The sequence below is a fragment of the Nelumbo nucifera genome, chromosome 3, assembly GCF_055504915.1.
Source record: "Nelumbo nucifera cultivar China Antique chromosome 3, China Antique-T2T, whole genome shotgun sequence".
Classification (NCBI taxonomy): domain Eukaryota; kingdom Viridiplantae; phylum Streptophyta; class Magnoliopsida; order Proteales; family Nelumbonaceae; genus Nelumbo; species Nelumbo nucifera.
This window is the reverse complement of record NC_142651.1, coordinates 29760243-29832331: the sequence shown is the minus strand read 5'-3', so window position 1 is coordinate 29832331 and position 72089 is coordinate 29760243. Positions and strand designations below refer to the sequence as shown.

The window sequence follows — 72089 nt, the reverse complement described above, 5'->3', positions numbered from 1 at the left end:
CATTGTGATCTAAATTTCTTTTCTTTACGCTATGTTTGGTTTGAAGGCAAGAGTAGGGAAAGGAAGGGAAATGCAGACAAACCTATACAAGATTTGTAAAGGTTTCCCTTCCTTTCTTTCCTTTCCCTACTTTTTCCTTCAAACCAAACATAGGCTTAAGTCTCCCTCCTAAATCAGTATCTGTCATCTTTATCTTGCTATTAGAAATAGGCAAGCACCTCTGAACATTATTTTAATTGATTCCGTTGATCTAGACTTCCTAATGACCAAGACTAATTATCAACTAGCAAATCTCTGAGGCTAATTCACCAGTGTTGAAATAAAAAAAAAAAGAAAAAAAGGATCTTTTGCTCCATATCTTTCCCCCTTCTATTTTTTACATTTATTCTGGTATTCCCTCGGATGTGTCTGAGGGCATACAGTTATCTTGTATGCGACCTTATCAACAATGTAATTGCATGTTCTTGCATGATCTCATATGTTAATTCCCACGATTGGTGAAATTCATAAATAATTCCATCTGTGATTTTCGATCAGGTACTTGAAGCAGGTTTCCCATGGATGGCCTGTATACTGCGTTCCAGCAAACCTACTAGCTGGAACTTTTGATGGGTCAAGGGAATTATGTTGGGTCTGTACTCTGTAGGTCAATTTTTGACGATTTGTTCTATGTTGAAATCTCTGCAACAGTGTTGAGACCCACGTACAGGAGCTGCACTGAGCTTCAACAAACTTTTCAATCGCAAACCAAATTTTTTCCAACTTAGAGGCACCATTAAAATTGGTGTTTTGTACGATTAACCTGATGCCCATTTCCTCAATGAACCCCACATGTTGTTGCATATCTTGGAGTGGGCCATAACCTGGAGTTCCAAGTTGTCTGGTGAGATGTATGGCTTTAGCAATAACTTAGTGATTGCTACTGTTGAGTGTTGGGAGGTTGGCTGATTGTCAAATGTTATATTGTTGAGATGCCTCAGTAAACTATCCCATTCAAGGCCCTAGGGACTGGGGAGTGATTGAGCTATATATACAGCACAGAAGTTTTTCATCCCAGACCCAAGCACAAGTACTCGACAAGAGTGAGGTCTATAACCCAGTTATCCTAGAAGGTGAGAGCAGTCTACAAGGGTGATGTTCATGTATGACCAAGGTTCAAAGCATGGTTTTTAAAAACGAATCGGTCAGGGGTCTGGTTACTGGTTCGAACGGTCCGATTTAAAAAATTGTAAAACGGTCAAAATCGTTTGAATGGTTAACCGGCCGATTCAGCGGTTTACTGACCAAAATCAACCGTTTTAAGGAAAAAGCGGTTTTGGAGTAAAACGGAACCGGTCAGGTGACTGATTCCCGGTTTTCCGGTCCAATCCGATTTTCAAAGTAATGGTACTCTCGTTACAGAATTCTTGATTATCAAAAGTTTTGAACGAGTGGAACTCTTCTGTTTTTTCAGAAGTTCACAGTGGATATAGTACGAGGCATTAATGATTAACCAACTGAGGGGTAGTCCAGTTGGTGCGCTGGATGAATTGTTCCAGCGGTGGCGCAGTTTTGAATCTTGCTATTATTAAAGAGAAGAGTTATTGGTTTGATATTGTACTCTTCGTTTAAAAGAGTAAAAGGATGTCAGGCAGTGATTAGTATAAAAAAAAAAGACATTAATGATTAAAACTTTTAAAATGTCCAAAAATCCTAATAGAGCGCGTTGTGATATTTTGAAACTGTGTAATGGCTTGGATTTCATCTGATTCTTCACAAAACTGGTTCAGTCAGACTAGCACATTTTGGATGCCACTCAAACAGGACTTGGATTAGTAAGCACCTTACCTAAGATAGAATCATGGAATGGCACCCTGTGTAGTATTACTACTACCTTAGGTTGTAAAATCCATGCTAAAATGGACATGAACATAAAAAAATTGGTTGGCCTGCATTTAGGGAGTTGAGGTACTTTCCGACATCTCAGTTGGACCTCAGGCCCTTAGGCTCTCCTGGGGGAGTTGATATCCACAATGAGTGAGATATCCCTCTTGTGCCTTTGAGATTTCTCTTGTGTTAAGATCTAACCCAACAGTCATGAGCATGTTCTTTAGATCCTCTTTCAAGATATTTTTGTTTTAAAACCCAAGGTAGCTACCCTTCCACTTAAAATGGTTGGACCACTCATCAGATATCTTTACCAGCAAAAGATACCACATTTGGACCCAATTCAAGGATCAACCATCTTAAGGAATCAGACCTTTTCTAATGTTAAATAACATCAAGTTGATTTTGAATTAAATCTAAGCTTATTACAAAATTGTCTTTGGTTTGTCAATTTACTGTGGTGTGCATCAATGCTTGGTTATTTTGTGTTTCAAAACATGCCACACCCTAAAAGAACATCTAATGGGTTTGTTGTGTTTCAGAACTAAACAATCTACGGAATATCCACAGTACATAATACCCACTTGCTATGTATATTTAGTAATAGACATTAAGAATATACTACATTTGCTTATCAGAAAAAAAAAGAAAAGAAAGTAGCTGTGTGGCTGGTGGTGTTCTATTGTTGTCTTTCTGCCTTTTTTTATATGTGCTTTGTATGTTAGGATATTTTTAGTTTCTGTTGAATGCTTTCCACCGAAAAAAAAAAAAAAGAACAGCTTATCATCTAAACGTGGCAATTTCAAACCCAATTATCCAAGCCCCACTCCATTTAGTTTACTAGTTAAGCTGATGGTGCCTAAGACAAACCAGACAGGATAGCGTTAGAACATGAATAAAAAGAAAAATTCTCGCGTGCTTGGTGTAGACAACTTCATCCAAAAAGAGTTTGCAGTGTCAAGTGGGGTGTATGTATGACCAAGTTACCGAGTTTGAGTAAGACCCGACATGAAACAAATAGTGCATAGATGGTTTTGTCATAGTCAATGCCCTATTATGATTTCATTTTATAAATTCATTTGCAACCAATAAACCAACAACCAAAACCCATGTGATACTTCATTGTTTGATAATGGCTCGAGTCACATGAACTAATTTCAAGTAGGATGGTGGAAAGTAGTCTATTGGCTAGCAGAATCTTTGATTGTCGTAGACCTTTGGATGATGTGGCTTAGTGTAATCAGTGGCAGACAGCATGAGCTAGGTCAATGTGCACCAATAAAGCCACAGGATGGGCATCTGGGTTGGGTGGACAAGTGGCCTTCACTTTGGGATGGAGTGCGGGAGGTTGGGTGACTCGGCAATTAGTGGGGATGGGCTCGGTGCAAACACAATGGAAGTTGAGTGATTCAAGGCAAAAGCGAACTCTTTTTTTTGTAAAGGATTTGGCTATCCAAGGTTTTGAGCTATGACTATTTTTACAGGTGCTTGATTACTGGTTTTTTAATAAAAAAGGAAATTGAATCGGTTGTGAGTAGCCCCCATGTGAAAAAAAAAATCACAAATTTTTAAGGGAGTATGAAAGCAAGAGAGAGTAGTCTGATACGGACAACTGCCTTTTAGAATATAGTAATAGACTAGAAGAGATCCGGGCGATGCACTAGATGATATTCAGTTTTTTCTAACTTAAATAGCCTCATATTTAATTTATTATTTAAAAAAAAAAAGTGGAGAAGGTTGAAGAGGAATATGACCTTCCTTGTACCAAAGTTTCGTGTGCTTGGACTAGTAAGGGGGTGTTTGGCAATATAATTGATTTTGTTTTTTTAGAACAACAAAATTACTTACTGACAATCTAAAAAACCAACATAAATCAAACTTAGCCAACACCCCTTAAAATGACTTGAATATACAATTCAAAGTAAAGTTCAAAATATTGACATGATAATGCCGTAACAAAAAATGTGAACCAGTGATAAAACAACACATCACGACCAACATCTTTAAGGCTGTTAAAGTCTTGATAACAAGCATACCTCGTGAAATGCGAGTCAATGAAAACATAATTGGTTGAAATCTTGTTTTAACATGAAGAAATATTAATGAATGCATCACAATTGGACTTTAAACTCATTTGTACAACAACAATTTAATGTATCTTATAGTGAACTTTTGCTATATTGGAAGGCCCATACATTGTTTAGTGTACATTTTTATTCTAACTTTAATCTGTTGTTGTTGACATATTTGTAAGAATTTCCCCAATGCATCCAAGTGTATTATCTTTCTACCACACACCATTACTTTGAACATTCTCTGAATATGAAACAGGTCAGATATGGATTTGCTTTCATGGATCTTTGTCCGCCTAAATATTTGATACGAGTTTGGTTGTGAAACCTATTCAGATGCTTAATATCTATATAAATATTCTATTTATGTATTATCATGTTCACATATTTGCTCAAGTCTTCATTTGATTGTGACAATGAATTTTGATGTGATAGAAACTAGCAAATCTAAAATGGGTGGGGTTTATACCCAGACATGACCCGTGACGATGAATTTTGAGTAGATTTGGCAAAAATATGATCCAACCCAACCCAATTCGAAAAAATAGGGTTAAGGTCTCATATTTAACTACATGAATTTGAGAATGATCCGACCCAATTCAACCCGGAAAAATTAAGTTGGGTTGAGTTGGGTCATAGGTCAACCCACTGATTCGATTGCCAAATCTAATTGAGACTATGTATTTGTTAGAAGTTTTCACGTTTTAATCTTTACAATTTATTTACTCTTTAAATTGTTAAATGTTTAGGTTTTTATTTTATTTTTTGAAATCTTAAGGTTGTTTCCTTTCATGTTTTTTTTTTTTTAATTTCAGTTATTTTAGGGATGACCCATGGATTAACCCTAACCCGAACATTTAGGGTTAGGGTCTAACATTTACCGACCCAACCTGAAATCAACTAAAGTATCTTGGCCCAACCTGAACCATCCAACCCAATTGCCAGGTCTAATTTGGTCAAAACTCTTTTCATACCATATCTTTTCCGCATCATAAATTTTTCCTTTTGAGTAATAGGGCCGATTTAATTTGGATCATGTTAAAATGGATCAAACATGTCTTCCAAAACCCAAGACCGGATCCAAAATCGGATCCGATTATTTTAGATTCGGATGATCCTAAATTGATCATGGACTTTTAAGTATTGCATCCATTTATTAATCGGATCAGCATATGATCCGATTAAATAATGTATATAGGATAAATCTATACACACATAAATAAATAATATAAACTATAGATCTACTCCACATCTGACAAGTTACATGCCCTAGGATGGATAAAGACTATAGACTGATGATTTGGCCAAGTGTGTAAAAGATGTTGGTGGGTATGAAATTTCATGTAAGAGAAATTTCATTTTTATAACCAAAGCTAAGTTTTCACCATAAAACAGTACAAAGATTGTCAATAATTACATAGAGGATAACTAACTTGGATTCTTTTTCCAGAGTAAGGTAATGTATTGTCTTGTATCCAACTTGTGGTTTAACGAGCCAAACCAATTCAATTTGAAAACTTTTTGTTTATGAGCAATTAGATGGTCTGCTCTATTTTAATCCCTCCATCGCAGTTAAATTTCAGCACCTTATACCTGCATTTAAATTACCAAAATTGTTAATACAGTTTTCTTTTCAGCACCTTCCTCTATCACCCCATTAAAAATATTTGAAATGATGTTTAAAACATAGGTAGCAGATTCCTGAAATATAACAGAATTCCAAACATTCAGTATATAATAAAAACCCATTCCCAACAAGGTTAAAGAGGCAAGCCTCTGAGAAACCACAGGAAAATCATCAACAGCTGGGAGGATTAAATCGAGCAGGGAGGATTTCTCATCCTCCTGAATCTGGATACACCAAGGAGAAGCAAATAAAACATTGTTCGTAAAAGGACAGAACTAGCAGAGATGGTTCACAGATTCTTCCTGGATTAGGCCCTCACAGAGACTGCACCACGTATTTTGAATAATGCCTTTCCTAAATAAAGGACGTTTTCTACCTACAAAGTTTCTTAAAACCCTTCATAAAGACAACTTGAATCTAGGGGGAACTTTAATTCTCCAGGGCTAACTGATGGACATCATTTAAGGAACAGTGGCATTACAAGAAGAAAAATTCATGAAAGTACCTGTAAATCAATCAGCCAAGATGTAAAGGTTCAAGAAATTTTGCCACCTGATCAAAAGTCGGATAAACACGAAAACATCAGCTACCCTGACTATCTATCCCAAAGCAAATACAGGTTCAGAGTATCTGATTTCTCTTAGACCATCTCAACATTGTTATAGAAATATCTTGACAAGATCAATTGAACCAGAGCCTTCAGTGCCAAGTACTAAAAAAAAAAAAAACATCCCAGCCTCTTATATAGAGATGACAAAGAGAGCTGAAGCAAAAGAAAAAGAATGTTGAGAAGAGCTCAAGAATCAAGAACACGTGTACCTAAAACATACATGGAAATACATAGGATAGATTCATGACCATGAACATATAATCTAAGCAGTGCTGCCACCCAACAGTATATAATTGGGAATTAGGATAAGGTTCTGTTGAGTTGATTTAACAGGGTGTTCTTAACATGCAATCTGGTAGAGCTTTGGATTAACTCACCTGATGCAATCCCATTGTTTTGAACTTCTCCATGTGGTTAAATGTAGGGATAGGTATATTCCTGAATTTATATTCTCTGGTAGAGCTTGTTGCTTTAAAGAAAACTAGCGGAGGGCCCCCTGCGTTGCAGGGGCTAGTGGAATTGTGCAAGTAAGTTCAATAAAATGATAAAACAAAAACTGTGTTTAAAAAAGGTGAGAGAAAAAAAATTAGTAATTTCATTTGATGTAATTATAATAAGTCAATTAATTATGTTTAATAGTTAATAAGTAAGCACAAGTAAATCATATAAATATCACTATATATTTATAATATAAAATTATCTATAAATAAGATAATGCTTGCAACATTTGGTGAAGCATTAAATTATATGTATCAATCTTTTAACAAAATGAGAGGGGGAGTGTACTGAACCCTTTACCCCAAATCTTAAGGGAAGTAGCTAGGAGAAATAAAGAGAGACCCCTCCCTCTTTTATGATTTCGGGTCCATAGAAAACCGTCTCTGTCCTTCTCTCCCCCATTCTTTATGTCTTAGAAATATGTTAAAGTAACTAATTTAATTTAAATAATTACATTAATACTAATAAATTAATTAATCTAAATTTAGTTGATTATGTGTTTGGTACCATTTATGTTTATTAAATAAATGTTTGTACTTTATATGCTGGTAAAACTGAGAAATGCAATAATTGCAACCGTTTATAACAACTGGGCGCCACTTCAGCGTAACAATGAATAAATGCCTGGCCGTTTGTGGAAGCTTCAAAAAATAACTTCTACAAATGGCTGGCATGCACATAAACCAAAGTTCACTTTTTACATTTTCAATGTATGCAAAAGAGCAAGAAAGAGAAAATGTTGAAATGGCGCCTATGTGGCACCATCAATAAACATTTACTGAATAAACGTAATGGTACCAAACATCACCTAAGTGATTTAACTAACTATTTATTTTAACTTAATTGTATAAAATAAATAAATAAATAATTAATTAATTTTAATTGAGAGGGGGAGAGAAAGTATACCTAAAAAAAGAGGAGATAGAGAGGTGTAGAGTATTGATGGTTGATGCTTGAAAGAGAGATTGGTCTGAAAAGTATTCAATACGAAAAAAAATGACAAGTTGGGAGTTTGTTTGTAATAAAAATCTTAAAAGAAATTCTATTTAAGAGAATAAATCTTGAAAATTCTATTTAAGAGAAAAAGAAATTCATCACGACATTTTGCATCACTAAATGTGTTTTTTCCATTGTCAAAGATTATCCAGTAGGCCTCCGGCATTGTTCCAACGCCAAACGTACACCTATGTACTCTCTAATTCTTGATTGCATGGTTGCTGGTTAAGATGAAGAACTTGAACATATTGCTGCAAGACCAGAACAGATTTGATGTGGTGAAAATATAGAAATGAAAAGGAGAGGAAGGTAGCTTTGGTAGCGTCTAGTGAGGAGAGAAAAGGAGTGGATGGGTGCATGGTGGGCAGGGTTTGACTACTACTAATAAGCAACCCAAGAGAACAAAGAAAAAACAAGATGAACATGATAGAAAGGGAAAAGCTCAATCCTCCCATGCATGGTCTCACCACTCGTACAGCCAACAAGACCATCATAATTAAAATCCTCCCAAGGCACATCTAACCAAACCCCTCATTGAATAAAAACGCACAAACCTCAAACCTGCAAGTCAACAACACCAACCATCATTGATGTTGCTACAAAAATAAAAAAGAAAGGACAAATCCAATTGACCCGACTAAAACCACTCCGACCAACTCAGCAAGACACTGAAATAAACTTCCAATGTTGATGTTGAACGGAACTTCCAACGGTTCAAGGCCTGCAACAACAAAAATCAAAGCGTCAAGAGGGAGAAAAAAGCCTCTAATCCAAAAACCAAAGCCTGTAAATATAAGGCTAGATCTCTAATGGCAAACAAGGGTGACGAAATGGGCTTGAGGAAGGTTAGAAATGACGGAGGAAGTGGGCTTGAGAGAGAGAGAGAGAGGGCTTGAGAGTTCCAGATCAAGAGGGTTCGATTTTTGGAGAGACTGAGATCCAGGCTTATTTTAGTTTTAGAAGCTTTTTACTTTGTCTTTTCAATAACTTATTTCTTTCTTTCTTTCCACTTGATCCAAGCGTCATTCATCCATTAGATAAGAACAGAAGAAGAGAGATGAAAGGACAAAAAATGTTAGCAGGATGATTGCAGTTAGTGGCACATGTCACGCATGCAGTGAAATATCCCATTTTACCTGTAGATCGCTGGATAGTGCAAAGACGTCACACGTTCGAGCTACGCTGCATGTTTACATGCGAACACTACAGTTCAATCACAGTCACAGGAAGATTCTCAATCTACTCACACCATTGAATTTCTCTCGCGTGAGATGCAATTACATTGGCAGTCCCTGATTTATGAACTTCTATTTTGTAAACTCGGTCACTTCCCTTGATATTGCTCAAATGAGAATGCTTCTTTTCATCAGCATTTCAACCTTCTCTGAGACATCGTCTTTGTAACTCTTCATATGAAGAAGAATCTCTTTCATGTTCATACACATGGTTTTTTGTCCTGGGCATGCTCGATTATGTAGCACCTTGGTTTTAGGCATTGTTCAATTGAAATGGTAATTAAAACCAGACAATAGTGAGAAAGATTAATTACCAGGGTTTCTTCAGTGGATTTGGAGTCCAAAACTGCCTTGTAGTCCTTGTAGATGTGATTGTCTGGTGAGTTTTGTTTCCCCCATCTTGGAAGTATTCATTAACACAATCTGCATCATTCACCCTCAAAAGCCAACAAAGAATGGTCTATAACAATGGTAACACAAGGATGCACAAATAGACACAGAAGTTGGAAAACTGATGGGTGAACTCAAACTGCCTAGCTTCAAATTCATGAATGAAAAAATTTGAATCAACTCAATGACATGAATGTAAACAGATAAGATGAGGCAAAATCTGAAACAGAAATAAATCATAATTTGCACTCAAATCATATGCACTCTCATATTTTTACATCAGTGCAAATAAAATTGCATTGCAAAAAAGAAAAAAGAAAAAAAATCTACGTCTTAACAAATAAAATCTGCACAGAATAACATTCTATTAGCTCTTAAGCCAACTTCTTGTTGTAAGGTGAGAGACCTAAACGAGCTGAAAGGGTATCACAAGAAGTTTATCACGAGAGTGGAGTCATTAGCTGAATATCTAGAAAAGTTAGGTTGTAAGGTGAGAGACCTCGAGCTGAAAGGGTATTTATGGGCTGAAAAAGATGGTGGGAATAGGAGGAAGAGAAGGCTAGGTGAAGCTGAGAAATTGAAGTTGGAAATGGATGTGGGCAAAGAGGCTAGAGTGAGGAAAGGGAGGGGAAGAAAAGGAGGTTACTAGAAGGAAAGGGAGTGGGGCTGGGCAGAGCTGTGGAAGGAATGAAGATTGTAAGCTGGAATGTGAGAGGATTGGGGGGTGTAAGGAAAAGAACTTTAATAAAGGAGGTTTTAAAGAAAGAAAATCCAGACAATGTTTTAATTCAGGAATCTAAACTTATGATATTTGACAAAAGGTGGGCTAGAAGTGTGTGGAGAGTGAACGGATTGAGGTGGGTAGGGGCTCATCTGAAAGGTTAATTACTTTGTGGAAGGATGAAGTGGAAAAATTAGTGGGAAGGTTCTCAATTTCTGTCAAATTTAAGCAGTTGTCAGATAGGTTTGAGTAGGTCCTTACCAATGTTTATGGTCTCAATGATTACAAACAAAGGAAGGAGCTTTGGGAGGAACTGGGAGATATTAGAGGTCTATAGGAGGGGCCATGGTGTGTGGGATGGGATTTCAATGTGATAAGGTTCATTGAAGAGAGCAACAAGGTGAGACAAAGGAGCACTACCGGCATGAGGAAGTTCAATGAGTTCATTAATGCTTTTGAGCTAAAGGAATTGAATCTTTCACATAACAGTTTCACCTGGTCTAATCTCCACACATGGGTGCATGTGTGGTCTCTTGTTTCCTCGGGTATCTTCTCCTGTTCTTCCTTCTTCAAAGCATTGACACAGTCTAGTCCGGTACCTGGGCCTCCTTTTCTAGTCCGGGAAGTTTGGGGTAGCCCCATCCCTCCTAGGGTAGGTGCTTTTTCCTGGGAAGCAATCCTAGAAATGTGTAACACTTGTGACCTACTTCAAAAGAAAAGGCCTAATTGGTGTTTATCCCCACACTGGTGAATCTTATGCAAGAAGAATGGTGAAAGCTGCTATCACTTGCTTGTCTCTTGCCCTTTTGTTTCAGATATTTGGTGCTGGTTCTTTTCTTTATTTGGTTGCAGGTGGCCCTCCCCTTCAAGTGTGCAAAGCTTGTTCAGCTCCACTCCAGTGAGGGGTCTAAAGAAGAGAGGTAAAATCTTGTGGAGATGTGCTAGAGCTGCTGTTTGCTGGACGGTCTGGGAAGAAAGACATCAAAGATTATTTCATGAAAAAGAAAAAAACAGGGAAGCCCTCATAGAACTTGTATATGTCAGGGTGGCCCACTGGGTCAAGTCTTTAAAGCTTTTTGAAGCCTATTCAGTAGGAGACATCATTAGAAACTGGGAAGTGGCTCGGTCAGCTCCTATGTCTAGTGATATCAGACCTGTTTGGACTCCACCAGACTTGGGTTTCATCAAATTGAATTTTGATGGTAGTAGTGAAGGAAATCCAGGCCCTTCAAGCATAGGTGGTATTTTCAGGAACGAAGAAGGGCGAATTATTGCTACGTTCTCAGGACCTATAGGCTGGGGGTATTCTTTGGAGCTGAAATCCTGGAAGTTGTAGGAGTTAAAAGGGCTAAGCAGCTGAATATTAGCAAGTTGCTGGTGGAAGGAGATTCCCAACTGACTGTTAGATGGTTGCAGAGGGAAGAGTCCAGCATGTGGAAGTTCTCGAATGAATGAAAGAAAATCAAGCAACTAACTCAAAACATGACTACAAGGTTTCAATGGGCGAAGAGGAGTACCAATTCCATGGCTAAACAGGGGGTGCGAAGATCTAATTTGTTTTGGGCTATTCTGTAATATGTTTTTTCGGGTTTGAAAGGGAGGGTTAAGACATTTTACCCCTCCATTCTGGTTGTATCTTACATATCTATTTTAACAAAAGTGCTGTTATTGATAAAAAAAAAATGTTAATCTAGAATTGATGAGAAACTTGAAGCATTTGATTGATAACCATGTGGGCCTGAGTGGATTAAGGATTAACTGGAGTGAAAGTGGAAATGTAGGAATCAACTTGGAAGCAAGGTTCTAAATATTGATACAGGTCGATATGCCAGTTGGGGTGTATCGGACTATATCAAGCTGTGCCTTTACTTTTTTTTTTAGTTTTTTTTTCTTTTCAAACTGGTTCAGGGGGGGGTCGGTTTAAGGTCCATCTACCCCTTGAACCAGGTTAGACCCCAAAGCACCCACTATAGGGGTGTATCAAAGGGTTACCGATATGATACGTATCGGCCGATACGCCCTGATACATTTCGATATTTAGAACCTTGATTGGAAGAGAGGGAGCTTCTGAGGTTTGCTGATCTATTGAGATGTGAGGTTAGAAAATGGCTTATGACTTACTTAGGCTTGCCTTTGGGAGGGAACCCTAGGACCGACGGATTTTAGAAGCCAGTAGTGGAGAGGTTTTCTAGGAAACTAGACCTTTGGAAACAGAACTACATCTCTTTGGGCTGAAGAATCGCATTGATTAGAGCCACAATGGCTGACCTTCCCACCTCCTATCCACTTCCAATATCCCAACTAGGATAGTAGGGCAACTTGAGAAATACATGAGGGACTTCCTCTGGGAACTAGGGGTGCTCACGGTTCGGTTAACCGAACCATGAGGCATATTTTGTAACCGAATCGATAATACTGGTTTTTGGAAAACCAGTAACCGAAACCTATCGGTTGACTGGTTCGGTTAACCGTTACCTTAGTTTGTCAGTTTTTTGGTTTTTTAATTTTTACAATATATATTATAAAAATATAATAAAAAATTATAAATATATAAAATATTATATTTTAAATAATAAATAATAAATCATATATTATAAATATATATTTATATATATAATGCATATTTATTAATTTATAATATATATAAAATATATAGAAATATATGTATACCGATGGGTTCGGTTAACCGCCAGTTTTCTGTATTGGTTAACCGAAACTGAATCGGTACCTTCGGTTTTTTAAAAATACCAAACCGAAACTGAACGACCAATTCGGTTTTGGTCGGTTCGGTTTTTCGGTTTTTTTTTTTTTTTTTTACTCACCCCTACTAGGAACTAGGTGAAGAAAAGGACCACCTAGTAAAATGGGAACAAGTTAGCAAATCTAAGGAGAAAAGGGGGCCTGGGCTGGGAAACATTGCCTTTACAAGTACTGTTCTACTAGGTAAGTGGTTATGGCGATTCCCTTTTGAAAGAGACATGCTATGGCACAAGGTTATAGAAAGGATTCATTTGCTGGAAAGCAATGGCTGGGATGCCAAAACTTGTTATTCATTCCTCTTCAACTTCTCCTTGAAAAGCTATTCACGAAGTCACCCAATCTTTCTTAATTCCATCAAGTTCGATGTGGGAAGGGGTGATAAAATACGGTTCTGGGAAGACTTGTGGTTAGGGAGACTCCACTCAAAGACCAATATCCAGAACTCTTTACTCTTTCTACTTTCAAGGGTGAAACTGTGTCTAGACTGGTAACACCCTCCCCAACTAGCTTAAATTGAGAATTGGGCTTTAGATGAGGGTTAAGGAACTTTGAATACCCTTTCTTGGTCCATCCACTTGACTCTTTAGGGCAAGTGTTCCTAGACTCTTCCCTTGAGGACTCTAGAATTTGAACAGCTTCACCAGATAGTCTCTTCACTTGTTCCTCCTTTTTTAAAATCCTTGCATTGCCAAACCCTCAAGGGGTGAACTTCCTGATGAATGGAATTTGGTGTAAGCCTATCCCACCTACAATCCAAGCTTTTTGCTGGGAATTTTCCTTGGCAAGGTAAATACTTGTGACATGCTACAGAGAAGAAGGCCTTATGCCTACCTTTCTCCTTACTGGTGTTTCTTGTGTAGGTGCAATGGTAAGGTTCTATTTCATTTATTAATCTCCTATCCCTTTGTGCATCGAATTTGGGAGTCTTTCTGTTCTCCTTTTGGGTGCAGGTGGGATCCCCCCCAAGATGTCGTGGGATTGTTAACTTCTTGTGGCAATCAAAGAAAAGAGGGAAGTTGCTCTAGAGAGCCACTAAACCAGCAATTCGTTGGGTGGTTTGGAAAGCCAATTGGTATAGGAAATTCCTTGAAGGCTTAACTGTTGGCACTACTACAAGGACTCCGGTTAGCAAAGCAGCTGAGTTTCAGACGGGTTGAGGTGGAAGGGGACTCAAAAATAGTTATCTCATGGACAAACTACAAAAAATGTACTCCCTGGACTCTCAAACATGTGATATGGGAAATATAACAGATTGTTAGGGACATAGAGGCAGAATTTAAATGGGTTAGAAGAAGTGCAAATGGGTTAGCTGGGTTATGATGCAGCAACTGTTTTGGGCTTCTATGTAATGGAGGCTTGAAAATTGGGGATGACTTTCTTGTCATCACGCTGTATTATTTAACCCTCTAATTGAATATAATAAATGAACATATTTTCTTCTGATAAAAAAAATGCCCTCATGTATTCAGCAGGTGCTCAATTGCAGATTTTGTATGGAGAATCTACTCAGGTTTGATCTTCATATGAAGAAGAGAGATCTTCATATGGTATTCATTGATCTAGAGAAAGCATATGCTAGATAATAAGGTGGGTTTTAGAAAATAAAGGAGTTTCAAAAAGGTATGTGGACCTGGTTAAGGATATGTATGAGGTGCAACAACCAATGTTAGGACACCCGCAAGAGAGACATAAGATTTTACAATTATGTAGCAGAAAATAGAAAGAAAGCATATAAAAGGCAAAGTACCTTCAGATAAAACAACCCAAAACTGATCATAACAGTCTCAAGAAGATAAAGCTACAAATAACTATAGCAGATTTCTAAGAAAAGAAAACTGAAGAAGGATGAAAAACTCTTAAGAAGAAGCATACACTTGCTTCAACAAAAGTCCAACAGAAACCTAGAATGCTCAGAAAAAGAAGAGTTTGAAAAGAAGAAATGTTGAAGTCATGGTGGTAGCTGTGGTGCCTGTACTTGGGAAGAGGCTGAACAAAAAAACATCCAATCCAATGGATGCTGCCTGCCATTTGTGAAGAGGAGGATTTTGATGGAACAAAAATAAATAGGAGAAAAGGTTTAAAAATTCAAATCATGTGAGGTTATTTTTGGAAAAAACAGTATCTAAAGAATCGCTGTCCGTGTTTAGAGATAAGCAGGTCATTGAGTCACTAAGAGGCATTTTCCATCTTCAGTGTTTTTTTTTTTTTTTTGAAATATCAGTAGAAAAATTTTCATTAAACTGAAAAAGAGGTACAATACAAGAACTTTGTTTGTCAAGTTGACAAACTGAGAAAAGGTACACCACTCAAACTGAAAATAAACCTTCAATACAGGGCTGTAACTTAAGAATACTCCATCTTCAGTGGTTTTATTCAGAATATTAATTATCAAGAATAACCCACCTTGGAGAAGTTAAATTTTTTTCAGACTTCAGAGATCGGTGCAATGCAAACAAAAACACCTTTAGTCAAAGGCTGTGCCAGAAAGGGTGGCAGTAACCACAAAATAATGTATATTTCTCGTGCTAGACAATCAATGAAGCTTCAATTATTGACACGGGCTGTTGGCTTTCTGGTGTAACTTGATGGAGGTCCCTGACAAAGCTGATCTTCTCACCCCAAGACATTGCAAATAGCATTTGGTCCCAATGCCATATATTTGTACTTCCATTGAAAAGGTATACTTCACATCTCAACCATTAAGATGGTGCAATAGCTTTTCAGTATACTCTTGTCTGAGCTTCTCATTGCCCACAAATCACTGTCATCACAAACTGTACTTGACACTACTGGGAATGACAAGTTAGTGAACAAAGAGTGGATGACACTTAACCATGCTTCCTTTTCTTCAGGGCTCTGCCAGCAGAATAAGAAGCCATGGTATACCGTGAATTAGCAAGTTCTCGAGGAACTGCAGCTCCAGATGATCGCAGAACCTCAACCAACTCCCTGAACAAATTTTTGTTTTCCTCATTAACAAACACAATTGCTGTCCCCTCCTCTCCCAATCTGGATGACCTTCCTATCTGATGTACATACTCCTTCATTGAATTTGGCATGTCAAACACAATAACCTGCTTGACTCTCAAGAGATCAACTCCTCGTCCCAGAACACCCGTTGCAACAATCACGGACACCTCGCCTGTCAAGAACAACTTCAGGGTCTCCCTTCTCTCCTTCATTGGCTTCTCACCATGGATTGATAGAGCTCTAATCCCAGTAGTTACCGTGATTGCTTCAGACAGGAGATCAGCCCCCAGCCTTGAAGCCACAAAAACAACAACAGGTGGCATAAAATGCTGCTTACTCATCAATATGTCAAAGAGCTTTTGCTTTTTCTGTTTTGACTCCACCCAGATGACTACCTGCTTCACAGATTCATTTGGTCTGTTTGGCTTTCCAGCAGAGACAAAGACCAGATCTTTTGCAATCGAGTTGGCCATCTTCTCTACCTCTGGAGGGATTGTTGCAGAGTACATTAGTACCTGGGGTTGTGTAAGTGCCTGAAAAACCTGCATTACCTGATCCCGGAAGCCCCTTTGAAGCATACAGTCCACCTCATCCAAAACCAGAACTGAAACCTCATCCAGTTCAATGTCATGCTTTGTTAAAAGATCTATAAGCCTACCAGGAGTTCCAACAATCAATTCCACCCCTTGCTGGATGCGGTAGATTTGTTTAGCCATGGCATCACCACCAACTACTAGGGCAGTTTTAAAGGGCAGACCCTTTCCAAGAAGCTTTGCTTGTTCTTCCACTTGCACACAAAGCTCTCTAGTTGGTTCCATAACCATTGCTAAGGGCCTTTTCCGGTCTGAGGGGTACTTGAGACGAAAATTTGCACAGCGAGAGATGATAGGAACCAAAAAGGAAGCTGTTTTTCCAGAGCCTGTATCTGCTGAAACAAGCAAATTTTTTCCAATTAAAGCAGCTGGAATTGCTTGCATTTGAACAGGTGTGGGTATTTCATATCCTGCAAGTTCTAAATTATGTTGGATCTTCTCCGGGAGATTGCAAGAAGAGAATGACAAGATGGGTGGTGGAACAGACTCTCCCTTCACTTTGATCTCAATTTTCCTTCTTAGTGATTCAATCTGATAGCCAGATAAACATTGATACTCTGTCTCATTAACACCATCTCTAACATAAAAGCATTCATCAGTAGTGGGTAACCTCACAGCAGGTGGACGATCTAATGGCTTCTGGGATTTAGCAAGCCTAAGAAGCAGAACCTGTTTGCATTCCATGCTGCAAATGTCATCATCAGTCTCATCACATATATATTCACCATAGCGGCCACAAATAACACAAGAAGGCTCCCCTGACAGAGCCTCTCTTTGATCTGAACTCCTCTCCTTAACAAGATCTTCTGCAACAGAGACTGAAGGCCAACATTTAGTATAATGGATTGTGTGCATTTTTTTTTTTTGCAACATTTTCTCCAGATCACAATTAAAGGTTATTGTAGGGAGATGTGCTTGATTTGCAACTTTTTTATCAATAACTCAAAGATTTCATTAATTAAGGCAATAAGTACAGTACATAGAGGTACAGAACAAATATAGTAACATTGATTTTCAATTTGTCTAATGAGAGATAGATAAAATTAAAAGAAAAACCAGAAAAAATATATATATAGTAACAGAGAGATTGAAGATAAGTACAAAGGAGAAAACAATCTTGTGACCTCGAAATACAGTGCCCTTGTCACAGAGATGTACAACAAGATATTGTACATAAAATGAGGAGTTGGAATTATTACCTGTATCTTTGCCACCACTTATTTCTCCAAATGAACTTTCTTGTTGATTATCCTTCTTGTCTTCTTCCATGAGTTGCAGTTAAAAGGAACATAAAGGCTGAGAAGTCATTAGAATAATAGAATCTCATTATCAAAATAAGACTCATTTATAATAAATACAAAAGAATAAAATATCACAGGAAAGCTATAAATAGATTAATTAAATATTGATCTCTTGGAACATGTCTATAAGGATCATAAACATAGTATATAAGAAGATAAGATTGACTTTAAGAACCTAAAAGTTTATGGCATGAAAATCATGCACAGCAGCAAAGTTACAACCTAAATGCATAATTTTTTTGGAAGTAAATAAAAAGGAAATTTTATTAAGAATAGAGAGAAAAGATTACAATGCAGATGGTAAGGAAACGCCCAAAAACTAAGAAAGAAACCCTCAACCCAATCCTTCCTCTATTCTTCAAATTAATCTCCCCAAAGCCAAGAAACAAAAACAGAACTCCCAAACCTGAAAGAAACAAAAAACCACCACATACACCCAGTGTGTTACTCACCCACACCTTGCAAAAACAAATTCCCTATCCACCCAACCTTCCAAACTCAGCCTCAGCCACTAAAAACAAGCCCCTTTGCCCAAAGATCAGAGAGTCCAACAAGGGAAAACTACTACACAATTGTATCCAAATGCTCTTCTTCCTCTTTCCTTCTCTTGTTCCCTCTCTGTCTTCTTTACCTTCTTATTCAGCCTGACCCCAAATAAGACTTTTGAGACTTGTACGGTCTGATTTTTTTTTCTGACTTCAGAATCTTCTTACTGCATTAGGATTAATCTCAGTGGTCCTTGAAGCCTTAGCATTGGCATTTGTCCTCTCTAGTTCAAAGACCAAATTCTTCTCAAATATCTGACTTTCTGCTATCTTACCACCCTCTTAAAGCCATCCCTTGCACCTTTGGATGTCCTCAAACTACTTGGATTGACAGCACTTTTAATCCTAGCCTCAGACTCATTGAAGTTGAATTGATTTTCTCTTTGCCCTTTGAAGCCCCACAGAATTTTTCTTCCAACTCCTTAAACTTTTGCCTTGCAACCGCCCCCCCTCCAATAAAAAATAAAGTAAAAGTTTTTCTCACCTCTACCTCTCCTCTGTATTCACCATTGTCCAAATCAACTGAGCCTCTACTTCATGTGTTTCATCAATAATGATTTTGTCCTCCTCTGAATCCAGACCTTCACCCTTTTTTCTGTCATCCTCTATGAATACATTCATGCACAAGTATTGTAACAGCACAAAATCAACCTAATAAAACGGTGTTTCTTAGTTCCTATATAAGAAACTTTGATTCTTCCAATGACAATTGTCTAGATGTGGTTTTCCTGACCATCAATCCATCACATCCTTTAATGAAAAATTAACTAAAGAACCAAAACTGCTCCAAAGCTCTAAAGAATTGCTTCCTTTCTAGGTATGGCTTATTTGGAACTTATCATGTACTGGTTCCATTCTTTACCTGCACATGGCAAGTATATGGCCACATACAGTATCGGATAAGAAACTTACATTAAAAATTTAAGTATCTGACATGATATGGCACTCTTGTACCAACATCCAGGTATCATAAGTGCTATTAGGTTTGCTTTCTTTAGTCACAGTTATTTCTTTGTATTATCTTTTAGGCTCCATTCTTTTTAGCTGGATTTTATTAAGACATTTAATAGCCCATCAAAAACCTTTTGTTTACCTGTCTCTGTTCATCCATACACCATACAACCTGACCTGACCCATCTTACCATTGTTTATCTTTTTTCCCTTCATCCCCTAAATTCTATTTTTTTTTTTCTTTCAGTCCACCCATATAATTGGACCAATTCTTGTCCACTCTTGGTTTGTGGAATCCTTGGTTTATCATTTATCACATCTAATCAATAGCCGGTCTCACTTTCAATTCCCTTAATTTAAGTTAAAACTTCACCTTTAAATCCCTGTAGTTCCTCTAACCACTTATTTGCATATAGATATTTAAACTTAAACTATAATTGTACCTGCTCTGAACTCCAATAGCCACCTATTTGGTCAGAGATTTTATTAGTCACTATGTTGTCTAAAAGCAGAGAACCATCCATTCACATGATACTCATAAATATCCAATAAGACAATAGGATAGCTTAATCATAACCATAATTTCCTGATCAACCTTGAGCCGTTTCCAGTTTTTTAAGAAAACAATAAACTCATTTCTTAAAATCGTGAAACCTTGTTTCCTCTTACCAATCAGAGAGAGTGAGAAAGAGACCTTGTTTCTCTTTTCCTTTTTCCTCCTTAACAACTGAAAGTGGACCTATTTAAGTGGTAAACTTGTTTTATGAAGTGATATGGAAAACCATATTATTATTTCATTACAGGTGGCACTGGGAAAAAATGTTGTAGTCTAAAATCCAAGGAATTTTTGGTTAATAAGGCTACATAAGCCCTCTATTAATAGGGGTTGGTCCATGATCTTCTCCTTGGAAACTATTAAACCCTGAACTGACAAAGAGATAAGGGCAAAGTATCAAATATCCAAGAAAGGGAGAAGCAATTTGATTATTTTTCCCCCAGCCACTCTACCAGTAATAAAGGAATATTACAAGAAGGGATCTTAGGCTACTTTCAAGCCATTTAATCAATGGAAGGGTGATAGAATAGGAGTATCATGCAGTGGTGTAAAGGGAAAAGGAGATTAACAAAATTTGCTTAAATTGATTAGGAAAAGAATTATTAGTATCAATGACATCTAGGTTGGTTCTGTTTTTAAATTTAGAAGTAGAATTCTCTTTATAAAAACAATTAGGGTCTTACTGAAATCTCCTCGGATATTCAATTAAGTTCTCTTTTTCTGGATTTGTATCATTCCTTCATAAAAAAAGCATTTAGTTTTTATGTGTCCAGTCTGTTGTCATGCATTATATATTATGAACCCCAGCCATTGCTATTGCAGTATAAAGTGATAAAATGATTCTAGAACCAAGGCTAATACATGCTTTTACATGTAAAAGGCTATGTATATCTTCATGATCCCCATGAATGTTCTGCAGTAAATGGTTCAAGTATGTTTCACGTTTTCATTGAACAGTATCAGTGCATATGCACCGTAACTTTAAACTGTCTTCCTTGAAACCTTACACTTGCAACAGTCATGGTCTCATGAACTAGAAGAGGCAAGGGTGGTGGAAGAATACCAAACAATTCGTGTAACAGGAATTCTAATTTCTGGTGAAGACCAGGCAATCCCAGTGATCCCTTGATTCTATTTACCACAGAAGAAGGAAAAAAGGGTCACAGATAGGGATTCATACCTGGAAATAACAGGAGCTTAGATAGATGTTAATATGTTATTGCTTCCAATATGGATTGCCGCAGTATTGTAAGACTCGGAGCGGATACAAAACCGGAACCCTTGCTGGTTGCGGGTCAAATAGTTTGACCGTGTGTCACATGAATAATATATATAATATATTTTACAACTGATATCACACTTGAGCGTGGTGAATAGAAGGCTCGTTCCTTAATTTTTGAAGCAAATGACCAAGGTTCAAGGGTGATTGTTTAATTGTGGGGGACTGGTGTCATGCTTCAAGCTTTATTTTATGAGATTACACCTACTGGATGACAGGGACCAAAATATTTTGCTGAAACTGTACTTTTTCAGCTCCCCTAAAAATATGCTCCAGAAATGAATCATATCCTTCTATAGCTTTAATGATTCAGGGCCAATGGTTGCATACACAAACGGAAACAATGGAAAGCATCCTTAGCAGGCCTCCGTGATTATTTTCTAAAATTCAACTTTTTTGATTCTGAGCAACCCATGAAAAATTCAAACTTCAAAGGGAAGGTTGAAAGTACTTATCCAGAGCTTAATCCTGTTCTATGAACAATGGAAAAATTGCCTGTTTTGAAGCTTTCTAACAGGCAGAAAAGGGGAAAAAAAGAAAGTAGGAAAATATACCTGGATCAATTGCATGTAGTGTTCGAGACTCCTTTAAAGTCTAACAGGCCGCAACCCTAATTGACAAGAAAGGCTTTCGTTCTGTCTCTACATGTATCAGAGAATGATTCTTAGACGAACTTCATGGTGACGGCCTCTCTAGGACATTTGACAGTGCATATGGCGACTTGGGGGAGTTCAATATCGGCGTGCAGGCGTCTGAGGTAGGGGAAGAACCGAAGAATAGAACAGACGCGGCGTCGGTGGTGAAGATGGAAAGGTTCGAACTCGATTTCGAACCCCAACCGGCAACCGACTGACAGGGACGACCCGGTGGGTACTCTCAACCCAACCCCCAATCCTGCTGACCCGAATGGATTAATCGACCCATATTGATCCGTATGATAGTTTGATGGACAGGTCACAGCCTCACAGAAGTGTTCATGATCCGGCCCGGTTTGGTTTGGAAAATCTTATACCAAATGAGAAAATTACGGTCTAAGAAATTTTTGGACTAAGGGTGTCAACAGATCGGGTCTAGTCTAGGTCGGAACAGGGTACAAACTGGTCCCCAACTGAGAAGAAATTAGAAATATCAAGGTTCCGAAACTAAAGCAGACACTATATATTTTAGACCCAGAAACGAATTAATTGGTTACTAGCGGAGGGGTGCCTGCTTCGCAGGCGCTATCACTCGATTATTTTAATTAGCGTGAATAAAAATATAAAATGGTGAAAGTTAATATTGGTTAGTGTCTTGAGATAGAAGGCTAATATTTTCACATTTAGATTCTTTATTAGGATGACAATTGAGAAGTATTGACTTTGTCAAAAGGCGATATGGTTGTGTCATCTCAATTTTAAAGTGAAAAAAAATGCAGTGCAGTTAAGTATCTATATATTTTTCTGATCAACAATCCAGTTAAGTATATAAATGCAAGAGAAATCAATTTGACTAGTCAACTTCAGCCTTTTTTTTTTATACTTCAACCTAGGTACACCAGAACTTAAAAAGTTAGTTACTCATGCCAACTTGGTGGCTAGATAATATGGAAGTGTTGATTAGATGGTATTCAGGATTACTACAAGTGATCTCTCTATAAAAGAAAGAACTCTAAAAAAAAAAAAACTGTTATGTCATGGGATTAAACAAATTTTTAATCTCAGTAAACTATTAGCTAATAAACTGGAGTTCTTTAAATGACATCGAAATGGTGTCTATAAACATGAGATAAATTGTTCAAAACAGATCAAAAAATCAATAAAAACCTCCTCATCTCCTTGTCTCTTTCATTTACTTGATCTAGTGAGAATTGCATATCCCTTCAAAAAAAGGAAAAAATAGATGGAATTATAAGCACCTAAAAAATCATTTAAGTATCCTGGGATCCAATTCTTTTCCCCCATGTGTGCCCCCTCTTTCTGTAATTCTTCTTTGCCCTCTTTCCCTTGTTCATTCTCCCTATGCAGTCCCATTCTCCCCTAAATCATTGTCATATGGAACCAATACAAAGAAAAGAAAGTTCAAGTTTTGAATCCCACCCCATCTCACTAGTGGACAGCCCCAATTTTTACCATTCCATCTCCTCTAAGACGTACATCAAAAAATTCCTATCAGGCATAAACAGAAGATATCAATATGGCACACAATACAACTTATCTCAAAACAATGCGGGAATTTAACACTTTTCTCTTTTTTTTTTTCAATGGGGGCAGAAAATTCATCCTCAATCTCCATAGCCTTCACAAAAGGGCTCCTACAACCTACTTCACACTCATACACTTCAGAAATTCCAAAGAGGATATTCTAGGCCCTCTACATTCTAGATGGTTCGAGAACTCTGGCATCTTCAACTTCTCCAGTCCTCAGTTTCAAGTGGTCAATTATGATCAAGTACAGAGAAGCCCAAAATTACTTGTTTTCTTTGTGTATATTGTCTCCTCTTTGATTTAATTGTTAAACTTGGTATAGGCCATATGTAACTAAACACCATAGTGACAGGTGTTTTCTTCAACAATGGAATTAATGGGGCAAGCAACTGCAAGTTGATGGGAAGAATAAAAGAGATCTAATTGTAGTATGATCTTCATATCAATCCCATTTCTGTCATTGGTTTGGAAGATAGAAACAGAATACAAGGAGCGGCTCAGTAAGGTTCCTTTATTGGATGACTACAGCACCCCATCAGGTCACTTATTAGTATTAATCAAATTCACATCAATGCATAAAGAGAATAAATAATATAATTCTGATATAAAAGATAATCTAGCATCTCAGATTTCAAGAATTTATATTGCCATAATGCTAAAACACAGAGGATTAGGACCCCAACCTGTTAATTGTCAGATTTAATTGATATACGGTGCAAAAGTATAATATGATATCTATTCACAATTCACCTAATCAGCCAACAAGAGTTTGGTTTTTTCCACATATCTCTCCAGATGAATAAAAATGGGTTATATTAACAACTTATTGAAGAAGGGGCTTCTATCTCTGAGCAAGTTCTACCATGTAAAAGCATTTGTAGCTGAGACCAAGAGAAACTGATATAAAGTATCTATCTTAATTCACAACCTCCCTCATCACTTCCCTCTATCTCGATCGAACACAAGCCTGTTTACAGGCACCCAAGCTAATAACCTCCCATGTTTAAAGCAAGAAAATTCTGACACACAGATTAAAATACCAAGTACAGCGTTGCTTGTGTAAATTGTAACTGGTCTTACCTAGGTTGCAAGATGAAAAGAAAGAAGGCCCAGAGTACTACAGGTACAAAATTTGATAAAAGAGTAAATTTTCGATTGCATGAAAATGCAAGAAGGTTGAAAGCCCAAATCGTTACTTGTGATGACGGAAACCTAGTTATCCCGAAACTGGAAGCCTGAGTGACTGAGAACCATCAGGAGTCGCATGAAATTGCAAGAAGGTCGAAAGCCCAAACCGTTACCTGTGATAACAGAAGCCCAGTTATCCCGAAACTGGAAACCTGAGTCACTAAGAACCTTTCTGCAGGAGTTCAATATCCGCTCCTAAACATGTAAATCAAGCCTCCGAAAACCCACATTCGCCATTAGCCTAATTTTGGCCTCTCCCCAATGATCCTTGAGAATTCTCTCATTGGTAAAGTTCAAAGGCTTCAACAGAGAACTCACGGCTTTTTTTCTGAGTTAGGCGAATGCGAAGATAGACCCGGATTCACCCTCATCAATGCCAACTATCCTTCCCAAAATCCAAAACACATGAATTCGACTACCGTGCTCCTACCGTCGATAACAGGTTTCTGGTGAGGAGATGAGAAGAGGGAAGGGAGGCAGCGGAGAGAGTAAGATAGCAAAAGAAGAAACATTAGGGGACAGGGCCACAAGGGAGGTAGAAAGTATTCGAATAGTTTATAGTGTGTAACACGTATAACACCATTTAGTATTAAATATATATAGACTAGCGGAGGGCTCCATTATTTCAATTGGCCTTGGCCTAAAACAAAAGTATAAAATTGTGATATTTATAATTTTAATGAATTTATACAAAAAGAGTATATGTGGGACTTTATTAATTGAGATACAAACTCGTGAATGGGAGATGAACCATCCTTGCCCACTCTGTTCCACCATGAGGAAGAAGCAATTTCAGACGTAAAAGCATTTTTTTTCCTCTGTTTTTTTAATGGTTTTAAAGTGTTGAAGCATTTACCAACAGCTTGGCTTTGCCTTTTGAGTCTCTATCTTTACATCTTCCATTCAAACCATACCGTGTATAAGGCTCCTTGCACCTCCAATATGCTTTTAGGTCGTGTATTATTAGGAGACCTTCTATTGACTGAAGCCTATCCATGGATAGCAGAAGTTTATATTTATTGAGAATTATTAGAAGGACATTTTAACTAAAATTTGAAGTTTAGGATTCAATCATTCTCTCCTTTTCTTTTATATATTATTCAAATGCATGCAATTCAAAATTAATATCAATTCAATCAACCATTTCAGCAATGTTATAGAGATTTAAACGGGATATGATTTAATTCCTTGCATGAGGAGGAGGATATCCCATGGTGCTATACAGGATATGATTTAAAGGAATTGGTAAACAAAAATTAAGCAACTTTGGAACTCATAGCACATATATCTTTTAGGTAACAATGATAATACTATCAACAAATAACAATAAATAGAATCTATTAAGGAAAAAAAAAATCCAAGTTGATAATAGAAAGTTAAACCCACAATAAATAACATATTAGATGAATAAGATCAATAAATTTAAACCATTTACAAATTCACACGTTCAAAATGAATCCAGCTCACATCTTTTAGGATTTCATATGTTGTATGAAATCCATCTTAAAGGACATAAGGAAGAATGAACTGGAATAAGAGATCAAGCCTCGACATTAAATCTTTGAGTGAGAATGTAAGATATGTAGCTGAATCAATTGGTAAGAGATCAAGCCTCAACGAACCTGTTTTGATTTTGTTTTTCTGGGACTTAATTCAAGTCTGCCGAAATCCATAACATGAGGCCCTTACAATGATTTTCATGTGAGAACTGCTCCCCTCCCCAAATACTTGGTTGCCTTCACTCAGGAGCACATGTTGGTGAGGCTTTTCAGGGAGAATAGCATAAGAGGGAAACGGCTCGCGTCACTGCAAAGAAGAGGGAAGGAAAAGACGTATTGCGAGCAGGAGAAGGGAGAGAGAGAGGGCGGTAGGTAAACCGTGGATATAGGGAGGAGAGAGAGGCAACAGAAAGGGGGAGCAGCAAAAGGGAGAAATCGGTGCACAAGAGATACCATGCAATTTGCATGGACTTCGCACGCTCGCTTTATAACTCAAACATATTATACGTGCGGATACCATTTCCTAAATGGGGAGAGACTGCCACGAATACATCAATCTATATATATATATATATATATATTAAGATAGATGAGTTGGTTCACAACAAGACAGAAGCAGCAATCCTCAAAACAATGGGGACAATAGATTAAGAACCAGAACCGATTCATCAGTATCCTGGAACCATAATTGGCCCAATTGGTTTGGTCAATTTGATCCCATCGGATCAGATTCTACCCATATCGTGAGTCAAATCAAACTGTTTTAGTATAGAAATCAGATCAGATCAGAGCAGATCATTTTATTACCATATAATCCCATTTTTAATACGATTTGGATCATTCTATTGGGTTTATTGGGTTTTGGCCTAATTAGAGAGCCCAAATAGCATGCATATGGGAATAAATAACGAATATAATTCAAATATCATATTAAAATGTTTAATTGTTTTGCTTAATTAAGTGCTTAATGGTTAATCACATTTTATATCTTATTAGATTTACTTAATCTTACTTTAAAGAATTATGTTATATGTTTAAATATTAAATAAATGCTTACTTTTATATATGGAAAAGATATGATATCTGAAAAAATTTTGACCAATCAACTAGAATCATAAATGTGGTATCCAATCAAGTGTTATTAAAAATAAGATGAAAATACGTTTGAAATATGGGTAAAAGACTTAAATCTCCCCTCAGTTTTCTCATAAATACGGGAAGTCTCCCTCCTTTTTCTATAGGGACTTGAAAATGACTCCAGATCTATTCCTCACATAATGCGCTTCACAACGGCCTCACAACATGTCTTGATCGCACATTGGAAACATCTCCCATACTTATATTTCTTATTTATGGAGATATGTTCACAATACAAGTTGGGATATGGCTATGAGGTCAGTGTGAGGCGTGCTCTGTGAAGAGCAAATCCCAATTCCTTGAAAACATTGTCATGTCTTTTGACGGGATCAATCAAAAGATTCCTTTGTCCTTAAATATTATTTAAATTTTCAATGCATTTTCTATTCACCTCTAAAATGTTCTCTTCAATGGAGACCTAGATCTCCTTACCAATGTTTTTGATCGTTGTTGGTCCGAACAATCGGATCATTCGGATTGGAAATCATCCAGGCGACCAGTTCTGTTTTACATACCTCAAACCCGGTCCCTAGTCAAAAACTGTTAAATTGATCAACAAACCATTGACTTGGATAGTTTGACCACCGAACCGTTCGACCTGGGGAACAGTTTGCGATTTATTACTTATGACAACAAGAATGAAAAGAGAAGATCTCTCAGATCTGAGATCTACTAGAGAGAGCTAGAGATCAGTTGAGAGATGTGTGAGAGAGATTTGAGAGATCTCAGGTTTAGAGATTTGGGGGAACAGTCTAAACGAGAGATCTACAAGAGAGAGAGAAGAGAGAGAGAGAGGGTGAGATTTGAGAAATCTCAAATCTACTTTCATTGCCACTGTCTTTGCCATTGTAGTTTGTCATTGCAAGTGACCTCCTCCTCCTCCTCCTTCTTTTTCTCTCTGTCTTCTTTCTCTTCTAAACTCTCACAGTCGACAGCTTCTCAAACTCTCGTTATCAAACCTTATTTCTCTTATTATTTATATGCATCTAATTCTAGTATTCAAATCTAGTGGGTAAAATGACATATCACCTATTGAAGTGTTTAACTTGTTTGATCCGTTTGATATGGATGGTCAAACCGCTGACCCAGAAACCGGTGACCAAAACGGTTTCATTTCCAGGTCAGTTTTTAAAACATTGCTCCTTACCTCACGATCAACGGTAGTAAAAGATTGAGCTGATATGAAATTTATAATATATGCACCAATTTCCTTTCTGCATATTCAACACATTCAAAGGTAGCACAAGATTATTTATAACGTTTCTACTTTTTTCTCCTCTTATTAAATTACAGTCCCCTTTTATTTAGAATTTATAATATATTAATATTGATATGTGATGAAGGAAGATTTGGCCCGACCTCGCAATTACGCCACGTGGCAAAAAACAAGTAGCTCGGCACTTGAAGCAGCGTACCCAGGGTGCAAACACCAAAGGGAAGAGACCAGTAGTCCGAACTCCCCTCGAGGAGACCGAACTCCCTTCGAGGAGACCAAACTCCCTTCGAGGAGCCCGAACTCCCTACGAGGAGCCCGAACTCCCTAAGAGGAGCCCGAACTCCCGAAAAGGAGCCCGACCTCCCTACTAAGAGCTCGAACTCCCTGCGAGGAGCCCAAACTCTCCCTTTGGCCCCGAGCCACACAAAGCAGTGACCCGAACTGGCCCGTCTCATGGCGGTTCAGGACACTCCCCTATCCGAGCTCAAGACTTTGCCTCGCACACCGCTCCAAGCACTTCGCCTCCAAGGCATTGAACTGGACAAACCACACCGTACTTGACACTGAAGGAGTCCGTATCCAGGGGCGGCGCACCTGACTGACTTGGGATCTGACGCTTGACGGCCACCTGCCACCGCCATCTCCAGTTACAGAGACGGCTCCAACAAAAACAGCAGTGACGGTTCTGCCCCAGCAGAGGCGATGACACCCGAACTGGCAGAAGCACAGAAGTAATCATACCCGACTTGACAGAAGTCTAAGAGTGAGTGCGCGAGGTGGTTATAAAAGGCTCTCCACCCCCCCCCCCCCCCCAAAGAAGAGGTATGCAAACTTTGCGCTATCTGGTTTTATCTTGCCTTTGAAGGATTCTAACTTGAGGTTCGGAGCCTTTACACCGGGTTCCCCCCGGAGCTTCCTCATCTCCTCCGTTTTAGGTTCCCTGCTACTCAGTTCAGAGGCAAGGTCGTTGACAGCTAAGACCGGTCAGATTGCGCATCATCAATTGGCGCCGTCTGTGGGAAGAGCTTCAAAAAGCCTCCCTCCAAACTCTCATAACCTCTTTTCTTCAAAAAACCCAACACTCATGGCTTCTTCCAGCAACGCCGGACGTGGCACGGAGACAAACACCACCGGGGAACAACTTCAAGTCCCCGTGGTGTGCGTTGGACAGTTCACCATCCCTCTTTCTGTGGATGGGATCCCCAGCTTGAATGCGCCACAAGCAGTGGCGCCCGTAAACCTTCCTGCCACGAGCATCCCCTTTCCTCCCCCTATTGAGACAACCTTTACTGAACCAACTGCCGTCCCCCTGGCAGCCAGCCAAAACCGGTTAGACGACCTGATGCAGTGTATGCGGGCAATGCAAGCCCAAATGCAACAGTTCCAGCAACACCAGCTTCATCAGCACCAAGTACTGCACAACATCTCCCAGTATCACTATCAACAGCAGTTCCCCCAACTGCCGCTGAACCAACCACTACTTCCACCTCAGCACCCTGCTCCGAGGCCGGTTAAGGCCTCCCCGCAGGATGGACGCCCCCACCAAGGAAAGGCCTCCCGGCCCCAGAACCCCCCTAACAGCCAGGCCTCGTCCCCAGGCCGAAGAGAGAGAAAAATCATCCCCGCCTCGCAGCTTGCAGGCGGGTCGGGAACCTCGCCCGCAAGATCGGCACCTTGGCGCTCCAAGCCCGAGTTCCCGCTCACAGAAAACCGATTCGGTGCCCTGGCAGCAGACTACCAGCATTCCGGGTCCATCAAGGTTGGCAACACGGAGGCCAGCAGCGCCAGTACCAGGCCCACTCAACAACGAAAGCGCCGGCGAAGTCGCCGAATTGCCACCCGTGTCTTGTCAGAGCTCAGAGGCAAAGAAGAGATGAGCTCGGATGAGGTAGGAGCTGCCCTGATTCTCTCAGTTCCTTCCCCCCTCGCATCAGAACTCCTGGCGGTCCCCTTGCCCAGAGATTTCAAGCTCCCACCTTTGGACAAGTATGACGGGTCCTTCGACCCCAACGACCACGTTGACGCTTTCCAGTCCCAAATGCACATCGCCAGGGCTAGCGAATCGTGCATGTGCGTGGCCTTCACCACCACCTTCAGGGGGTAGCCCGCACTTGGTACAGGAATCTGGCCCCCGGGTCGATAAAGTGCTGGGTCCAGTTCGTGCAGGTCTTCACTGCACACTTTGTCACCAGCAAACGGTGCCCTAGAACAGAGGAAAGCATCTTCGGAGTAGTCCAGAGGGAAGGAGAATCCATCCGGGGCTACATCAAGCGATTCAATGAAGCATGCTTGCAGATACCGCGGTTAGACCCCGTGGTGCAGCTCGCGGCGACCAAAAGAGGAGTAACGCACAAAGAGTTCAAATGGCACATGGTAGCTAACCAGCCCGCAACCATGGCCGAATTCCTCAAGCTCGCGGACAAGTTCATGAGGACAGAGGAAGAAATCAACCAACGAACCGAAGGCGGGAACGAGAAAAGAAAGAGGGAAGGCGAGCCCTCCAACCTAGTCGACAGGAAAAACCCGGCTCGGGAGCCGAAGCCAAACCAGTCATTCCGAGCTCCCCTAGCAGTTCGGATGGATTACACGCCATTAAACACGAGGCGGACCGAGATCTTAATGACGATCAAGGATGCCCCATACGTGAAGTGGCCACCTTGTCTAAAGGAAAATCCGAACGAGAGAAATAAGAATTTGTATTGTAGTTTCCATAGAGACCACGATCATAGTACCGAGTAGTGTAATAATCTCCTGGACGAGATAGAGGAACTCATCCATCGCGGATACTTAAGAAATTTTGTACAACACAACAATAATAACAATAAGGCAGGTCGGCAAGGGGAGCACGAAAAGGATGCCCTCGGATCTAGCAGCAAACCTGCCGAACCGTTGCAGCGACAGCCTCCGGAAGAGAGGCCAGTTCGGGGAACCATCCATGTAATTGTGGGAGGTTCGGCAGGGCAATACCCTGACAACGCACTTCACGCTGTCAGAACCGAGATTCAAAGTGCAGGGCAAATCTACCTGACACCTTGCAAACTCCCCGCGCCAGGGCAAGACCCTTAGCATGAGGAGTGGGGGGCAATTGATGAAGGAAGATTTGGCCCAACCTCGCAATTACGCCACGTGGAAAAAAACAAGTAACTCGGCACTTGAAGCAGCGTACCCAGGGTGCAAACACCAAAGGGAAGAGACCAGTAGTCCGAACTCCCCTCGAGGAGACCGAACTCCCTTCGAGGAGCCCGAACTCCCTACGAGGAGCCCGAACTCCCTACAAGGAGCCCGAACTCCCTAAAAGGAGCCCGACCTCCCTACTAAGAGCTCGAACTCCCTACGAGGAGCCCGAACTCTCCCTTTGGCCCCGAGCCACACAAAGCAGTGACCCGAACTGGCCCGTCTCATGGCAGTTCAGGACACTCCCCTATCCGAACTCAAGACTTCGCCTCACACACCGCTCCAAGCACTTCGCCTCTAGGGCATTGAACTGGACAAACCACACCGTACCTGACACCGAAGGAGTCCATATCCAGGGGCGGCGCACCTGACTGACTTGGGATCTGATGCTTGACGGCTGCGCTTCAACGGCCACCTGCCACCGTCACCTGCCACCGCCATCTCCAGTTACAGAGATGGCTCCGACAAAAAGAGCAGTGACGGTTCTGCCCCAGCAGAGGCAATGACACCTAAACTGGCAGAAGCACGGAAGTAATCATACCCGACCTGATAGAGTCTAAGAGTGAGTGCGCGAGGTGGTTATAAAAGGCTCTCCACCCCCAAAAGAAGAGGTATGCAAACTTTGCGCTATCTGGTTTTATCTTGCCTTTGAAGGATTATAACTTGAGCTTCGGAGCCTTTACACCGGGTTCCCCCCGGAGCTTCCTCATCTCCTCCGTTTCAGGTTCCCTGCTACTCAGTTCAAAGGCAAAATCGTTGACAGCTAAGACCAACCGAATTGCACATCATTAATATGCAACTCTAAGTATGGCAGGAACAATGAAAGAAATTAAGTTCAAAACACAATCTCCACCACGTCTGAAGTTTCGGAGAATGCCGACAGTGGTAATAGATCTTTGGATCATGTATATCCCTAAAATCTATTACGAACATCCACTTGCTGGAAATCCATTAGAAATCATGCCATTCTGATTGAAAATGAACCCCCTAGGAAAGAACAATAGTAATTGATTCACATATGAGCACTAACAAGGCCAATATCAGGTTTTCGAAAAAATTTAGCCATTTGTGACTTGTGAGGTTATATGCAATCGGATGTTGACACAGGTTCCATGGAAGGGAGAGGTCTTGTCCGTTGACATCACCCAATAGGGGAGGTAATAGAATAATAATCTATTTTGAAAAGAGATGGGAGGAAAAAGGCAAAGGAGGTTTAAATCTTGGGTTTCTAGCCATTAAAGGCAATTTTTTATCCTTAATATAAAAAAAAAATAATAATATATTTTATATAATAAGTAAAATGAGGTATCTTTTTCTAAAAAATATCAAATAAGGGCATTCCTCTTCCTCCTCTGTATTTGGCCGGCGAATGCCTCCGGTTAAGCCCAATTATCTTAAGTGCATTATTTTTGAGAACTGAGCAAGTGAATTCTGTTCCTATGGCTTTGAGGTCGAGGAGGCGGAGCTGGTCAAGGTGAGCAAGTGAAACTTGACGTCGGTGCAATGGACGCCAAGCCATGAGGCGGAGCAGGCAGAGCAAGAGGAGGATTCGTCGGTCTGGGAGCGGAACTCTCAGGTAAATCGATGCACCGTCTATCTTCGCTCAGGTCTCCAAAAGGTAGATGTCGCACCGAAGCTTTGCGACAAGTTCACCAGAATCAATCCCCTGCATCCCCGAAAGCTCCGCCTCGTAGTCGAGCTGTACGCGAAGCAAGTCCTGGTTGTCGCAGCCAAAGGGCGAACTCGATGGAGCAGGGCCATTATCACCGGCTGACTGAATTTAAAATTCAAGAAGAAACCAGGGTGACAGTCACAGAAACTGTTGGTCGAAGAAGCTAGAGCAAGCATTCTCCGCTTGAAAGAGAAGCTGTTATCAGCGTTAAGATATCTCATTTCGCTGGGGAGATGAGAATGCCCTTATTTGACCGTGCTCGTCTTAAGTTTTCCGTTAAACCCTTATTTGCTGCCAAAGCTGCCGTTAAGATGATTGGACTTAATCGGGTATCTCATTTCCGTTAAAAATAAGGGCATTCGCCGGCCAAACACAGAGGAGGAAGACGAATGCCCTTATTTGATATTTTTCAAAAAAGATACCTCATACTCACCCATGAATTTTGATAAATAATACCTTATTTACTTGGGGATTATATAAAATATATTATTTTTATTGATATTAAGGGCAAAGTTGCCCTTAACGGCTAGAAACCCTTAAATCTTTTACCCTGAAATGTCCATTGATACCACTCGAGCATATGAGAACCTCACATAATTAAGTGCTGACATGGCACCCTGCAATTGGTAATGTAGGAAGTTGTGCAGGGAATAGACCCCATTTTGAATACATTTCCAGGTAGTCTACATGATCCACCCTTTAATCAAATTGCTAAGCACTGAAAAAAAAAATCCTCCTGCTTTACAAGGCAAATACAGTTGATGTCTAATCAATTAGCTTAATACATTGGTTTGGTCTTATTGATCAATCTATGTTGTTAACCACGCATTTTAACCCAAAGATTCCAACTGGAGGATTAACAACCAACCAAGCTCATTCAACCTTTGATCCAAGGGTTAGATTGGCTGGTATTACTTCTATGATATGTTCAAATTGGCTACTTATTAACATTGATTGGCTCCACTTGTTCAATTAATTTTAGCATCATTCAAATGTAAGAGATTCCGGTCAAAGGCCCAAGATTAGTCCAACCAAACAACCTCACATTACTTTAGCAAAAGTTGGCAATATTTACCAAAATTGCATGTATGGATTCAAGAATGCTTGCTCCACACACATCAGCATGGTCTAACCGAGTGACTTTAACGTCCAAGCATGTGAAACATCCAAAATACCTTTGGGATTACATACCTCAATTGGCCCTAAATTCAATATTTAGGAGAGATTATCAGGATCCTGTATTCATATAGAAAAAGGTCAAAATGAGGTGTCTATAGGTATGCATGTTATAAATAAACTTCCGTCAACCTTTATCGCCTTGTATTGAGAATATCTCCGTACTCATATACTTTATTTCATAGAAAGATATTTCCAATAACAATGTGGACACGGGTTTGCCCAGAAGTATCCAAAAGTCAAATACAATATAGTGTAAAGGGACTTATGCAGATGTGCTCTTCAATTTTTAGCAAACGTCTAGAAGTTGAAATTTATAAAAATACAAGTTTTATATGTTTTAAATAATTTTCATTGTATCATAGAAAAAACTATAAGATGAATCTATCAATGATCTATTAAATTCATTGATCTAATGATAATTTATGTCAAAAATCATTTTTTTCTCAATGTTTAAAAAAAATAATTCTGAAAGTTAAAAAATGTTTTATATATTCTAAGTGATTTTCATGGTACAAAAGAGCCATAAGATGACTTACCAATGACATATCAAACTCATTGATCCAACAACAATTTAATATGTCATGTACTGAATTTTTAGTAGATGGGAAAGCTCAAACAATATGGTATCTACATGTTATAGGCTCCTAGTATCGTTTTGCTATAAAGTATCTCTACATATAAACTATTAAATTGTGCATTCTTATATGTTTATACTATATTCATAGTTATCCCAATTTTATATTTATTGTTATTGACGTATTTAGAAGTTTTGCATTGATGTCCCAAAAGTATCCAAACATATCCATATCCTTTCCACCATATCCATACATATCCAAAGCATATCGCAATACATTATATATCTACAACCAAGCTTACAATACAATACATGATAATGATATTTTTAACCTTGGATAAGTATAATAAAATGTTATGAAAATGAAGAGGAGAACCCTTTTCTTTGTTCCATGGGATACCTATATTTTGTTGTGACACCATTTCTCATTCTAATAAGAATGAGGCCCAAAACATATACATTCGTGGCCAGGCTCATGGCTAGCTATCTGAGCCCAAGCTCACTTGCATGGCTAAGTTGAGGCCTAATTAAGGCAATTTCGGTCTAATTAACTATATATCCAAACACTATCCAGAGACCAAATAAGACATCCAAGTGCTTTGGAGTAAGGACTATTATATTCAAGCTGGTTCAAATATATCATGGAGCTTGTTTTAAAAGCTGGTTCAAATATATCATGGAGCTTGTTTTAACTAAGCTTAATTTCAGTGAAAATTGCAATGGGCATTTTAGAGTGCATATGTTGATTTCCTAAAACATTGTAATGGATGCAAGACAAGATTTTTCCACAACTGAACAACATAGTCAAATTCCTTTTTTTTTCATGCCTGAATTCCTTTATTACTAATCTACTTGTGTATAACAATTCTTACTTTTTCTGTCAAGTATTGGATTTTGAAACACTCTTAGGCTGCATTTAGCATTTCTTACTTTAAGTACTTATCTATTTTTTGCAATTAAAATACCTTTATGAAAACTGAGTTTTTAACTGCAAAAAGGAGATAAGTCCTTAAAATAAAGAATGCCAACGGCAGCCTTATATTCTATCAAACCAAACATATCAGGTATCCATGGCAAATTATTCTTCATATGGATAGGTTTGCCAATCAGTGGTAAATTTTCAGCTGCCATATTCAAAATTACTTATCCTTTGTGGGACAGTGAAAAGGATTCACAAATTAATAAAGGGGTCTTCACCAATATAGACGGTTTTGTTTTCAAAGCAAAATCAACTACGTACCAAATCAGTAAAAAAGCAATATGGTTTTGCCGATGGCAATTGTTTTTATTCTAAAAGACAAAATCATACATACTAGCGAATGCCCCTTAAATAAGTATTGTAATTAGGTTTTTCTCAATAAACTTGCCATAACTTCACATCTTTAATTTACGTATTATCAAAAAAGAAGTATTTAGCCATAAGTAGACCTGTTTATGGGTCGGGCTCAAACTTGACTTTTGTCAAAATTCTAATGGGCCTGAGCCTGAGAAAATGTAAAGTTGGGCCTGAAGTCTGGCCCGTGAACAGGTTTAGTCATAAGGACATTTGTAAAGGATGCAAAAGAAGAAAAATCAAGTTTTCACCCATAATTGTCAAGGTGACACCAGTTAGGAGTGTCAACTGGACTAGATTTGGTCCAATCCGATCTAGTCCAATGTGAGTCCATTACAAATGGACTAGGTCCAATCCAATCCAATAAATATTTTGGACTGGTCCAATTCAATGTCTAGACTATAATTTTTCTTTAATTTAGATTGGTTCTAACCCAAACCTGGTCCATTGACACCTATATTCTAGGGGTGTTCATGAAAAACCAAAAAATCAAAAAACTAAACTGATCGGTTCGATTTCGGTTTGGAATTTTTGAAAAACTAAAGGGTCAGTTCTGTTTTCAGTAAATCTACAAAAAAACCAGCGGTTAACCAAACCGACCGTTCAGGAAGGTTGAGTGAAATTTCAAATTTTTTTTTACTTCCATCCGGGAATCCTTTTCCCAATTTAGAAAACTGCATTTTCAAGGTTCGTTCTCGTAACCAAAACAGACCAAATTTGAAACCAAAATAAGGGAGGGATATACCTGATATGGAATTCACGCAAGAATGCTCCTCCCAACGTAGGTGTTCACGCCCAAAGAGAGTACCAAATCCTCTTTCCACTGAAGATGACACAGATTAGGGTGAAGCGGGATCAGTAGGTAGTTCTTCACCAAGAACTAGTGTTTCTTCAGCAAGAATCGAATAGGATAGTGAGCACCGCTTCTAGATTGTTTCTTCTAGCAAGAAACAATATCAAGATCCAATCTTGATCCAATCCAAGAACTGGAGATCGAATAGGGTGGGGCGGCAAGAGCAGGAAGAAAAAGAGCAGAAGGTAAGAGTAGCCTACAGCGTGTACGTTGGAAGACACGGAAGTGAGCAAGGTCCGGAATAGAAGGAAGAGATACTTGGCGAACCTGAACTTGCTTCTCCTCTTCCACACTACTATTCTCCCCCTGAGGAGAAGCAGGGAAGAATGACTCAGACTCAAAGAATGACACATCCATAGACACAAAAAACTTATGACTAACGGGATCAAAACACCGATACCCTTTTTGAGAGGAAGGATATCCCATAAAGATACAAGGAATGGACCGAGGGTCTAACTTACCTCGAGATGGAGACAAATCATGGACAAAGGCATGACAACCAAAGACTCTCATGGGAATGGAAAATAAAGGGGACTGAGGGTACAATAACTGATGAGGGGCCATGTAGTTTAGCACTTTGGAGGGCATGCGATTGATGACATAAGAAACTGCAAGTATATTATCCACCCAAAACCTTTTTGGAACATTCATGTGTAACATCATCTTGCGAGCTACCTCAAGGAGGTGTTTGTTTTTTCTTTCTGCAACACCATTTTGTTGTGGCGTTTTGGCACATGAGCTCCTATGAATAGATCCGTGGGAGATAAAGAACTCATTGAGCTCACCATGGAAGTATTCTTTTGCATTATCGGATTAGAAGATCTGTATTCAACATGAAACTGCGTAAATATCATCCTCTAGAAGTCTTTCACGATCTTTGGAACTTCGTCTCTACTACGCATAGGAAATACCCATATATAGCGAGAGTAATCATTGATCAATGTGATAAAGTACTTATATTTGCCCTCAGAGATTACATTAGTAGGCCCCCATACATCAGAATACACAACATGAAAAGGAACACTTGATCTTTTATTACTTGAGTGAAAATTTGTTCTACATTGCTTACTTAACTGACACGTTTGACACTGGAACTCTGACACTGAACATGACTTAAACAAAACCGGAAACAAAGACTTTACTATTTCAAATGAAACATGACCTAAATGACTATGCCACAAAAAAATTTGACTCTTATTTGATTGACCATGTGACTTTGAGGATGACGTTGAGAGACCAACTTTGTTGTCGAGAGTGTAGAGACCATCCACTAGGCTCCCTCTACCAATCATCCTTCCAAAAGTTAGGTCCTGAAAAAAAATGAGCCAGGAAAAAATGTTACACTATAGTTTAAAGAGCTTGTGATACTACTAATTGAAAGCAAATTTATAGAAAGTTGAGGAACATGCAATACACAATTCAAGTTAAGGCCATGGGGAAGAGATATTGATCCTTGGCTTGCAATGGAGGAAAATGAGCCATTTGCAAGTCTCACTCTATCCCTTCCTGACAAAAGGCTATAAGTCTAGAACAGGTTCAGCTTACCGGTCATGTGGTTGGAGGCCCTTGAGTCAATGATCCAAGGGGAACCCGTGGGAGTGACATGGAATGCAGAAGCCGTATTACCTGATGTACATGCAAATGAAATAGAGGGAGTACTAATGACTGAGCTATCAATTTGTTGCAAAGCCCTACCATAAGACTCCAGGTGTTCTTTGATGGAATTCATTATATCTTCCTTGGGGTCAGAATTATTAAGGTGGTTCCGGGTAGTACCGACAACCTGAGTATCTTGGGTTGCCACATGTGCTACATTCTGTGCTGTGTTCATCTTCTTCTGACCTTGACCTTTACCCTGTTCTTGGTTCTTCACTGCCCACTTGGGTTTCCCGTGAATGTCCCAACATGTGTTACGTGTATGCCATGAACGCCGACAGTGGGTACAAAACAACTTGTCTTTATCATCAGTCTTCTTAGTGTCACTTTTCTTCCCCGTGGAGTTATTATTCATTGTAGCCAAAGCAACTTGTTGCTCCCCCTCACCTGTAACCATCACACTCCGCCTACTTTCTTCCGATTGAACAAGGGAGTATACCTTGTGAACCAACGACAACTCTTTGCTTCCTAGGATCTGAACCCTCAAAGGTTCGTAGGCAGGGTTCAGTCCCAACAAGAAGGCAAACACACGTTGCTGAGAGACCAACTTTCTGTAGGCCTTAGCATCATCATCATGTTTCCACTCTATAGCCTGATAATGATCCAATTGTTTCCATATGGAAGTAAGGGCTGAATAATATGAAGACAAACTACGGTTTCCCTGTTTACAGGTTGAAGATTCAGCTTGTAACTGGTAAACCTAGGCATAATGCCTTTGCTCAGAATAAGTAGTTTTGGCCTGTTCCCAGATCTCACTAGCAGTGTCGGCCCACATAAAGTTCTTCTTCACATCAGGTTCCATGGCTGCAAGGAGCCAAGACATCACCATACTGTTTTCTTGGTCCCACCTATCATGTTCAGTTGTCTCACCCTTGGGTTCTTTCACCCTTCCATTTATATAACCAACTTTTCCCCTTGTCGTTACATAGAATTTTACACTTTTAGCCCACTGCAAGTAGTTCAGACCATTTAAAGGGGTAATTGGCATGAGAAACATCATGTTTTCACCTCCCATACCAGCTGTGTTGTGGGTCGGTGTAACCCCCGATGAAGTTGATTCATAATTTTCCATAGAATACTACTGAAAACAATCCAAATCTCACACAACTACATAACAACCACAAGCAGAATACCAACCCTCAAGAAATTTACTTCTTGATGTGAGGAAGAAAACAAGAAACTGTTGAAATCAACTCTGTGATGGTTCAGTCATTAAACCCACCTGTAATCAGTCCAACACAGCCAAGGCAGACGTTACTATCAGTCCGACTACAACCCATACAATCTAACAATCCAACATCCAAACAAATGTATAGAACCAAGGACTAAGGCCTTCACACCATTGGTCAAAAAAGACAAAAACAAGAACACACTTGTCCAACACCTGTACGAAGGTGCCAACCAGAAATCGACTTCACAGCATCGAATAGAGAAGAAAGGGAGTCTCTATCAGCATCGCCCTTCTTTGACTAGGGTTTCCTTGATATTACGACCAAGGAAGAACCCACAGGAGGTGCTGCCAGTAATCTAGGGTTTCTCTGTCTTCCTCGTCCAAGAATTAAAGAAGGAAAAAAAAAGGCAAAGCAGGTTCAAAACAAGAGGGACCGAAATTCTTTTACAGCCCAAAAACTTGCTCTGATACCATGTAATCAGTCATGGAGAGTGGGAGACGAGAGGGAGAGAAAGAGAAGGAAAGGGAGATATGATTGAGAGAAAAAGAAAACTATCTCTGGTTGTCGCTAGTTCACTATTTATATTAATTTAATAAAAAAAGAATTGAAATTACAAATATACCCCTGGCGGCACACCCTAGAAACAAAGTAATTAGAAAAAAGGAAAAATAACTAACTAACACTATCTTAAGAGGACAACCTACTAACAACAAATATAAAGTAACAAATAAATTAAGCAAGCATGAAAGGGGAAGTAGTTCACATTTAAAAAACCCAATAGGCATCTGGTTGGTAACATTGTTCATTGGCTAGTCGAATCTAGTTTTCGAAACATTAAGATCCAAAACAGATGTTTATGTTTTAAGGGTTATCCAAAACAGATGTTTAATGGCGGATTCATCACCTTTTCTAATCTCTGGTTTTTATAAAGTACCTATAAAAATCCATATCATTGAGTACAAGACCCGTGAAGCATTTTCTATATTACCTTAGGTGGAACCTATGGTGCATTCCTGTGAAGAATAACACTATGCAGTTTGTCATGGCCTCATGGAATATTCTGTCACACTTAAAGATGAGTGGGGCCCCTTATTTCCCATTTGTGGGATTACCTTCATAAACATTGGACTATTATGGGTGATCTTCAAAGTCTGATTTACCCCCTCCCCCCTTTTGAAAAATGTAAAGTATATTGTATTGACTGAAAAACAAAGTATACCCCTAAATATTCAAAGAAGGGGATGAGAAATCAACTCTACTGAAACAAGTAAGAGTAAGTACCCAACTTCTTATCATGTCAAGTCCATAGTTGACAATCACCTCCTCTGGATTGAACTTCTGTTAAAAAATCCTGTTTTGCCTCACTTTGATATCACTTGAACTTGCCAACCAACTAAGCCTTTATTGAAATGCCACACTCCATAAGAGAGTTTGCAAAACATGAATAGATGATTCAATGACTATATCTCCCCATTACAAAAGGAGTACTCAAGATTTGGAAAATTGACTCCTTTTCTAGCAAGCATTTCCTTTGTTTCTAACCAAGTAGCCAACACAAACATCTCCGGAAACCTTTCTTTTAAAGTCAGATATCCTTTCCAGGGATCCAACCAAGATTTTATTCTTCCACCACTACCAAGATGATACTTTTTGTCTTACATAAAATCAGGGACAACTATATAAATTCCCCTCCATACTTCACAGCCATAGGACATCTTTGAACCATTTGCATCCCAGCCATAATCATGTTAGCCATACATCTCTTTTATTCCATGTGATTTAGTATTTGTACGTATTCATTTGATGATTATGTGCTTACATGAGACACCAAGGAATGTAATAAGAAAAACGAAGAAAAATAGAGTGGACTATGTCTCTTTCCTCATCTATTTGAATATTGATGTTCCTAATACTCCTCCCTTTTGATTCATGTTTTCTAATTCAAGCTTTCTACATATTACAACAATTAGCAACCTACTCAAAATAATAAAAACAAAAACAACCTACCACAAATACTAAGCTTGGTCAAATACCACAACTAATTAATGATTAAACTTCCCAAACCACTTCAGGTTACAAAAAAAAAAGGAAAAATAATGAATGCATCTCATCATCTTCAAATTATTCTCTTACTACCATTGTTCATGCAAGCCTTAGCACTGCCATAGCCATTAAAGTTGCAGTCTTTAAGAAAATTTCATTCATATTTCCTGTCCGTTCTCTTAACCATCTCCTCCTCCTTCAACTCCAGCTTGTATGAATTTTTTACTAATACAAATGACGGTGTCTCTGAGTGTGTTCACTCCCTAAGAAAACCAAACCAATCCAAAACCGAACCCCATGTTCAAGAACTTGGATGCACAGAAGGGAACTCTCCCTTCAACAACCTTACAGAAAACAGATGAGAGAATAGCAAGACCAGTCCCAACAATTCTAGTAGAAACTTTTGTTCAGAAGCTGAGGTAGTTCAGGGCCAGATTTCTTGAGTGACTGGATTATCATCTTCCTCTGCCTTTTTTTTAGGATAAGGGATAGATGACTCTAACATACATAGAAATAGTTTCTCCCATAGAGATCCCTTTCTTTCCCCGTCTTTCTACCTTGTTTTTTGTCTGGTGATTACTTTAGTTTGATTTTCTCAAGAGTGGGAGCAATTAAGAGAGTCACAAATGAAGCATGACTCTCTTAATTGAAAAACTCATCATCCCTCATATCTATAGCAACCCGCCTGGGACAAGTGAAGTGTGAAGTGGCTTCAATGTCTCAGGCTAATTCTTCTAACTTGATGAGGCCCCTTACAAATGATGAGTGTTTCCCTTCATATGATTAAATTAGTACAATGGATGGTGAAGATTGAAAATTGTCTAAATATCTAGTGGTTATAAACCTTCTGGAGTTCTTTATTCATCCCTCCATGCTTATCCTTTAAAACTCCCTTGAAACTTTCCTTACAAGTGCTTTATAGAAACATTTTATTTTATCTATCCTAGCTATAAAATACCATAAGAAACTATACTACATTACTAATATTTTTGTAGCATAGTTATCATTCACAAACCGGACATTTGTATGAAAGGCATACAAAAAATGTGCTAGGTAGAGGGGCATAGTTTTCTAGGTTTAGCAATCCCTGTGATGTGCTAGAGTTTTGTTTTGAACTTGGCTGTCAATCAGAATAAAAGGTTAACTGTTACTGATTTGTTTGGTTGACCTGACATTGTTGTTTGTTCTTTCCTCCCATCTTCTTCTTCCTATTCTTTTTGCCTCGTAGTTTATTAGACAAGGAACTGCTAGATCTTTTCATGTCTATACTTTCATCTTTCACACATGAAAAAGAATACAAGACCAGTACCATAATAGGGAGAAAATAACAAATCAAATCCTTTCAAACATCCTATACTCACAAAGCTGTTGCAACTTATAGAGAGGCTCCAAAAATGTAATGTGCCTTCCTCATATGAGAAGGTTTCAATGGTCAATTTGGTGGGTTGTCATCTTAGTTGATGGTAACTCAAGGTAGTTGATTCCAAAGTGTAGGAGTCCCAAGGTTGGATGTCCCCGTTTTTGAAGAATGTTATATGTAATAGCGTAATTTATCTTAAAGGTTCTTTGCTCTATGATTTGTTACAAGTATAGGGGCTATAAGTTGTAAGGAATGATTAAAGCACTAATAATTTAATAGTGAACATGATGATGATCATTTTCTCCAATATCTCTTCTTTTTTACTATATCCAATAATGTTATTTATCTTATGAGTGATGTTATTTTAGTTTTTAAGCATCTTGTTAATTACTCCTCACAGGGTGACTGTCCAACCAAAGTCTTCTCTTTTCTAGAATATTTAATGCAATTAGAATGCTGATGTTGCTGATGAAAGTTGTGCATGTTTCTTTGTTTCATTCTTTTCATTCCTATGGATGGGAATTAGAATACTGTTGGTGGGATCAAGTTGGAACCTATTGATTATACATTAAAAAAAAGTACTACAACTACAAGTGATCAATGTCAAAATTCCCATGGCATGAGAGAACCATGGTAGTGCCATATCAAGGAATACCAACCTTAGGGGGAAATGCAGCATACCAACATTGTGATTTTCATTCTTAAAATCCAGCCTGCCCAAGTGGTAGGCTGGATGTTGGGAAGGGTAGGTTGGATATAAACCTACCCTTTGTTTTGTTTTCTGCACAAAGTGGTTATTGGTTCCTCTAAGAATAACACTCAGACTACCATATGGTTTTCAGCCTGAGATTGTATAGCTACACCAAGCAATGAACCACTTAATTTAGTTCATTCTCTTCCTAAGTAACATATTCTTCATCAAACACTTCTATGGGATTTGATGCTATGCTGGATTTTGAAATATTTAACAATTTGGAAAGAAACTAATTCATTTCAATCTGAACATAATTGATTTCTTTTTTGTTTTCTTTTCAGATTTTTTTTTCTTTTTGCATATTGTAGGAATTTCAGTTCTAAATTCCCTAGACTTTCCTTTTGCCCAAAAAACCCAAACCTTGGACTTAGACCCTTTAAAACTTCATTTTCTTTTCACTTTTTCTTTCCCTTTGAACTTATAAGTATGGTAGCACACCCATGCCTATCTTTCTTTCCTCTCTATTTTCCTCTTCCTTTCTCTCTTATCTCTCTCTCTCCATGGAAATCAAGAATTGTTTTTTTTTATCAACTACTGTTAGCTAGGCTAATCAGTAGTTAGCTTTAAAAAACAACCTTCAGATGTTGATACCATGTTGGAGATTAATTTTGACCATTGACACATTCACGACAAATTTCAGATTGCAAATCTAGCTTGGTCAGTTTGTATTAGATTGCTACAGGATTTTCATGTTGTCTATTTTGAACAATTTTACTTCTTCATCTGAATATGTTATGAATACAGTTGGGAATAGTTTTCTAGGTTTCAACTTACATATATATTATGGTTTATGTACATTCAAATTTAATGATTTCCAACTTCCAATTTGATTAAACATCTGAGCACTGATCTCTACTAGTGTTGCTAATAGTAAATGATATTGCACTCTTGCCCGGATCAAGTATATTGCAATTACTAGAACCTTTTTTTTTTCTAATTTTCACCTAGATTTCATACAGAAACCTGCCTCAAGTTTAGCTTAAGAATACCAGGAGTTTACATTCTAGATATTCCGAATATTATTTTATTGCCCATGTGGACATTTTCTCAATACTCGGAGTTGACATTTTGGATTTTCCCCAACATTTCATTCAAACATTTTATCTTTCTATTATTTACTTTAGTTTTTTCTTTTGTATTTTCTGAAGCATTTTATTTTGGTGAGTAGTCACTCAAACCTATCATGATTTTGGAAATATATGGACTAAGGAGAGACTAGATACAAACTTTAAACCTCAATGAACTGCATTCAGCTTCATCCCCGAATAAGAAAGGAAATAAATCTCTCTCAGTAGGTAAGGCTCCACCTCAGAAAGGCAAAACTTTAGGTAGAGCAAAATGGAAGAACAAAATTCATGCTGCTGAACCCCGTTGGTATAAGGAACCCAGACAACAATCTAGATTAAATGTTGTTTAGATTGTATACAAAAAATTATAGATGCTTGAAATATATAATCACCTATGTTATCATGCAACAAAATTTATCAATGGCACTATTGCTTATTAAGGGGTGTTCAATAGGGTCATGCCTTCTTCAAAATAGTGTTTTCGATTTTTGAAAACAGGGCCATGCCTTCTTCAAAGGAAGTGTTTTTTTTTTTTTTTAAGAAAATAAACATTTTGGGAGAAACTAGGCCCATTTGGTAACTTGAATGTAAAACTGTTTTCAAATTTTTAGGGCTGTCTTTATCACCTCTGAGAAACCCCGCCCCTAGCCTTTCTGAACACTTGCCAGTTTGTTTAAAACATTTCTGTACAGGATTATTTTCTACCCTAGAACCGTTGTTGTTGTTGTTGTTGTGTGTTTTTTTTAATGGTTATAAAACCATTAGAACTACATTTAGGCCCTGTTTGGTTCATGGGAATAGGGGTCTGGAATCGGAATCAAAATGGGTTATTCTGATTCCAAATGTTTGGTTGGATGGAATGGGAATTCCTGCTGGAATGGCATTCCCCTATTTGAGGGAATGGTCATTCCCTGCCCCTCCCTAGGGAATGAAATCCCATTCCTGCTGATTTTAATTCTCATTCCAATTCCTGTCTGAAATGGGCCATTCCAATTTTGATTCTGGTGGATTTCGATTTTGATTCCGATTCTAACTGCAAACCAAACGAACCCTTAGATGTTAATCTATTTGTTACGATTGAGCCAATCAATAGAAAACATTTATATTTTTAAAATTGACCATGGGATAAGCAGGATGGTGCAACACATTTCAATTAAATGTTTTAGGTAGCAATGACAAATTGCTCCAATGGTGGTATAGAAGTACCTTGTAGAGTATTAGCCATTATTTTACAAATTGGGCTGGACTAGGCAATTGAAACTAGAGGGGATTCTTTAAGTTTAACTGGTTGGTTGTTCCTTAGGCTCAGTTTGGAAGGAGTATAAGAGCCTTAATTAATGGCTAATTTATCATAGTGGATGCAAATGGTTCTATCGTTTTTCTTGTTGCAAGTTCTAAACACAAATAAAAAACCATCTCATTTGAAAACAAAACCATGGAAAACATGTTCTTGAGAGAAATCATATATGATATAATATCCGAACTACAAAACGAAAAATCAACTTTATGATAACTCCATATTCTTGATTGGCAAGCTTTATTTATCAGCTTTATGGTCGATAATAAAAATGAAAAGTTCACCTAAATCCATCTGGTGGAGAAGCCCAATCCATTGAAGGATGAAGGGTTTCTACATCAAACAGAAAAAGATGGATAACTGCCCCAATTGATTTATAGCCATGCTCGTAGTCCTACAGTATCACATCAACATTGTCACACGCAAGCAGATTATATTGTGACAAGAAACCTACGTTGGTGATGTCCAGAAGAAACAATCAAGAGGTCCAATAGTTCCCACAATTAATACGAGATTATATTTGCTTTCAGATACCCAAAATAATAATAATAATACATGATTATATATAATTCCATTCCATAGAATACTCCAAAGTTAGAGTGTGAACAACGTCATTTTCTTAGTGGGCACATCAGACATCTATTAGGTTCACACACACGCACACATAAGCGCGTAAGGGGCATCCATATCAATGTGGGTTTTACCTTCTTCACAACTCCAGTCACCACATGTTTTAGGGTTAGGGTTTACTAGCTTATAATTGAGTGTTTGGAAACTAGCGTAATGGGCCAGGGCTATTCTGAGAATGATTGGTTTGGCTTTGGCAGCATATTTGATTGGTTCTCTTCATTCACACCTTTGTTTTTAGTGAATAAAGTAATTGAAATATTAAAATATTCAAAGCTATAGTAATCAAACCAATTCAATCATTAAGAACTGACAGCCTCCTTAATAATTTAGGCTCCGTTTGGATAAATTTTTTGCTTTTGAGCTTCGGGATATAAGAAACAAAAATGACTCAAAAAGTGCCTTGAGCATTTAGTAATAAGAGTTACTTTAAAAGCATAATAATCTAAAGCCAAGCTACTTTCAAGTTTCAAGCAGGCTCCTTAAATAGATCAACACTTTTAACAGCATGGATTTTATGTGTAGAAAAGGGTAAGGGGAATTCGAATTCGAATCTTGCTCCCTAGAGTACCAAAATTGGGGATAGGATCATTGTCCTATTCTTTATATGTATCATGGCTTTGGATCTTTTATTTTTAAGCTTGAAAGGAAAATTCCATTCGTAACCCAGCAGGGTGACCTGTGCGATGCACAAAATTTGTTAAGCAAAAACTAAATAATAGAAACATATAAGAGTATACAATTGTTTTATATTTTTTAATTTTTAAATAATTAATAATTATTTATATTTTGAGTTTGACAATGATATAGAAAAGATATGATATCTGAATTTTTTTGACCAATCAACTGGTATCATAAACACGGTAGCCAATAGGTGCTATTTATCAAAATTCATGGGTGGATTTCCATTGGTCAAAACTCTTTCGATACCATATCTTTCCTGCATCATAGATTTCCCCTTATATACTATTATTAATAATTTTTTTTACAACATAAAAATAACAATAATTAATTTCAGCTATCACTTTTCTAGTATTTTTGGTGGGCTTTGGTTCAACAATTGCCCAACCTGACGAGGTCAGATTAGTTTCATTTTGGCCATTTGTAAATTAACCAAAATTGAATGATCCAACCATAGATATATATTTACATTTTATATTTTTAATATAATTTTTTAATAGGGGAAAGTGGGAAAATTCCCATATTTTCAAGTCTAAAATATTTTATATCATGAATTTAATTTTCAAATTTATTTTTTAAGTTTAAATATTTTGAACCGACTAACAACACTGAAAACCGACTCAAACTATTACAACCCGAGTTGGGCGGATTTCACTAATGGTTAGTTGGTTTCGGATAGGGTGCAAATGGATCAAATCATGATCAATCCAAAGTCCGATCCTATATTCTTGGATTTAGATAATCCTATTTCAAATCTTTGGATTAGATAAGATAATTGGATTTGATTAGAAATCAGATCAAATTTAGATCACCTGGCCCCTATTTGATTTGATAAGATTCGATCTGATATATATGTTATTTATTTATATAAATATATATGATGTAACCGTTTCTGGTCACGTACCAATTTTTTGTGATGTATTAATTTTTTTGGCTAAGTACCTTGTCATTTGATCTAGTGGTGAAGTGCTTGGTGGTGAACTGCCTGGTGGTGAGCTACTTGGTGACGAACTCCCTGGTGGTGAGCTACCTGGTGGCGAGCTACCTGGTGACGAGCTCCCTGGTGGTTAGCTACCTGGTGGCGAGCTACCTGTGAGGTGCCGAGCTGCTTGGTTAGCTGCCTAGTGGCGAGCTGCCTGTGAGGTGGCGAGCTGCCTAGTGGTGAGATGCTTGGTGGCGAGTTGCATAGTGGTGAGCTACCTAGTGGCGAGCTGCCTAGTGATGAGCTCCCTAGCGGCGAGCTCCCTGGTGAGCTACCGAGCTCGTGGGGTATGCATGTCGAGTTTATCGGTGGGCGACTTATGGGCAGCTAGGTCGGCCAGGTCGGATCATGTGCCAGGCTGATCCAGGCCGCGAGCAGGCCGCGCCAGGCAGCGCGTAGGCCATGCGTCAGGCAGCACGCAGGCCGTGTGTAGGCCGCGCCAAGCCGGCCAGGCCGGTGCCCAGTTGGGACACCAACTTGGTAAGTTGTTGCCTAGGTGTTGCCTAGTTGTCATGAGGTGCCACGTGTCGCAATTTCACTAGAGGGCCAAATCTGCCCTCATCAATATATAACACACACAAATATGTTATTGATTTATACGCTTATAAATATATTATTTATATTGTATTTTTGTAAATTTGTTATATTATTTATTTATTTTATTAAAAAACATGTATATATTTATGTGAAAATTGTTGAAAAGATACTTGTAGTTTTTGTTTTTCTTTATTTAAATTGTTAGATTTTATTTTCATTTTAATAATTTATTATTTTTTTAAAATCATATCGGATTGGATTAGATCTAAAAATTTGACTTCCTCATCAAATTCGAATTCAAATCCATGTGCATCATATCTAAGATCTACAATTAACAGTATCAGATTGAATTCAGATATACCTTGATTCAAATATGATCCAATCTGTTTACATGCCTAGTTTTGGGTGACCAACTCCCCAACCTAAACAGGTTGATTTCGTTGGTCAAACAACTTACGATTAAATTGAACCAATTAGTGAACACTCATAATTTTAGCTAAATTCATAATCTAGTCTCTAATAAATAAAAATAGTTTAATCTCTAATAATTATTGAAAAGTTATAGCAAAAATACACAATTATTGAAAATGTATTGGTAATAAAAATAAAATAAATACAATAGTTACAAAAATACAACAAATACTAAAAAATATATTAAATTAGTCAATAAATAATGTAATCTCAAATAATAGTTTAATCTCTAATAAATATTAATCAATAAATTATAAAAAATACAATAAATGTTTTGTTATATAATTATTTAGATATTTTGAATATTTTGTTATTTTAGATATTTAGTTATTGAAATATTTAAACAACATTTTATTTTTTTAATGTTAAATATTTATTTATTTGAATAATCTGGAAAAAAATAAATTTGTAAAAATAAAAAAATATTCATAATTAGAATAATATTAAATCTATTATAATTATTTTTAATAAATATTTTAAAATTATTATATAATTTTGTGAGAATATTAAACCATTTTTAAAATTTTAATTCAAACTTTCTTTACATAAATATAGATAAAAAGTGGGGGAGAGGATAAATAGGATTAGATATTGGAAAAACAACTGACCAATAAATTGGAATCATAAGCGTGGTAGCGAATTAGGTGTCATTTATCAAAATTCATGGGTGGGTTTTAATTGGTCAAAACTCTTTCCATATCATATCTTTCTTGTATCATAGATTTTCCCATTTAGGAGAGAAATCTCTATTAAATTAGAGATAATTTTTTGAAAAAGTGAAGGATATAATATTGGGGGTGGCAATTTAGGAGAAGATATTATTTAGGTTATTGGGAATGTGTGTGTGTGTGGAGAGAGAGAGAGAGAGAGAGAGAGTACAACTATTTTTGTGTTTTAAAGTTATAATATAAATTCGGGAGAATATTAAATAATTTTTATTTTTTTTTAATTCAAACTTTCTTTAGATAGATATAGATAAAAAGTGGGGGAGAGGATAAATAGGACCAGAAATAATTTAGGAGAGAAACCTCTATTAAATTGGAGATAATTTAGGAGAAAGTGAAGGATAGTGGGAGAGGTAATTCTTATGGGGGAAAGAGAGCATCTCATTGGTTGTTTAAAAATTGACATGGAATAAAAAATAGAAAATTCAAAAAAAAGGAAAAAATTTCTTCACTATAGATGCTTAGATTACCCATATCAGGGAACAAAACATAACTGCTATACCAAAATAAGTAATTTTGACCACCAGAAAGTGCGTCTCCTTAGACCCCCTCAAAATGACACTTAAGCTCAGTTTGAAAAGAGTAAAAATACAAATATGTACAGTACAAATATATACAAACTAATACAAAATACAAAGTTTTGTGCTCCACGTATTTGGATTTGTACTCCTTTCAGACTAAACCTTAGGCTGAGTTTGGAAGGAATACAAGTGCAAATATGTAGTGCAAAACTTTATATTTTGTATGTATTTACACTGTACATATTTGCATTTGTACTGCTTCCAAACTGAGTTTGTATTCCTTCAAAACTCAGCCTTAAAGTCATATGATGCCCAAAAAGAGGAACAAATTCCTCCAACAGAGATAAATTAAGCTCATTAAGCAAGACTCTCGGATCCAAAATCTCAACTATATAGGCAATGCTTAGATTAACATATTTATAAATCAAATTATGGGTGTTGGTAGATCTTCATCACTACTCCCTAAATAGAATCTCCATTTTTCAACCAGATTATATGGTTATTGAGTAAAGCATCAATTGATTTCTAACTTTTTATTCTCTTGTATTTCTTAAAGAAATGGTAATAAACAAGGAATTTATGTAAGTCATTGTATTTCTTCTTCACTTTTGTGAAGTAACATTCAACTTAGACTATATTGAAGCATAACAAGGACAATGCTAGAGTGATTTGTACGTTTCCTCCCTTGTCTTTGCGCCCAAGACAGCACATCCCTCACTAATAAAACAACCCCATCCCACTATTCTGACACGGATGGAATTGGCATTATTCATTTGTTGGAGGGTGATTTGTACGTTTCCTCCAGCCTTTTGTCTTTAGTAAGGCTGGCTTTGGTTTCGGGAAAGTTCTCAGGCCTTGTGTGTTTTTCGATAAGTCCATGGATCAAAATATCCATACGCCTGTAAACGGGTGCATTGTGAACCAAAAGATATGATACCCATACGTTTGATATGGGGTGTATTGTATCAAAGATTTAAAATTTTGATCATTGAATAAATCATTTACTTGTATAAATGTATATGTCCAAACAAGTGTTTTCTCTGAAATATTTATCTGGATAAGTGTAATTATTATTGTTCTTTTGTTTCCCAGTAAAGTTATGTAAAAATCATTTAATCCATAAAAGGGTCATTATTTAAGGGACAATTGTCCCGTCACGCTTTAGCAATTTTCTGTGCCAATTAACATGAAAGTTATTTACCCAAATCTCTATAGGGTATTACTTGCCCAAATAAATGAGTTGTTTGGGAATTATTCTTTTTTTGTGGAATCCAATAATATTAAAACATGAGCACTGGTTTTTTTCTTTTCAACAGGACCCATCAACTTAAATGCCCCCATTTACCAAAGAGCAAACACCCCCTTAAAAAGAATATCAATAATTTTAGCGGTTTTTTGAGTAATTCAATGTGAAACATTTTAGTTTTCCTTATCATTTAAAGATTCAGATAATCTTTTAAAAAGAGCAATCAACCATAAAAAACAAGTGCATGTGATTTAGTTGAACCTTATGAAACCTTAGAGTCCTAGACCACGAAAAGATAGATGCTAGCTAAAAATTGGGTCTTGTTTGGGGCGTCTTTTCGTGTGAGTTGCCGGCTTTTTAGAAGTCAGGTAGTTTGCATTTTGGTTTTTTCCTGTTTGATTGGGAAAAGATCTAGCCACCAAAAGGCGTAGCCCCGAAAAGACGTGGAAAGCCCGTTTTAGGCTATTTTCGAAAAGCTTCAAATGGAGAATTTATCATTTTTTTCAACTCATTCATATATGAAAAGACGCACGAATAGATGTGCCTTAACCAAACAGTCTTCAAGTTACTAAAATCTTGATGCAAAAATTTACATCGTCTTTTGACCGTTAAGGCTTCTAGAAGATGTTTTAAAAAAAACTTGCCAAATAGCCCCCAATGTTTATGTGAAAATCAGTTTAGGGTTGCTTAGGTTTTCTCTTTTTGTGTTCATGGGTACTTCACCAATGTGGGTAGCATTGTTTTCAGTACATCTCTTGTAGTCTAAAAGAGTTAAATTTTATTAAAAAAATAAGCCCTATTTGGCGTGCCTTTCCGCACAATTTTTTGGTTGTTTATGTCGGGCAGACCACGCTGCGATCTTTCAGCTGTTTACAAGCTAGGAAGACCACACCACGGTCCTTTTCTGTTTGGTTCATAACAGATTTAGCCGCCAAAATTCAATGCACCGAAAAAGATGCGAAAAGCCCATTTTGAGTTGATTTCAGGAAGTTCAAATTGAAGTTTTTCACGTCTTTCTCGCTTTATCCTCGCATAGAAAGACACGGAAAGATGTGCAGTAGCCAAACTAACTTCAGACTGCTCAAATTTTCATACAAAAGCTCAATGCGTCTTTTAATGATCAAAACTACCGAAAGATCTTTCCAAAAAGACTTACCAAACGATCCCTATTTATTCCTATACTCTAATAATACCCTCTTCACAAATCCTTTCTAAACGATTAATCAGTGTTTTCAAATGTGAAAAAAAGCTTCAATGAGATACTTGGTTTTTGTTTGTACATTGTAGGGAAGGGGGGGCCCATGCATTGCATGGTTGAGTTTAGGGCTAATGTAGATAAAACACAGGCCATCAGCGAATTCAATGGATGGTTTGAATTAGGCATGTTTATCTTTTATATCATATAATATGTATTGATGGAAAAAATATTAATATTAATATTAATACTATTATTACTATTACTATTAATAATAATAATAATAATAATAATAATAATAATAATAATAATAATAATAATAATAATAATAATATCAATAAATCAACGCTACTGGTCAATGGGGTCCATAAATTATTCTTGGGGGAGACTTGCGAGACATAATGGAGAAAGATCGTATCTAAACCATATCTTGATGACTTGGGCCTTGAGTGAAATATTATTTTCCCCGAAAGTAGAGAGAAAAACAGCTCTTCTTCTCTCTTAGGAGATTATTTTAATACCAAATATTGAATGTAGTTTTATGGGTTTCATCAGATGGGACCCATCAATTTGACCATAAATGGATGTCATTACTAATTGATTTATTTACTAATTAATCATGGTAAAGAATTGCTTGTAAGTGTGAATCATGGAGCAAAGTATGATTTAAGAGCCTGTATGGTAGTGTTTCTATGTTGACTGAGCTGCGTTTAGGGCTATCAAGACAAAATAATAGACCCAGAATCATTCTGACTGATTCTATTATAAGCCTAAATCTGCTAACCACGAGACGCTGTATACAAGACAATGTTTGCATCAGAAACATCTAAGTGTTATTTATGAGGAGATATTTTATGTGCAGCTGTAATGTTGTGAACAGGATGTAATCAGCACTTTGTGGTTAAGAGATCTGAAACAATGATCAATGGAGAGGGTTGTACACAATATTTTAAGTGGTCCCACCTAAGAGATTAGAGGGTTGTGTTGGTAAGGACTATGTTAAGCACAACTCTATAAGAAGGTAACTGGCTAAGAACTCAGGAGTCAATACATAAGATCTTTTAGGGGGTATTCTTTTTTTCAATTTTGAGAGGGGGAAGTTGGTCAATAGGATTTTGGTTCTTATTGACCAAGAATCTCATTTTTTTCTTCAGATTTATATGGGGATCAGGGAAAGTTTATTTTCATGAGTATCATTTATCCGGATAAGTGATACTCGTCATCTCCTACGTGGGTAAATAACTTTTTCACCTAGGGGGAAAGTTGCCAACACTTGAATGGGACAAAAATGTCCTTTTTAATAATGGATTTTTATGGCTAAAATGGTCATTGCCCTTATTAACATGAGAAATAAAAAAGAATATGGTTAAATGCACTTACCCGGATAAGTGTTCCTCAAGAGAAACTTACATAAGTAACTGCATTTATCTGGTAAGTAACTTATCGAAAAACGAAAGGGGCCTTGGGGTGAACTCAAAAAGACTCATTATAGATGGACTAGGTTAGATCTAGTCTGATAAATACTTTGGACCTCTTTGGACCAGTCCAATTCAATGTTTGGACCATCCAATATGGTCAAATTGGTTTTAATTTAGATGAATTCCAACCCAAATCTGGTCCGTTGACGCCTACATTCTTATCAATGGACAAGATATTGGTTCAATCCGACCCAATCCAATAAATACTTTAGACCATTAAGTCTGGATTGATCCAATTCAATATGTCTTTTGGTCTGCCCAATCTGTCCAAATTGACTTTGATTTGGATGGGGTCCAACCCAAAATTGGTCCATTGGCACCCCTAAGGTCGCTACAAGAAAATTGGACTAAATTGGCAGTCTTAGGCCAGCTTAACCACAAGGACCATGCCAGTAGAGGTGGATTTGAACCGAGCCAAGCCAAATTTCTAGTTATTTGAGTTTGACTTGCCAAAACGATGTTAGGCTTGAGCTTGAGCTCGAATTAGTCTCAACTCAAAAGCTTGTACGTTCGAGCTTGGCTCGTATTATGAGCCAAGCTTCCTATAAAAAATAAAGTTATACATATAAAAATTATTTTTTATTTTTTATTTTATATACAAAAAATTAAGAATTATAAAAATTATTTATTTTATATGTATGTATGTATGTATTAGACTCGATTAGACTTGCAAGGCTGAGAAGCCGAGCTTTATTGGGTTTAAGCTCGGTTTAATTAGCAAACAAGCCTATATATTGGGCTTGAACTCTACTTAAAACTCGGTTTAAACTGAGCCAAGTCAAACTTTTCATGAGACAAGCTCGAATAACTTGTGAAAAATTTGATTCATTTTCCACCCCTACATGCCAATGGTTGTTCCCAATATGAAGGTTTTTGGTTTTCATGTTTTTAGGAAATAAATTGTTAGTGTGAAATAAAAACATGTTTCTAAGTAAAACATTTTCAGTTTGATTCATAAATAATAATCTTATCTATACAAAAAAAAAAAAAGAAACACGATACCTTCGAAAACAAAAAAAACATGTCTACTTCAATAATGCTGATATGGGCTACCATTTGGTGTCGTGGAGCATACACCAAATCTCGTATAAGTATTTGTTTAAAGTTTCTATGATTATTCCAATTTACCCATAAGTGGATCTGTATCTAAAGTATAAATAAACATGAAATAAATGTGAGCTAATATTCATTTGATCAGATCTCTATCAGAGATCCAACTGTTTAGGTTTCAGTTTGGGAATACCATGCAAATCAAGTATTACATATTTTGCATTAGAAGGAATTGGGGGTGGGGACTGTGGTTTTTAAAATTAGACTAGACCGGATCGAACGGTTAGACTAGAAAAATCACGTTTTAGTAAAAAAATCATTGATTTAATCAACAACAGCTAACCCAAGCAGTTGAATCGTCAAACTGTCATGTTGATCCAAACAATAGTTTATGGTTAACTATTATTTATTTATTTTTAAATTAAAATAAATTGTCTGTTTGAACCAAATGGTTGAATCAAGAACCGGTCCTAGAACGGTTCCCCAATCCGGGTTTAAAATTTCTTGATGGAGAGAGCACCACGAAGAGGCTGCCGTGGGTGTGCTGTTATCCCGTGCCAGTTATAAGTTGTAGAAACTTGTTTAATTCCCCAAAGGCCAGAGAGACATCAGACATCTAGCAACATGCTTTAAATGACTTCACATGACTTCAAAATTTTCATATGGCTGTTAGGTGGAAAGTAGTTCACACGTTTCCTGCTTTGGTTAGACCGTTACCAAGTAGGAAAAGAAGCTGAAGCCTTCACTTTTGGCTTTTCTATTTTTCAGTGGAAACCAAAATTTATTTTATTTATTTTTGGCTCCATGTTTACACAAACTTTATTTTATTTATTGTTGGCTGTTGCAGCTGCTAACCCATCCCCCTAACTCTTAAGCTCCCAACCCTGCTGCAAGTGCTATTTGATCCCAACTCCCAAGTTTATATTATAACTTGTAAGAGACCTTGTAAACTATCCAGTTGATACCTTGTTAAATCAAACTTCAAATTAATGCCTATTAGGGAGGCTTTTCATATTGCAAAGTAGGCCCCACATGAAAATTCCATGAGAACATGTTTGATAAAAATCCAAAAAGTCAAATGTTACATGAGCTTCAAAATCCACTTTTCGGGAAATCTGGCTTTAGCAACGTTTTCTAGGGGTGTTCATGGTTCAGTTAATCGAAATGTGGAGTATTTTTTGGAATAGAACCAGTATTATTGGCTTTTAGAAAACCAATAATCGGAATTGAATCGAAGCCAATCAATTAACCGATTGACTAATTTGGTTAACTGTCAGTTTGATTCATCGTTTTTTCAGTTTTTTAGTTTTTTCAATATATATTATAAAAATATATAATAAAAAATTATAAATATATATAACAAATTATGTTTTAAATAATAAATAATATATAATACATTATAAATATATATTTATATATAATGCATATTTATTAATCTATAATATATAAAAATATAAAATATATAATATACATAAATATATAGTAATACATGTATACCGATCAGTTCAGTTAATTGCTGGTTTTCTATATTGGTTAGCCGAAACCGAACCAGTACCTTCTGTTTTTTAAAAACACTGAACCAAAACCGACCGATCGGTTCGATTAACCGATTTTTCGGTTTGGTTTCAATCAATTTTTTGGTCGGTTCAGTTTTTCGGTTTTTTTTGCTCACCCTACCTCCCTCAACGCTAAAGCCCTCGCATATGTACTTTTAATCAGTCTTAGCGCCTCACTAGGGAAAATTTTTTTGACTTTTGGGTTGGAAAATTAAATTGAAAATATGAGACTCCAGAATAAGAACAGAATGTCTTCACAGAATTTTGGGTTAGCCACATCTAGGGGTGTCAATGGACCGGTTTTGGATTGGACCTCATCCAAACCAAAATCAATTTGAACGGATTGGATGGACCAACAAAGATATATTGAATTGGACCAGTCTAGACTTAATGGCCTAAAGTATTTATTGGATTGGATTGGATTGGATCTAGTCCATCCATAATGAATTTATATTGGATTGGGTTGAATTGAGCCAATATCTGGTCCGTTGATAAAAGATAAGAATATAGGTGTGTCAATGGACCAGGTTTGGGTTAGAATTAATCTAAACTAAAACAAATTTGAATAGATTGAATGGTCTAGACATTGAATTGGACCAATCCAAAATGGTCCAAAATATTCATTGGATTGGATTGGACCTGGTCCATTTATAATGGACTCACATTGGATTGGATCAGATTAGACCAAATCCAGTCCAATTGACACTCCTAGCTACATCATAGGTTTTCAAGGTAAAAGGAAAGCATATAATTAGGGGTGAGCATCCGGTTTATTCGGTTAAAAACCAAACCAAATAAACCGATTTTTTTTAAACCGAATTAAAAAATTAAAAACTGAACCAAAAATCGAATTACAATAAAACTGAAATTTTCAGTTCAGTTTTTGGTTACTTCGGTTAAAAGACAAATTTAATTTTATATATATATATATATATATAATATTATATATTATAACCTATAATATATATTATGAAATTTAATTTCATTATAATACATTATATATAATCAAATTTCTAAATCTGAAACCAAAACCGAAAACCAAATTATCCAAAAACCAAAACTGAAATTTTCGGTACAATAATTCTGTTTTAACTGAATAATGCTCACCCTACATATAATCACTAAAACCATTCATCATTTACCAAAAAAAACATTGATCTATATCTGCGATGTGACAAATTATGTGGCCAGTTTGAACCGTGTATCAGATAAGTAGGGTTGTTAATGGGTCGGGCAGGCCCGATGGATCTAACCCATTTACATATATTTGTAGGGCTGCAAACAATGATTTGAGCTTGAAATGGTTTGAGCTATAATTTTTTCAGATTAAAAATGTTTCAGTTATAGTCGTTGCCCTGTGCTCAGTGAAAAGTCTGTCTTTTACCCTCTGATTTATTTATGCAATTAACAGTAAAATTTTCAGTGAAGATTAAGAGGTTGAAATATCAATGTTTTAAAAAACGATCTGGAAACGGAATTGTTCTGGCCACTGGTTTTTGGGTCGACGGTCCGATCGTTAGGTTTGAATGGACAGCTCGTTCTGACAGTAAAATTAAAAAAATAAAAAATAAAAAATGGTCAAAAACTATTGAACGGGTTGATGGATCCATGGTTCAACTGCCTGGATCAATGGTTTATTGACTTTTTCAATGATTTTTGATCAGATTCCGGGTTTGGGGTAAAACAAAATCAGTTGCCTAGATGGTTACCGGGCCAAATGGTCTGACCGTCCAGATTAACAATGATTCGAAAACATTGTGAAATATAGTTCAAATATCTGAGGATGAAAAAATTTCACCCATTTTACTTGAAAGTTTAGACAGACAGAGCCATAACAGATTTTTCTTTCGACAACGCAACTAGAAGACCAATCCCGGTCATAAATCATAATAAACATTTTGGGTTGATCAATTACAAATACAAATTGACATACAAACTGTTATTTTGGGTTGAAAAGGTAAAAATAGAAATGATTCCAAACACCACCTTAAACCACCACATACAATCAACAGGAGTGGAAATTTATCGGATGATTAATCTACCCTTGTGAATTAAGTTGCCAATTGGCAAATTAAAAGGGTAGACAGGTCATTATATATGAAGTCACCAATTTAAGCTCCAAAGTATAAGTAGTTGTTGTATGGCAAGGAAAGTACAGACACAGAGAAAACAAGAGCCTGGTCAAATCAAAAGTGGTAGCTCAGAAACAAGAGAGGGCAACTATGAACCTTCCGAAGTTTCTTCTTCCTCTAAATTGGAAGGTATCGATCACTCAAATATGAACCCAAAGTACTCGGTTTTGACATTCTCTCGTCACAATTGTTTCTAGCAACATCATCTTCATATAAATCATCACCCCATCGTCCAGAAAACCCTATAAGAGAAGAAGAAGAAGAGGAAGAGAGGGAGAGATGAGTGGTGAAGGCATTGTGGAGAAGGCTTTGAACAGTTTGGGGAGAGGGTACGACATAACATCCGATTTTCGACTGAAATATTGCAAGGGAAAGAGAAGGTTGGTCCTGCTCGATGAAACGGACAAGAGAGAACTCGCTGTTCCAGGTTTCGGATTCTATAATGATGTCTCCGTCGACATAAAATGCGATAAAGGCGACCGGACAAGATACCAGTCCGACGTTCTTGAGTTCAATAAGGTAATGTTGCCTTCTCCTCTTCTTTTCCTCCCTTACTAATTTTTCATCGTTTCCAAATTAATTCCAACTTCTTTCGTTTCTTGGTTTCTTAATCCCTATCTTGAGTCTTGCGTTTTGAGCTACCGATTATAGAACTTATTTCTTTTCCATTATGGTTTTTCTTCTTTCTTTTCTATAGTATGTTTTAATTTCTGGGCCGATGCTTATTGTTTTCTTTCAATTTTCTTTTTTCTTATCTGTGATTTCTCGGGTCCATTCAGGCCCAAATTAAAACAGAAACCCAACAAATGAAGATAAAACCCAATTTCTGTCATCGCCCCTGCAACTCTCTCCCTCTGAGGCTCTGAGCGAGTGTAAGCTGTATTTCAGGAATGCGATATGGTAGAAGTAGGAGTAACATTGAGCGTTGTCCAGGGACAGAAGCCACACCGGTGGATCCCACCCAGAACATGGTTTCTCACTTTAGAGTTTAGACCAGGAAATTAGAAGGAGGCTGCTGTGGGACAAATCCTTAATTATATAATTGACCAAAATTTCCTAGTTCTAGCTTCCGTTTCCCGTGGGCTGCTTCAATTAATGAGATATCCAGACTCATACTCATGGAGAACATTTTTTTAAATCTCCAGTCCAGTAGACTTGTGGACCAACATTTTAATGCGTTATAGTCCTCACAAGGAGCTACTGTTGTGGAGACCAGATCCGCTCCTCACGCAGCGCATATCACAGAAAACTCACAGTATGTTCTGGTTGAACATGACCTGGGGAACATCTCCCTTGTGTGAGGCGCGATTTGTCAGGAATTGATCCAATGGTGAATTCACATAAGCACCCCACAGCACATTTTAGAACATCTCCCCATAACGAGTATGACAAATGTTCTAAATGTGATCTCCTGTTGGGTGCCAAAATTTACTTCTTACATGGCGCAAGCGTTGCATAAGATGACGCCTATTTTGCTCAGTCGAAGTTAGCTGCACTTGATGATGATGGCCGTGTGTGAAAGGCTGTCTAACCAATAAAAACGCCCGATGGCATGCGTAGCTTAGGTGGAGCGTTATTATTGGTGACACAGACATTAAATATTGCAGCAATTCGGGTTCAGATTTGGTTAGGTTGGCACATATAAAAGGTCTGTCAGGTCAATGTCTCACATAAAACATCTGACGTGGAAGATCTAGTTCTTGAATGAACAAACCCGAACCCGGAGTTCTTTTTCCATCAAGGGAACTTTGGTAATTCTAGCGAGGCTCTTGAATGTTGGAGTTTCACCCTCTTGCAAAATTGCAAGATCTAGTTCCACTGGGGCTGTAAATGGTATTCGTTGAATTCAAAAAGAAAAAGAAAAATCCATAATTAAGGGATTAAAAAATAATAATAATAAAGAAATAAAAAATCCCATAATTAAGTAATCGTTTGATGTTGAAGTGGCTGAACTGAAAAGTTTATTCTACTGAGCTTCGTTGTCTTCGTCCCTTTGGGTGAATAAGTTTTGAGATTAATGGTTAAAATTGAAGTTAGGTATGATTATTATATTATTGAATATTTATTTATTTATTTATTTTATCAATCAAAAGATAATATATATAGAGAGAGATTATAAAAAAAATTAAAAAAAGTATATATATATATTCTAATAAATATTATATATTTTATATAATATAAAATACATATTACATATTTTATAAAATATATAATGTTAAATCGGGTCAGATTAGGCCAGTGAGTCTAATTACTTATCCAAGTCCAATTAAAATGCGGGCCGGACCGTCAAGCTATCTGACCCATAAACAGGTCTATTTGTAAGCTGTTGCTACTCTAGGTCTAAATCAGTAAATCCAAATATCTGGGACCCGGCTTGTCATTTTGTAAGTTGTCAGCATTTCTAGAGTGTGGAAATAAATGTAGTTTTAGATTCACACGCAAGTGAGCGTGGATTGATGCTAAGTGATGCACATCGTTCTAATTTAAAATAGATTAAATTAAAGGATGTTTCATACCAAACACCACACCTGAGTCCCTGTCACCTTATTAATGTTTGTCGTTTGGGGCTCTGCACCCATGTTACTAGCATGGACCCGTTTTGCTAATATTGCTCTTAGTGGTAGGTCCGTTTTACTAGCTTTACTTTTGGTGGGGAGCAACGAGACAAGTAGTTGCTGTACTATGAGATGTGTCACGGCTCACGACCCGCAATTGATTTTTATTCCACAAATCATCATCATTATCGTAATCAGTCCAGATGATAATTTTATAACCCCACAGGGAAAATGCATTCACAGACAGGATGTGGTTTATAGGGTGGAAAAAGGACTAGCAGGGGGCTGGAACACGTTTTATATATGTACTTGTTTGAAAGGGTTTCTGCATTTATTGAACAGTTTACTGTAAATTATCAAAATAGTTTCATGGTAAAGTCTATTTTTTCAATGTTTTTGGCTTTTTGGGGTTTTTATCAAATATTTGAATAATACAAAATTACTTCTTTTAATAATAATTTTTTTATAATTAAATTAATCATTATCTTATTTATTTAAGAAATAAAAAAACACAGATAAGAGTTTCCAGAAGGCCTTGATATTTTTAAAAGCCCAATTTACCCTTTTTACCTCATATATTTATACCAGAGATACCCTAAATTAATCTAAATAGATGAATTTTTCTATCACAAATAAGAATTTAACATCATAAAACTGTACTTAGTGTTTATAAAAAACCCTCTTTAATTTTGTGTGAAATGGGATATAAGACATTAAGTAAAAAACAAAGACGGTATGAGTATTTGGCCGAACTCTAGGGAGGTATAAGTAATTTAAACAACTAGAAAAAAAATGTAGGAAAATATGGGTGTACATGGATACGGGAAAATAATTCAAACTTTAAGATTGGTCATAATGGAACGCCCACTGTTCACTTCTTGCTTTCAATATTCAACTAATTGTTGGACTCTATATGCTCCAGTCCATGCGACCGTTCCTATAGCATAAAGCGCACCAAGTGCTGTTGTTGTTTAAACCTGTGGTTTTTCTTTATGTGGGACTCTTGTACCTAAGTAAGAAACTGTGTGCAACAAGCAAACAGTACGTTCAATTCAAGATAGCAGTCAGTGCCACTGTTCTTTGATACTATGAACAGAGACTAAATCATGTTTTTTCACTGGCTTTGCCACAAGTAGCATATTAATTAATGAATCATTCTCGGCTTTTTTTTTTCTACATCCATCTCTCTCTCTCTTAAGGGTGGATTTGAGCCGAGCCGGGCCGAATATTTAGCTATTTGAGCTCAGCTTGCAGGAGTAGTATTAGGCTCGAGCTCAAATTCGACTCAGTTCATAACTTGCAAGTTTGAACTCAGCTCATCTAGAACTCAACTATAAGCCAAGTTTTTTTCTTGAAAAATAAAAATTATATGTATGAAATTATTTCTTATTTTTTAGACAAAAAATTAAGAATTATAAAAATTATTTACTATTATACATGAAAAATAAAAATAGTATTATATATAATTATATAAAAATTATTTACTATTTATTATACTATATATAATAAAAATTATTTATTTAATATTAGGCTTGCGAGCCTCATGAGCCGAGTTTCACTAGGCTCGAGTTTGGCTTGATTAACAAATGAACCTATATATTAGGGTCGAATTCGACTCAAAGCTTGATTTAAACCGAGCCAAGCCGAGCTTTTCATGAACCTAACTTGAATAACTTGTGAAAAGCTTGGCTCGTGGCCACCCCACTCTCTCTCTCTCTCTCTCTCTCTCTCTCTCTCTCTTTCTAGTGAATGACATCAATCTCTCTCTCTCTTAAGGGTGGATTTGAGCAGAGCCAAGCTGAATATTTAGCTATTCAAGTTCAGCTTGCAGGAGTAGTATTAGGCTCGAGCTCAAACTCGACTCAGTTCATAGCTTGCAAGTTTGAACTCAACTCAGTTAGAACTCAACTATAAGCCAAGTTTTTTTTGAAAAATAAAAATTATATGTATGAAATTATTTTTTATTTTTTAGACAAGAAATTAAGAATTATAAAAATTATTTACTATTATACATGAAAAATAAAAATAGTATTATATATATGTATGCATATATACTATATATAATAAAAATTATTTATTTAATACTAGGCTTGCGAGCCTCATGAGCCGAGTTTCACTAGGCTCGAGTTCGGCTCGATTAACAAATGAACCTATATATTAGGCTCAAAGCTTGATTTAAACCGAGCCAAGCCGAGCTTTTCACGAACCTAACTCGAATAGCTTGTGAAAAGCTCGGCTCGTGACCACCCCCCTCTCTATCTCTCTCTTTCTCTGAAATTGAGACAATGACAGATACTAGTCCCATGGAAAAACGAATGATCTTGGGCTAAATTCTTTGTAGGTTTCTTTAAAACGTCAGTAGATGAGGTCAGCTTAGAAACCTTAGTAGAAGAACGAATCAAACTGATAAACCTACTCTTGAGAATCATGTTTATGAGTAAGAAACTGAGATATTATAACAAACAAACTGATGCAGATGTCGGAGTTTTTCAATCAGAAGTGCTCGCTGCCGGGAAAGATCCCGTCGGGGTTATTCAATTCTATGTTTGGGTTCAACAGTAGTTCATGGGCGAGAGACGCTTCGGAGACCAAATGCTTGGCTCTTGATGGTTACTACATCATCCTCTTCAACCTCCACATCGACCGTTATCCGCTTCTACTCTCCGACCAAGTCCGGAAAGCAGTTCCCTCTACCTGGGATCCCGCTGCCCTAGCCAGGTATTACAAATCTGGACATTTTTAAGTACCCTTGCAACTTGGGATGGATTTAGTTTGGGCTTTTGTCAAACTTTGAATGAGCCTGATTTGATTTCAAAGGCCCAAATCCAACTATCCAAGGGAGTGTAAAATGCCATTTCGAGCCAACCAGAATTGCACCCTTAATCTTAAGCCAGTTCGGATCCCCTACCCACAAACTCTTCTCACATTCCTGCCCACGCAACATTACAGGTTCGGATTGGAAATATCTCCTTTCATTCATGGATAGATGTTTCCAATTCAAGGTGGTAGTGTCGTGTGGGTGGGAATGTGGGAAGAGTCTGTGGGTAATAGATCTGAAGTGATCGGCTTATATGCTTCTTGCAAGTTGTTTGTGTGCAGGATTATGTCTGGCTGGTTGGTCCTTGGTCTGTTGTTTTTGCCATCAAGGCTCCGTTTGAGAAGAGTACAAATACACATATATACAGTATTTCTAAACTTTGTGCACTCTTTCCCAAACTGAGCCCAAGGTATAAGAAGTCAAGATAGATTATACAAAACTATTTTGGTCCAGTTCAATTATTAAAATAGTCACTGAAGCCATCTTTCTTATATCAAGACTTGGGGTGCAAATTGGGCTGAGTTAGACCAAATCAATATGAAAAAGTCAGGTTGGGTATACTTGGGTTAGATTTGGTTGAAGTTTAAAATAGCATGGTTTTCAGAATTAGACCGGACCGGACAATTGAATCAGAAAAATTGGGAACTGGTCAGGTGATCGATTCTGTTTTTCCCCATAATCAGATTTTGGCCAAAAAATATTGATTTGGTCAACAAACCACTGACCCAGGCGATTGAACCATTTGAACCGTTCAACGGTTTTGATTGTTTTTTATTTTTTTTTTAATTATTTGTCAAAACAGTCTGATCGTTCAGTTTGAATGGTCAGACCGTTCTACCTGGAAACTGGACCCCTGACCGGTTCGTCCTCTGGATCGGTTTTAAAAACCTTATAATATAGAGTAAAAAAATTATGAACCTTAATTCCAGGTTGGCTTAAGATTGACAATTAAGCTGTATTTGGTTTGAAGGAAAAATTAGGGAAAGGAAGAGAAAAGTAGGAAATCCTTTACAAATCTTGTATAGATTTTCTTACCTTTCCTTTTCTTTTCCTATTTTTTCCTTCAAACCAAACATAGCCTTAAAGTCTTGATCACCTTGAATTGGACACGTCATCGTATTTATTTGTATAAATTTGCATGTATTAATGAAATTATGCTTGCATGAACCCAATGCGGAAAAAAAAAAGTTGAATTAGAGTTAGGTTTAGGGGTTCGACAACACCAATTGGTTTATGGTTAACTTCTACCCAATCCTGACTTGCACCAATGGTTAAAACGGGCTCAAAACATTACTTATAAATCTGACTTTGATAATTAATCAGTGATAAAAGTGGTAATCAATCGCCCAGTATTGATCAAAATTCACGGTGGGGTTATGATTGACCAAAGTTCTTTTGGTATCACATAGATATTACCCCCTAATATTATAATATGTACAACTTACGAAACTGTTTTCTAACAATACTGTCCATTTGTGCTTGTCACTGGCTATCATTTTTAATTGGGTGGTCCATCTAAATGGGTATTCGGTATTGTGGATGAGATAAAGTGTAGTGAGTTTGAATCCATTAAACCCAACTATTTGAATCGCATCACACTTTTGTAATGTATTTTCCATTGTGGTGTGGATGCATTGACAATTAGGAGTGCCTACGGTTTGGTTGGGCCTATTTTTGAAAGCAAACTGGGTTATCGATTTTTCAAAAACCGGTAATTAAACCATCAATTCGGTTCATTAGTTTTTTGGTTTTTTTATATTTATAATATATATTATAAAAATAAGATATTATGTTTTAAATAACGAATAATATATTATATATTACAAATATATATATATATATATATATATATATATATATATATATAATACATAAATATATGTAAAATATATAGAAATATATGCATACTGGTTGATCCGGTTAACCGCTAATTTTCTATATTGGTTAACTGAAACTGAACCAATAATACTTTTGATTTTTTAAAAAACCGAATCAACCGATTCAGTTAACCGGATTTTTGCTTTGGTTTCAGTCGATTTATTGGTTTTTCTTACTCACCCCAATTGTCAACAAAATTTTTAATATAAAATCTTGGTAATTTATTACAAAAAATTTAATGATTGAATATCATGATATGAACCGATTCGGCGTAGCATGGGATCAATAAAAAATCAATGGTGGACGGTATAACAAACACTTCAGACCGGAATGGAATTCGATCTAAAACAATTGTCAGGATTGGTCAGATGAGATGGCTCAACCATTGTGTAATGATCGAGTCGGAGAATTTTTGTTGAGTCTCAGTTATTTTTGAAGGATTTTCTATGGATTGAATGATCCAAGTCTAACTGGACCGTTTAAATTAATCTGTTTACAGGTTCATAGAGACCTACGGAACCCACGTTATTGTGGGGTTGGGGATTGGGGGTCAAGATGTGGTGCTTGTTAGACAAGATCAAAGTTCAAACTTGCAGCCAGCAGAGATCAAAAAGCACTTGGAAAGCCTTGGAGATCAACTGTTTACGGGGACATGCACCCTCCCACTTCATTGCAAATCCAGGGTCCATACCAGGCACAAGGTCTAAACTAGACACTCTCTTTCTCTTTATCACTAATAAACCGATAAATTTATGATGTTGAAAAGGTATAATATCAGAAGGGTTTTGACCAATCAAACCCCGATTGAATCCAGGGAAAAAAAATAAAACCATGAATTTTAATTTTAATGAATACAACTTGATTAATTATCATACTCTTTTATGATATAGATGTCGGTTATAAATTTTTCAGGTATCATATCTTTTTATATCATAATTGAACCTTCAACCCTAAATTTATTATTTGCATTTCATTTACAGGCTCCTAAGGCATTCAACGTTTTCGACCCAAACCCGAACTTCATGGGCGGCTTCTCGTCGATCACAACTAAAGATGTATGTATAGGTGTTTTCAATTATATTCATTGGAATAACTGTATCAGAGTGCAAATTCTGATTTATTTTTGCTTCAGGCTTTACTTATTTCATTTGCATTGCAAACGAACAAAACAAACTATCCTTGCGCTCTCGTATTTTTGCACCAGTGCAAGTAAAACTACATTGCAAATTTTCAATCTTTTGCACCAGTACAGATCCCAATCCCACCCCATTTCTGGTGAAACAAATGGAATAATGGGAAAAATCAAATTTGTTCTCAACATATATAAAATTTTCCCTTCATTAGCATTTTGGAAAACTAGCAATTAATTAAGATAGAAATCCATGAAATTTCAGGGAATTTCAGTTATTTGCTCTAAGAGAGGAGGGGAATTATTAGCCAACAGCCACTGTGAGTGGCTTCTTACAGTGCCGTCGGTGCCGGACGCCGTCCATTTCAGCTTCATACCCATAACTTCTCTCCTCCAAGGAGTCCCCGGCAAAGGTTTCTTATCACATGCAATCAACCTCTACCTCCGCTGTAAGTCTCTCCATTCATTTCCCTTTTATAATTGGCTGGTCAATCTCACTCAAGGGTTGAAGAACTTGGGGATGTCAATGGGTCGGGTTATGTGGTGTTGCACTGACCTGACTCTATCGGGATAATATCGGGTTCCATGTTGAATACAAATCCGGTCAGATTCCGGTTGAGCCAAGCGTGCCAAACCCGACCCGTTTATATACCTAGTTGAGCTTGAGCATGATTAATAGAGAGAATGGAGTGGGCACTAAACCGGGTCGATATCCAGTAGACATTAAACCGGATTGAGTCCACCCCAGCTTGAATTATAAATAACCTAACTTACCCTACTGCCTAAGAATTGGCCCACACTTGGATTCTGATTTATTTTTATTTTATGTACAGATAAACCACCTATGGCTCATTTGCAATACTTTCTGGACTTCCAATCTCACAAATTGTGGGCCCCCATTCATAATGACCTTCCATTGGGTCCCACCACAAACAGGGTTATTCCAACTCCAGCTCTTCATTTCAACTTAATGGGCCCAAAGCTTTACGTGAATCCAGTTCAGGTAGGTGCCGGTGAACAAATGAACTGCTTTCGAGATTTTCTTTCTGTTTTGTACCGTCAGATTGGGTGTAAATCGAAGTGATCTATTCTGATCTTCAGGTTACGGTTGGAAAGAGACCAGTGACAGGGATGCGGTTGTATCTGGAGGGAATGAAATGTAATGGGTAAGCATATGTTGTTGTTGTCCACCCGATCTGGGTACTGTACATTTTTTTTTACTCAAGTGTGAGCATTTTCCAGCAAATGGGCCGGCTAACAAACAGCCCACCCTTTTTTGGGCCGGTTTGATGGGCAGTGCCACATTCAATGAAGCCGAAATTGGATATTTTGCTTGGAAAGCCTGTAAAACATTTGCTTGATAGTCTACAAACACAAAACCATCTCCAATACTTAAAGCTAACCAGAAACAATCTCTGCTCAGGTTAGCCATACATCTAGAACATTTATCAAATACACCAGTCGTGCTCCAAAACAGGATAGATGATGTTCCGATATGGCGAGGATCGGAAGAGATTGGCGACGACCGGTTTCTCGAAGCTGTACAATGGAAGAAATTCTCACATGTATGCACAGCACCAGTGAAGTATGATCCCCAGTGGGCTGTTGGCTGCAGAGATGTTGTATTCATTGTCACAGGAGCTCAGCTCCATGTGAAGAAGCATGGGTCCAAGAGTGTACTCCACCTCCGGCTTTTGTTCTCCAAGGTGTTGTGTTCTGGCATTGCAAGATCAGTGTGGACACAATGCCCGTCAGAGTTCTCTCACAAGTCATCAAGCTTTTTCTCAGCAATTAGTACTTCAATTTCAGGCAATTCAGAGAAGGAGAAGCCAGCTCCAGTAGTAATAGATTCTGCGGTATTTCCAAAGGGTCCTCCACTTCCTGTGAATACTCAGAAACTGTTGAAATTTGTAGACTTATCAGAGTTGTGTAAGGGGCCAAAGGATAGCCCCGGGCATTGGTTGGCTACTGGAGCAAAGCTAGATTTACAGAAGGGAAAGATATGTCTACATGTTAAATTCTCTCTCTTGAGCTATTTCTTTTGAGAACACTTGGATAGAGAGAGAGAATGCATTGTGAATATGAAAATTTTAGTTATATTTTTTTTTTCTTTTTTGGAAAAGACACATGTATATCTGATGCAGCATTTGAAAGGAAGTAGAAAAGTACGCAAACCTAACCGAAGCCGAGTCCCGATCTCCTGCCCAAGAAAAGTCTGCCCACGTCTACCCACATAACATTGCAGTCACACATGGAGAATATCTCATCCTTTTACATAATACTAGCGGAAGGGGCCCTGTGTTGTATGGGCTCACTCATAAACTATCAGGCTCAAGCTTTATTCGAATTAGAGACTTGAGCTCGAGCTCGAGCCCGGCTCGAGTCAAAAGCTCAGAAGTTCAAGCCCGGCTATCGTTGATTGCAGGTCTCTCAAGCAGCCGAGGTCTCCTTCAGTTGCTGAAGTGTCGAACTGAGGTTTTCCTAGAAAGAGAGGTGTCGAGCTAAGGTCTCCCTTAGTTGACAAGGTGTCGAGCTGAGGTCTTCCTCCATTGTCGAAGTGCTGAGCTATGATCTCCCTCAGTGACCGAGGTGCCGAGCCGATGTCTCCCTCAGTGGTCGAGGTGTCATTTAGCTCGAGCTTGATTCAAATTAGAGACTTAAACTTGAGCTTAGAAATCTGAGCTCGACTACCTTTGATTGTAGGTCCCCTAGCATCCAAGATGCCAAACTGAGGTCTCCCTCAGTTGGAGAGAGAGTGGCATTCTTGTAATTTATAAGGAGAGAGAGAGATGTCATTCTTGTAATTTGTAAGAAAGAGAGAGAGAGAGTTGGTAGGAGAGAGAGTGGCATTATTGTAATTTGAAAGAAAAAAAAGTAAGAGAGAGAGAGAGAGAGTTGGTAGGAGAGAGTGGTATTCTTGTAATTTGGAAGAAAAAAAGCAAAAGAGAAAGTTGGTAGGAGAGAGTGGCATTCTTGTAATTTCTAAGAAAAAAAGGCAAAAAATACTGTTAGATTCTATTTCCCTCATCCTTAAGCCTTCTTAAGTACACATTTCAGCTTAATATATTTATTAGCAGAGGGGGCCCTGCGTTGTACGAGCTCGCTCATAAACTATCTGGCTCAAGCTCGATTTGAATTAGAGACTTGAGCTTGAGCTCGACTCGAGTCAAAAGCTTGATGGTTCAAGCTTGGCTACCTTTGATTGCAGGTCTTTCAAACAGTTGAGGTCTCCCTCAATTGTCAAGGTGCCAAATTGAGGCCTCCCTCAAATGCTGAAGTGTCGAGCTGAGGTCTCCCCTCAAATTGAGGTTTCCCTAGCAGGAAAGGTGTCGAGCTAAGGTCTCCCTTAGTTGATAAAGTGTCGAGCTAAGGTCTCCCTCAATTGTCGAGGTGCTGAGCCAATATCTCCCTTAGTGACCGAGGTGCTGAGTCGAGGTCTCCCTTAGTGGTCAAGGTGTTGTCTATCTCAAGCTCGATTCGAATTAGAGACTTGAGCTTGAATTCATAAGTTCGAGCTCAGCTCAGCTCGAACTCAACTACCTTTGATTGCAAGTCCCTTACCAACCGAGGTGCTGAGCTGAGGTCTCCATCAGTTGGAGAGAGAGAGAGAGAGTAACATTCTTGTAATTTATAAGGAGAAAGAGAGAGGGGGAGATGGCATTCTTGTAACTTGTAAGAAAGAGAGAGAGAGAGAGAGAGAGTTGGTAGGAGAGAGAGAGAGAGTGACATCCTTATAATTTGGAAGAAAAAAAGCAAGAGAGAGATTTGGTAGGAGAGAGTGGCATTATTGTAATTTCTATGAGAAAAGGCAAAAAATACTGTTAGATTCCATTTCCCTCATTCTAAGGCTTTCTCAAGTACACATTTCAACTTAATATATTTATTAGCAGAGGGGGCCCTACGTTGCAGGGCTCGCTCATAAGCTATCAAGCTCGAGATTGATTCAAATTAGAAACTTGAGCTCGAGCTCGAGCTTGATTCAAGTCAAAACTTCAGAAGTTCGAGCTTGACTACCTTTGGTTGTAGGTCTCTCACGCATTTGAGGTGTTGAGTTGAGGTTCCGAGCTGAGGTCTCCCTCAATTGCCAATGTGCCAAATCGAGGTCTCCCTCAACTGCTGAAGTGTCAAGCTAAGGTTTCCTTAGGAGGCGAGGTATCGAGCTAAGGTCTCCCTTAGTTGAC

General features: G+C 37.6%; 2 protein-coding genes across 21 annotated transcripts; one reads left to right on the top strand and one right to left on the bottom strand.

The window, feature by feature from the left end:
- Positions 1 to 5268: 5268 nt before the first annotated feature.
- Positions 5269 to 26265, bottom strand: LOC104611198 (P-loop containing nucleoside triphosphate hydrolases superfamily protein). 20 transcript variants are annotated; one of them, XR_016084100.1, is made up of 7 exons: positions 21525 to 22536; positions 17538 to 17634; positions 15179 to 17156; positions 9219 to 9441; positions 8806 to 9125; positions 6071 to 8390; positions 5269 to 5531 (listed from the first exon to the last, which is right to left on the bottom strand). XR_016084100.1 is itself a non-coding variant. In XM_010278449.3 (3 exons), the coding sequence occupies exons 2-3, from the start codon at positions 17605 to 17607 to the stop codon at positions 15604 to 15606; spliced, it is 1623 nt and encodes a 540-aa protein (XP_010276751.1). In that variant the 5' UTR covers positions 17608 to 17634; positions 21525 to 22536; the 3' UTR covers positions 9218 to 15603. The 20 variants fall into 20 exon arrangements, 1 of the variants encoding a protein (XP_010276751.1); XR_737597.3 differs by having other exon boundaries at positions 9219 to 9437; XR_016084102.1 differs by having other exon boundaries at positions 8806 to 9134; positions 9219 to 9341.
- A 33284-nt stretch (positions 26266 to 59549) lies between these two features.
- Positions 59550 to 70092, top strand: LOC104611121 (MACPF domain-containing protein At1g14780-like). The gene is made up of 8 exons (XM_010278090.3): positions 59550 to 60047; positions 64560 to 64801; positions 67279 to 67480; positions 67760 to 67834; positions 68174 to 68357; positions 68742 to 68911; positions 69010 to 69074; positions 69332 to 70092. Exons 1-8 carry the CDS (start codon positions 59808 to 59810, stop codon positions 69951 to 69953), a joined length of 1800 nt encoding a protein of 599 aa, XP_010276392.1. The 5' UTR covers positions 59550 to 59807; the 3' UTR covers positions 69954 to 70092.
- Positions 70093 to 72089: the final 1997 nt, after the last annotated feature.

Bases quoted from the DNA above. Each gene is read 5' to 3' on its own strand.
- LOC104611198 (XM_010278449.3), bottom strand. From the start codon at position 17,607: ATGGAAGAAGACAAGAAGGATAATCAACAAGAAAGTTCATTTGGAGAA. The intron at 17,157-17,537 runs GTAATAATTCCA...GTTGGCCTTCAG, and splicing joins AAGTGGTGGCAAAGATACAG to TCTCTGTTGCAGAAGATCTT.
- LOC104611121 (XM_010278090.3), top strand. From the start codon at position 59,808: ATGAGTGGTGAAGGCATTGTGGAGAAGGCTTTGAACAGTTTGGGGAGA. The intron at 60,048-64,559 runs GTAATGTTGCCT...AAACTGATGCAG, and splicing joins ACGTTCTTGAGTTCAATAAG to ATGTCGGAGTTTTTCAATCA. The intron at 68,358-68,741 runs GTAAGTCTCTCC...TTTTATGTACAG, and splicing joins AATCAACCTCTACCTCCGCT to ATAAACCACCTATGGCTCAT.